This window comes from Erinaceus europaeus, chromosome 8 (genome assembly GCF_950295315.1).
Source record: "Erinaceus europaeus chromosome 8, mEriEur2.1, whole genome shotgun sequence".
In the NCBI taxonomy this organism is placed as follows: domain Eukaryota; kingdom Metazoa; phylum Chordata; class Mammalia; order Eulipotyphla; family Erinaceidae; genus Erinaceus; species Erinaceus europaeus.
This window is the reverse complement of record NC_080169.1, coordinates 95,304,030-95,376,118: the sequence shown is the minus strand read 5'-3', so window position 1 is coordinate 95,376,118 and position 72,089 is coordinate 95,304,030. Positions and strand designations below refer to the sequence as shown.

At 37.2% G+C, this 72,089-nt stretch overlaps 1 pseudogene; it reads left to right on the top strand.

Moving 5' to 3' along the window:
- Positions 1 to 32,659: 32,659 nt before the first annotated feature.
- On the top strand, positions 32,660 to 60,940 carry LOC132539831 (mitochondrial import inner membrane translocase subunit TIM16-like; annotated as a pseudogene).
- Positions 60,941 to 72,089: the final 11,149 nt, after the last annotated feature.

Below are 72,089 nucleotides of genomic sequence, written 5' to 3'. Positions count from 1 at the left end.
AAGCCAGACCTTCCACCTTCTACATCCCATAATGACCCTGGGTCAATACTCCTTTATCAGAGGGATAAAAAATAGGAAAGCTATGAGGGGAGGATAGGATGGGATACAGAGTTCTGGTAGTAGGAATTGTGTGGAGTTGTACCTCTTTTATCCTATGTTTTTTGTCAGTGTTTCCTTTTTATAAATAAAAACTAAAAAGAAATAGTCAACAAGTTATTTTGACCTATTCAAGAAAACATATCTTATTTAATAGACATGAAAGACTGTTCCATAAACTGCTGTGCAAACCAAATAGCCTGAAATATTTTCTATTAAATTTTTCTAGTCAAAATAAGCATGAACACCTAAAGAACATATCAGCATGAATAACCCAATAATATAAAAGTCTTTCTGATTAAAATGTTTATAAAATCAAAATGTAAACCATAAAAGTTATTAATATAATGTAATATGATACTTTCACTAGAAAACATTTGGAGAGAGTGAGAGAGAGAACACCAGTGGGAATTTGGAAGGAAATAAATAGAAAAAAGGTTGAATAATGTTTCAAAAATATCTCAACTGCATAATAATATCAAAATAGACCTCTCCGAATAAGTGAAACAAACTTTTGTTTCTTGTATAGGTTATAATGGTAGGCCTTAAATCCAATATTTAAAAAAATACTCAAAGGAAAAGCACCAGGTTGAACACATGTTAGCATGAACAAGGACCTGTGTTCAAGTTCCCATTCCCCACCTATAGGAGGGAAGCTTCATAAGCAGTGAAGTAGAGCTACAGGTATCTCTCTCTTTCTCCCTCACTACCTCTGCCTCTACTCTCAATTTCTCTCTGATATGTAAAATTTAAAAAAAGGGAAAAAAATCTGTTGTCATCCCAAGGCAGTGGTTTAAAAAGTAAAGCACAAGACGTGTATTGGTGGGATTTGTGTTTGATACCTAGATATGCCAGAACAGAGTCATCTTCTGGCCTCAGTCTTTTTTTTTTCATGAGGGATACATAAATTTAAAAAAGTAGGGGTTGGTTATTGATGCATTTGGTTGAGTGCACATGTTATTATGTGCAAGGACTTGACTCAAAACCCCCATTCTCACCTGCAGGGAGAAGATTCATGAGCAGTGAAGCAATGCTGCAAGACAATTTCCAGTGTGTGTGTGTGTGTGTGTGTGTGTGTCTATGAAAAATAAGTAAATAATAAATAGCTTAAAAGATTTATTTGGAGGCTGGGCGGTAGCACAGTGGATTAAGCACACATGGCGCACAGCACAAGGGCGGGTGTAAGGATCCTACTTTGAGACCCCAACTCCCCACCTGCAGGGGCTGGGAGTTGCTTCACAAATGGTAAAGAAAGTCTGCAGGTGTCTATCTTTGTCTCCTCCTCCCACCCCTTTATTCCCCTTCTCTCTGGATTTCTCTCTGTCCTATCTAGCAGTGACAACAATAACTACAACAAGGGCAACACCAGGGGCAGTGGATTTGTAGTCTGGCACTGAGCCCCAGCAATAACCCTGGAGGTGGAAAGAGAGAGAGAGAGAGAGAGAGAGAGAGAGAGAGAGAGACGAAGGAAGAAAATGTTACTGTAATATATTCCAAGGGGCCCACGACTGAGATGGGATACGGAGCTCTGGTGGTGGGAACTGTGTGGAACTGTGCCCCTCTTATCCTATGATCTTGTCAGTGTTTCCATTTTATAAATAAAAATAAAAATAGTTTTTTAATAGCTTCTTGTGGTTCTCTCTTTCTTTTCGTTATGTATAAAATGGGAATATTGACAAGACTATAGGATAAGAAGGGTATGTTTCATATCTATCCCATCCTATCTATCTATCTATGTATAGATGTCTGAAATAAAAAGAATGAAAAAGTGAAAACAATAGTATGGGGGTACAGATCGGCCTGGCTGTTGGTATGCATGAGACCCCTTCTGTTTCATTTGGTTTAAATCCCCCCTGCTTAACACTATTCTATTTACATAACCACTTCATTCTATTTATATAACCGCTGTTAACAAGCACCTCCCTCCAGGGCATTGGTTCAATCCCCACTGTTTCATGATATGTTTTTGCTCCACCCCCCCTCCTTGTCACACCCTGATCCTCTCCTTGTCACACTCTGATTGTCACTAGTCACTTTTCTCTCCACCCTCTCTATGTCACACCCTGTTTCCACCCTACTTGGCAAGTATATATAAAGACAGCATTGTGAGTTTTAGAGTACTTTACCTTGAGTTTAGCTTAGCTCGTCTTAGATTGTGCTGCGTCCTGCGTGAATAAAGAGATACTGCCTACAGCTCAACTATGAGTCCCTGGTCGTCTGTTACCCGCCCGTGAAGCCAGCCCGGAGAAAACAACATAACCCGTCGAAAACGACACCTGGCAATGCCCATGTTCAGCCAAGAAGCAGTTACAAAAGCCCTTCCACTTTTTATTCCCCATAAAGATCTTTGGTCCCTACTCCCAGAGGTATAAAGAATAGGAAAATTTCTAATGGAGGGGAGTGGACTCTGGTGGTGAGAATTGTATGGAATTGGAACCCTCTTATCCTACAATCATGTCCATCATTATTAAATCACTAATAAAAAAAAGTAAACAGATAAACTAAGTTTATACAATTTTTAAAAAGTTACTATGAATGAACTCTTTCTCTTTAAAAGTGCATTTCCTCACTTGTCACACTTCTTTTGTTTGTCTTAAAAGAAATTTATTGGATAGATAAGAGAAAACGGGAGTCAGAACTAAGGCAGAAACCCCTAAATATCCAGCAATAGACAGAATGGGAGAAAAAGGTTCTGCCTCTCGAGAGCTGAGGGGTAGGGAGGACTGTGCCAAAGACACAGCTAGTTTATTTTGTTTTAGGTATATATATATATATATATATATATATATATATATATATATATATACTTCACATCACCAGTTAAACAATAGGCAAGCGGTTACATAGTTTCAAGTAGCACCTGGTATTTACGAACTTCTATCTGTTTTGGTTTATTCAGCAGCTAGCAAAAGCCAAGGTCAGATCAGAATGTTCTGCTAATGTTTGCAGCATAACTGGGGAAGTTGCGGATACAACCAAGGCCATGTTGTTCTTTCCCATGCTTTCTCCCGGAACTCTTGTTTATCAAGGGCCTGATAGAGACTTGCCTTTTAATAGTCCTCAACATCTGTCCACATTTTTTTTTTCAACTCAGCTTCAGATAGACATTAAGACTACCAGTGCTGAGGGAAAAAAAAATCACTGCCTTGGCAAATGAATAAATTAGAAACTTACTTATAATACCTTACTGAGATTTTGTTTACATTTTTATTCATGTTTTTTTATTTATTATTATGAGAGAGAGAGAGAGAGCAAGCACACCTCTCAACTCTAGCTTATGGTGTTGCTGAGTGCCTGTGGACAGAACCTAGTTCTGAGAGCCTCAGACATAAAGATCTTTTGTATAACCCTTACGTATTTCTCTAGCCCTAGCCCCTAAGATTTTTTTCAGTATTATGTCCTAAAAATATTAATATATTAGTTGAATTTCCAAAATAGAAAGAAATTTTGAATATTTTCTATTATTCTTCAAAGAATAATAGAATTCTTCAATCCATGATGGATTGCTTAAGAATATAAAATATCCTTTTATTAAATTTAACTGAATGGTATCTAAGAAACCACTGTTCTGAGGAGAGCAATCTCAGATTTCCTCATTGACATTTAAACAATGTATCACCACATAACCAGCGCAGAGAAATAATAGATTATGCCATATGTTCTTATCTAGTTTATGCCCCCAAAAGCCTAGAGAATGGAAATGCTTTATAAATTTAAGCAAATTAAATAAATGTTTTTCACTTGTAGCTGTTACCTTTTAACAAACAAAAACTAGAAAAAAACAAGAAAGAAAAAAATGAGTTAGTACCAGAGGGGCCATATAACTAAGAAATCCTATAAACAAAAGAACAGAAAGAACAGAAGGCTGTCTGCATCTTCACACACAAAATCAACAGAACACAAAATAAACTACAACAGATTATTGAGCAAAGTAGACAGCTCATTTACTGCAGTGTATTTGGATGGACTGCATATTAGATCATATGCATAAATATGATCTCAGTTGAATAGTGAAAACATATGACCAAAGTTTCAAAGAATTTTCTCAAGAAACTAAATACCTTTTTTTAAAAGAAAGATCAAATTGTTGAATATTTCCGCACTAACCCTACCCCAGTTTCTGTGCTTGCCCACAAATAAGTAAGTTGTGTTTCTTCTCTATATCCAGTTAACGTGTCCAATGACCGGTTCTGTGTCCTATCTACCTAGCGCTGATAATTATATTCCTCCAAAGTTATACTAGTTTTGTCTTTATAATTCTCCCATTTTTATTTTAAATGATATAAAAATAAATACAAAATTATGAACTTATAATGCTTTTGATTATTCAATTATTAAATTTGTTCATTTTCTACAACACTTGTGTTACTAATTAAAGTCTTCTGTAATAATTAGCATCTCAGATTCAGTACTATATTTATTGACTCAATTGTTTTATATTTATTTTTTTATTTATTTTACATAGATCCAGAGAGAGAGAGAGTAAAAGAGACCATAGCACCAAATCTATTTTCAGTGCTGTGGGGACTAGGCTTAAATCTAGGTCAAGTGCATGGCAAAGCACATACAGAAGTGAGCTAGCTATTTTGTTGGCCCAATAATGTTTCTTTCTTACATGAATCCCGATGATTTCAAAGGTGTGATTTATTTTTGAGAACCCATTACAAGTTCTTTAAGGAATCCTGTCCCATATTTTTTTTCTGTCTCTATCATTGATCATGGACCCTGGAGGACTATTTCCAGCACTTGTGAGGTTATATAAGTAGTGAAATATCTATTTAATAAGAGAAAAAAGAACCACAACAGTTAGAAAAAGAAACCTAGATGCAGAAGAATTATAACTCATTCTTTTTTATATTGTTTTCTTTATTTTCATTCATTTATTCATTTATTATTGAACAGAGACAGAAAGAAATTGAGAAGGAAGGAGGAGGTAGAGAGGAAGAGAGACAGAGAGACACCTGCAATCCCACTTCACCACTTGTGAAATTTTCCTCCTGCAGGTGGAGACCAGAGACTTGAACTTGGGTCCTTGAGCACTGTAATATGTGCACTCAACCCAGATATTTCACTACTTATATAACCTCCCTATTGGATGGGTACCAATACCTGTGTACTCCTCTTTGCTCTACCAAAACTTCCTGCATGTACCACATCCAGCACTGTAAACAGAATCCAGGTATGATAAGATTTATTCAATTTTTCCATAAACAACTCAACTTCACAGCAGCTTCCCACTTTTTTTTCCTGCCTAACTAGTTTGCCTCGGATATTTTATTTCATAAGAAAGAGCAAGAGTAGGAGTTGGGTGGTAGTGCAGCAGGTTAAGCACATGTGGCACAAAGCGCACGGACCTACATAAGGATCCCGGTTCGAGTCCTTGGCTCCCCACCTGCGGGGGTGTCATTTCACAAACTTCACAAGAGGTGAAGCAGGTCTGCAGGTGCTTATCTTTCTCTCCCCACTCTGTCTTTCCCCCATCTCTATTTCTCTCTGTCCTATCCAACAACAATGACATCAATAACAACAACAATAATAACTACAACAATAAAACAAGGGCAACAAAAGGAAATAAATAAATATTTTAAAAAGGACAAGAGTAACGGTTTAACAATTTAGTTTACTTTTCCAGTGATGAATTAATTAATTGCCATAGCCAGCTATATTTAAAGAATCCAAGCTAGCTGTCAGTTTGGTTTCATTCTTCAATTAAGGAGGAAAATCTTTGCAAATTTACGGGTTACCATTTTCTAATACAGTGCTATTAAATTTGTCTTTAATTCTCTTGATTTTTAAATTTATTCACTATTAGATAGAGATAGAGGAAAACTGAGAGAGGGAAATAGAGAGGGAGAGACACCTGCAGCCCCACTCCACAATTCTTGAAGCTTTCCCCCTGCAGTTGGGGACCAGAGGTTTTAATCTGCATCCTTGCAAAAAGTAATGTGAACACTAAACCAGGTGCACCACTGCCTCACCCATAGATTCTTTTGATTTAATAGATCCAGTAAACTTGACCACTGAAAGTAGTGTAAAATGTATACTCCTCTGAACAAATGAAACAAGTCCTTAGTTACAACCTTAGGGCAGAATGCATAATGGCTATGCAAAAAGGTTTTCATGCCTGAAGCTCCAAAGTCCTAGGTTCTATTACCTTCACCACCATAAAACAGAGCTGAGAAGTATTCCAGTCTCTCACCCAGTATCTTCCTTCCTATCTCCCCCCTCTCTTTCTCTCCCTCCCTCTCTCTAACCTTCTCTCTCTTTCTCTCTTTCTCTCTTTCATTCTCTAAGACTATAAGTGAAATGTATTTTTTATAAAAGAAAAGAGGGATGGAAAATTTCTTAAGATAGTAGAATCCATATACAGCAAATTTATAGCCAACAGGGAAAAGCTGAAAGCATTCCCCCTCATACTGGGGACTAGACAGGGCTTTCCATTACTCTTAACATAGTATTGGAAGTTCCTCCCATAGCAATCAGGCAACAGAAAGGAATCAAAAGAATACAGATTTGAAAGGAAGAAGGGAAATGCTCACTATTTGCATCTGATATGATAGTATACATAGAAAAACCTAAAGAATCCAGCAGAAAGCTTCTGGAAATCATTAGACAATATAACAAGGTATCAGGCCAGAAAATTAATGTACAAATATCAGTGGCATTCCTTTATGCAAACACTAAGTCAGAAGAGTAGGATATCCAGAAATCACTCCCATTCACTATTAAAGTAAAATCAATAAAAATATCTAGGAGTAAGCCTAGCCAAAGAAGTGAAAGACTTGTATAGTAAAAACTATGAGTTTCTATTCAAAGAAATAGAAAATGACACAAATAATCTTGAGAAAAAGAAGCAAAATTGGAGGCATCACACTCCCAGATCTCAAACTATATTATAAAGCTATCATAATCAAAACTTCCTGATGCTAGAAGAAAAATAGATACACAGACCAATGGAACAGAATTGAAACCTGAGAAATAAACCCCCACAACAATCGACATCTCATTTTTGATAAGGGGGGTGACAATATTAAATGGAGAAAGGAGGGTCTCTTCAATAAATGGTGCTAGAAAAACTGGGTTGAAATATGCAGAATAAGGAAACTGGACTCCTTTTCTCACCAGAAACAAAAGTCAACTCCAAATGGATGAAGGACCTGGATGTTAGACCAGAAACTATCAAATTCTTAGAGGAAAACATTAGTGGAACATTTTCCCACCTAAACCTCAAGAACATCTTTGATGATACAAACCCAACTGCAAGGAAGACTAATAACAAAAGCAAATCAATGGGACTACATCAAATTGAAAAACTTTTGCACAGCAAAAGAAACCATCAAACAAACAAAGAGACTCCTCAAAGAATAGCAGATCTTTACATGCCAAACATCACACAAGAGACTAATAACCAAAATACTTAAAGAGCTCAGCAGACTTAGCAACAAAAAAAGCAAATGTTCCAATTCAAAAGAGACCAGGGGATATGAACAAAATATTCACTACAGAAGAGATACAAAAGGCCAAGATACATATTAAAAATTGCTCCAGGTCACTGATTTTCAGAGAAATGCAAATAAAGATGACAGTGAGATACTATCTCACCCCTGTGAAAATGACATACATTAGAAATGACAGCAACAATTTCTGGAGAGGTTGTGTGGACAAAGGAAGCCACATGCACTGCTAGTGAGAATGCAAACTAAGCTAACTCCTGTGGAAAGCAGTCTAGAGAACTCTCACAAGACTAGAAATAGAACTTCCTTATGACTCAATAATTCCTCTCCTAGAGATATATCCTAAGGAACCAAAAACCCATCTGAAAAGACAGACTTACACCTTTGTTCATAGCAGCACAATTCATAATAGCCAAAACCTGGAGACAATCCAGGTGCCCAACAACAGATGAAAGGCTGAGAAAGTTGTGGTACATATACACAATGGAATACTACTCAGCTATTAAGGACAATGAACCCACCATCTCAGACCCATCTTAGATGGAGCTCAGAGGAATTATGTTAAGTGACGTAAGCCAGAAAAAGAAATACCAGTATGGGATGATCCCACTCATAAACAGAAGTTGAGAAATAAGAACAGAAAGGGAAAGTCAACACAGAATTTGACTGAGTTTTGGGTAGTGCACCAAAGTAAAAATTTCCGGGTGGAGAGGTAAGGAATATTTCCAGCTCCATTATATTGGGGTGGGGGTGGGAACAAAGACCTTTGAATGGAGTTAATATAGACTCCTATTAACTTATAAATCATTATTTAGTCAATATGAGAGGGGGAAAATAGACTAAATGTCTTAGAATTTTTGATGCATAGACCCCAGTTCTGAGTAAATTTCCTTTCAATCTAAGCACTTAAGACTTCAAGTTGGTAACCTGATCGAATTTTATCAGTGAGCTTAAATTGTTAAAGCACTTCTAATAATGACTGTTTATTTGAAATATTAAATCACCTATAATCTTATACCACAGAGACCTGAAGCAACAGCTCTTGTCAGTATATAAGATACAGCTATTTGTAAATAGCATTAAATGACATAAATCATAATAAGGTCCTATATGATAAAGCAAATCATAACTATGGGATTTTCAAAATCCACCAAGTTTCCAAATAACTTGGTTAAAATAATAACTATCTATTGCCTTCTTAAACCCTAAGGCAGCAGGAACCTTCCCCATTCTCTATAAAACCCCTATTTCTCCCAGTCCTGGAACCTCTGGGGTGTGGCTTCTCTAGATCTATTACATTTGATATTGCATCTGATGAACTCAGTCAAATCAATTCAAGCAGTACCAATTCGACATGTTTCACTTCAGATAGTGTCCAGAGATGCCAAGACGTTGGATGTCAACCCTTCAGCTTCTTTACTCTGGTTAAGACCTTTCCTATATCATAGGATTCCTTAGTTCCATTTGGATGGTGCACTTCCTAACAAAACCAAGAACCTAGATATAGACCAATTCCCATGAGATAGAGCACATGTGCACATGAATCCCTAAGTTAGACAAAAATATATACCTTAAAGTAAGTGGACAATAGTTTGCAGTGACTCAATAAGTGTAGCAAGCAAGTAGAAAGACCTAAAAATCACCATAAAGTACTTAATCAAATAGGTTCTACTTAGACCTAGATAGTCTCCTCACCTCCTTCCTATTTCACTTCCCTCAACCACTCTAAGGATAAACTTGTCAGACAAAGTAAGGACTACAAAAGCTAGATGATTGGTCATCAATTTGTTTGGCTTTGTATGTTAATTCTCTTTTCAATCACCAGGTCCCAGATGCTAGCATGATGCCAACTAGACTTCCCTGGACAGATAACCCCACCAATGTGTCCTAGAGCTCCACTTCCCCAGAGCCCTTCCCCAATTGGGAAAGAAAAAGACAGGCTGGGAATATGGATCACCCTGTCAATGCCCATGTTCAACAGGGAAGCAACTACAGAAGCCAGACCTTCAACTTCTGCATCCCACAATGACCTTGGGTCCATACTCCCAGAGGGTTAAAGAACAGAAAAGTTATCAGGGAAGGGGATGGGATACAGAGTTATGGTGGTGGGAACTGTGTGAAGTTGTACCCCTCTTAATCCTATGGTTTAGTCGATGTTTCTTTTTTTATAAATAAAAAATTAAATTTATATATATATGTATATATATATGTATATATATATATATATATATATATACATATCATGACTTTTCCAACAATTCAATACCTATTTTTGTAACAATATTCTACTAAGAGTTTCTTATATTTCATTACGTATTTTTGAATGACCCTCTTATAGACAATTTGTTATATAGTAAAATCATTTGTAAAAAACAAAATTTCTAGTGAGATACTTCAAGACAAACTACGTAGAATATTGAGATTTACATTATTTCATTTCTGGGGATTCCTCAACATAGCTTACATTCTTCTTTATGGAACAATAAAATATCACAAAATCTATACAGATACATAAAACTCAGAGAATACTACTCCCCACTCTCTTAGACAGGTAAACCAGGCAGAAAATCAACAAGGAAACAAGAGAATTAAATTAAGATAGAAAGCTTATAGCTACTATTTGTCATCAGAACTCGTCAATCTATTTTTTTTTTTTTTTTTTTGTCTCTAGGGTTACTGCTGGGGCTCAGTGCCTGCACTATGAATTCACTGCTCCTGAAGGCCATTTTTCCCATTTTGTTGCTCTTGTTGTCTGCCAGCTTGCTCTGGGTCTGCCTATCTCCCGGAAGGTTGGGAAACAGAGGTCAAAAGTGGCCCCTGGGGGTCCTGGGGTAACTCAGAATTCTGAGGGCAAAGTGCACAGGAAGACAAGCAGTCAGCTCTGGGAAAAGCCTCAGTGGGACAATTCATTTATTGTAAGAAAAAGCAGGTAGGTATAGGCTGTAACTCAGGGGGAGGAGGTTTGAGTTACTCATTAACCCAAACACAGAGCAAGACAATCCATAGTTACATTTTTATTGACAGACTGTTTGATCATAAGCTTTATAATGTACATTTTTCCAGAGGTAAATTGCTGCCACTTTAGAGCAGTAAGAGAGAGGGGAAAAGCTGAGCAATGTTTGCTGGAGTTCTAAAGTTAACACAGTAATCCATGTCTTTTAATTAAAGAAGAAAAGGACGGGGTTGGCATGTGTAGAAAGGCACCCATGACCAAGGGTCCAGCCATCATAAATTCCAGAGACTGAAGGAACCAGACCTTCTCTCACCTGAAGGGAAAATTTGAGGGTCAACCCGCTCGGGTCTCATGGAATCAATGACCTGGACTTTCTGGGACAGTGGGCCCATTCTCCAACACTTGTCATCGTTATTATTGTTGTCATTGTTGTTATTGTTTTTATATAAGACAGAACTTGAGAGAGATGGGATGATAGAGAGGGGGAGAGAAAGGCAGATACCTGCAGACCTGCTTTACTGCCCATGAAGTGACCCCCCTACAAGTGGGGAGTCCGGGGCTGGAACCACTTCAGTGCATTATAAAAACAAAATTCCAGACCCCAAATCTTCATGTGCAGTATTCCAGTCTTTAGGTTCATGATTAGTCAACAATTTGTTTTGTTTTATATGTTAACTCTTTTTCAGCCACCAGGTTCCATGATGCCAACAGGACTTCCTAGGATAGAAGACCCAAACAATGTGTCCTGGAGCCCTGCCCCACTAAGGAAAAAGAGAAACAGGCTGGGAATATGGATCAGCCTGTCAGTACCCATGTTCAGTGAGGAAACAATTACAGAAGCCAGACTTTCCACCTTCTACACCCCATAATGACCCTGAATACATGCTCCCAGAGGATTAAAGAACAGGAAAGCTATCAAGAGAGGGAATGGGATACAGAGTTCTGGTGGTGGGAATTGTACCCCTCTTATCCTATGGTCTTGTCAGTGTTTCCATTTTATAAATAAAAATAATATATTTTTTTAAATCCTGGTGACACACCTTTTGGGTCCTGGTGGAATTAGGGTTCAGAGTCCTCTGGTCATCTTCCCTTAACATTTACTCCTCTGGAAGTGTGGATAAAAATTATTTTGGGGATGTACAAGGTGGGAGTTCTATTCTCTGTAACTGCTTCTCCATTGGATATAGATGTTGGCAGGCCAATCCATACCCCTAGCTGTTACTATCTCTCCTTAGTAGGGTACGGCTTTGGAGAGGTGAGGTTCCAGGACACAATGGTGAGGTCATCTTCCCAGGGAGGCCAGGATGGAATCACAGTAGCATATACAACTTGGTGGCTGAATGAAAGTAATATAAAGCAGGTCGAAATGTTAAATAAACAAGAACAAAAAAGTAGAACTATAGCAGAAGATAATAGGGAATTTAGAGTATTTAGAGTGGATAAAAGGTAGTAAGTCTGGGGCTGGGTGGAAGCACACCTAGTTGAGCATAGATATTTACAATGAGCAAGGACCCAGTTCAAAGCCCCAGTCCCCACCTGCAGGGAGAAAGCTTTGCGAGTGGTGAAGCAGTGCTGCAGGTGTCTCTCTGCCTCCCTCCCTCCCTCTGTATCACCCCCTCCTCTCTCAGTTTTCTGGCTGTCTCTATCCAATAAATAAATAAAGATAATTTAAAAAGTTTTAAAAAAGGTTAGGAAGTGTATTTTAGGTATGTTCCTAGGAGCTCATGACTTTAGTAATCTTTGAGTTTGATAGCTAACATGCAGGTGGAATAGAAACACTGTCTGGGAAGATGGTGTCAGAGTTGAGAACAGAACTATAAAGTCAGATTAAGGCAGAAAGTAGCTCACAGACTTGTAGAAAATATATAAATACAATTGACTGTTTACCACCTCAATCTGACTCAACTTCTGTATATATCCATATTTAGCATGGAAGACTGTATAAGCTCCAAGTCCCTGTCAGAGTGAGCTCACAGTCCATAGTCACAGCTGGGAACATTCTAGGCTGCACTTCAGGACCAGTCTTCCCTCAAGTGGCAGAGAAGGCTGGCCCAGACTGGAAGAACATTTTTTACAGTTTGCCTGTGATTTCTTTTATTTAGCAAATATTTATGGAGAACTGATGGTGTCTCAAATGTTCTAGATAGTGGGATAAATCAAGAACTAATCAAGCAAGAGCCTTTCTATTATAAATATTGAATTTAGTTAAGGGAGCTCCGGGTATACATGATAGTTTAACATACGTATATGAGTAAAAGAAACAAAAAATAAATAAAATGAAATTATTGTATTATTCTGTAAGCTGTATGCATTCATATGTATTACCAATAGTTATAGCAAGAATGTTTAAGTATCCTCATGCATACTAATACAAAAAATTAACACTATGCCATTTTCACACTGTCATAGATTGTAATTTTATAGTGCATTATTATTGAAGTTAATGTTCATGATTTATGAGATAAACAATTTCAAAGATAACATGACATCTTCAACGTGTAATATACATGCATTTAATTCATCCTCAAAATCACTACTATAAATTAACCATTCCTACATATATTCATTGTTTGATCTTCTCATTACACAATCCCTTTCAATCTTGATCCTTGCCTATAAAACAAGTAGTCTGGATTATATGCTAAGAATGCCTTTTATATTAGCTTTACATATTTTGAATTTAATAAAAAAACCAACTGAGATATATTATCCTCTTTTATGAAATGTGTCCATAAAGTCTATGTTCTCATTTTAAGGAGAGACCCTACTGACTCCAAATGATTGCAGAGGTCAAGAGTGTGCTGTTTAGAGAGGATGTAATTGAGAAAACAGCAAGATCCATAACTACAGCGTTGTTCTTTTGGGATTTCCAGTAAAACCAAGTAATATGTGAGGCAATCAATAAATCAAGGTGTCAGAATCCCTTTAAATCTACAGATATGTACTAGCATTTTATGGGTGATTTGCTTTGTTTTGTTGTGTTCAGTTTGTAGATTTTAAATCTGAAGCATTGAAATTTTCACTCCCTAATTCACTATATTCCATAACTCCCCATTTTCCTGTATTGATTGTCCTCAAATTAATGCATGAATCAAAATAACCTGTAGAGATTGTTAAATATTTCAATGTCTTATGTCATCACCACAAATATTTGATCTTCTACATTTCCAATAGGACTGAAACATGTTTATTACTTACAGGTTCCCAAGAAGTACAAGTATATCCAGCAAAAAGATCACATCCTGACAAGCATTGTCTCACGCTCACACTGTCTCTTATGTTTGTATTTGTTAAACCCCTACTTTCATGACTACAGTAGAATACATACCTCAAACTAATTACATCAGTTATGATATTTTTTAACTCTTAATTTCAAGACTCTAAAAATGAATTTATAGTTTGACAATCCTTGTATCATCTAAGCTATGACTGACACACAATGTTCCATAGGAGTGATGGGCTAAAACTATTTTATTTATTTACTTATTTATAAAATGGAAGTATTGACAAAACCATAGGATAAGAGGGGTATAATTCCATATAATTACCACCACCAGAACACTGTATCCAATCCCCTCTTGAAGGTTTCCTTTCCTTTGTCCCTTTGGGAATATGGACCCAGGATCATTATGGGGTACAGCAGGTAGGAGGTCTGGCTTCTGTAATTGCTTCCCTATAATTGAACATCAGTGTTGACTAAAACATTTAAGCAACAGTCTTATTTGGACCAAAGGATTAGACTATACTAAAAGTCTGGCCCAACATTTCTTCTGAATGAATTGTCTCATATTAAAACATGTCAGGAAAAAAAAAAACAGCATCAGTGTATCATCTCTGTGTCTCAGGGATACATGAGACAGGTATCATGCTATCTTGTCTGTCTATGAAGTGATTTTGCCTCTTGGTTAGAGACAAGACATTGTTTTGGGTGAAAAAAAATGTAAATATCATTTGTGTCCCTACACCTGAATGATATGCTCATCTTCAAGTAGTGACAGCATGTGTAGTACATATTATCTTTCTTGAAATTGCTCATCATAATTAAATATCGATATTCAAATATGAAACTACCAATTAGTTGGAACTATCTGCCTGACTAATGGAGTGATTTCCAAAGTAGCAGCTATTTATTCTTGTTTATTAACCCTATAATTCTTATTTTACCTAAATTATGATTTTTTATGCCTCTTTCAGCAAAAATTGCCTTGTTTTTTAAGACCAACATACTTACTTCTTGACATGGACTCGAAAAAAATCTTACCTGCAGATATTATACAGAGAAGCATCACAAGTATGACTTGAAAGAATAACCACATCCATTATCTGTCTAGAAGACAATGTCACTTCAAAAGAGAAGAGATATTTGAAACATAATGCAAAGAACATGGCCAAGAAATTGCTTTAGTGAATATCAGTAACCCCTTATCTTTATGTTTTTTAAATGAAACTCATTTGTTTATTTAAAACATGTTGTGTAAAAATGTCAAAAACTATATCGAGTAAGCAAATAGATTTATGGTAATCATGATAACGTTGGTAAATACATTATATATGCTTTAAATGAAGTTTTGCTTCAGAAATTTAAAATTTTTATAGCACATCATTAAACTGATTTATGCAAAACCTTTAGAAAAAATCATATCACAACTATATAAATTAGTAAAGGTTGTTATACTAAAGATGCCAGAAAATTACATTTTTATTTGCTTATCTTGGTTACTTCCCAAATAAGTTTGTTGATTTTGTTTGTGCACTGTTTGTGAGTTTGCAGTGTGTGTGTGTGTGTGTGTGTGTGTGTCCCTTGGACTTATGGAAGGCTCATGGAGCAAACTTAAAGTGCTAGTGTTATATGTAGAAGAAAAGTCTGATATTAAAGGAAGAGAAAATTTCTTTGCTCCCTGCCTTTAAGTCTTAGAGAACATGAAGTATAAGTGACTCCTATAGAGAGATATATTCCTCCAAGAAATCTTGCAATCTTTGTGGCCTTTGCCTAGGGCATGTTCACATATGTTCTTTTGCATACTTTTTCTCACAACCCAATTATTATAGTCACTAATTAAGTCAAATTTCCATCTATACCACTCAGAGTACCACCAAGTTATTTCTCTACTATATTTATCTTAGTTTTAAACTACATGTTTGATGTGTTATTTGATTAATGTTTCTTCTGCCCAAGATAGGGAGATTTCTACAGGCAAAAACAGTGTTTATTTTTCATGAATATATTTCTAATGCTAACACCTGTCCAACATCTAGTAAGTAATAGAGTCAATTGTATCTGTTATCAGACTACCTGCATTTCTCCGAAAGATTCTCACTGGACGGTTTCAATTGTATGTGAAATATAAAAAATTGAAAAGCATGAAATTTTACCAAAAATGGTAGCCAAACGTCACTAAGACTATGTGAAAAATATATATAGTGGTTCTTTCTTTCTTTAGGAGGGGGAAGGGCAGGTACCACATTGGGAGATTGGGCATAAAATTGTCATGGTGGATGCAGTGTGTAATCCACTATACATCCCTGTAATTGTATGACCTTGCAAACCATTGTAAAATCACTAATAAAATACATTTAAAAATTAAACAGAATAAAATAAAATAAAAATCCATGATTATTTTCTCTTTTAAAAAGCCTTTGTGTTTAGAATGTGATGCAGTGAATAAAGTCTTGGACTCTAAAACATGAGGACCTGAGTTCAAACTCAATAATATTAAGTGTCAGTGTTGCTCTGGTTATCTTTCTCCTCTCCTTCTCTCTCTTATTAATAAATAAATAAAAATTTAAACATTAAAAACTTAAAATAATCTTGATAAGTTTTCAAAAAAGATGCAGAAGCTAAACTACATTCTGTGTCATATTTATATTTTTAATTTTTATTTCTTTCTGTTTTAGTACTTGAAAATAACCACAATAAAAGTAAACTTAAACAGTATTATATGTGTTTAATCTAAGTATATGTATGATTACTCTTTAAAAGTAAGAATGAGGAAATATTTCCCAAGATTAATACATTCTTCTTTTTATAATTTTTTTTAGTTATCTTTTTGTTTATTGGTTTTTTTTTGTTTTTTTTTTGTTTTTTTTTTTTATTTAAATTTTTAATTAAATAAGGATTAGTGAACAAAAGCATAAGGTAGGAGGGGTACAACTCCACACAATTCCCACCACCCAATCCCCATAACCCACCCTCTCCCATGATAGCCTTCCCATTCTCTAGCCCTCTGGGAGCATGGACCCAGGGTCGTTGAGGGTTGCAGAAGGTAGAGGGTCTGGCTTCTGTAATTCTTCCCCGCTGAACATGGGCGTTGACTGGTCGGTCCATACTCCCAGTCTGCCTCTCTCTTTCCCTAGTAAGGTGTGTCTCTGGGGAAGCTGAGCTCCAGAACACATTGGTGGGGTCTTCAATCCAGGGAAGCCTAGCCAGCATCCTGGTGGCATCTGGAACCTGGTGATTGAAAAGAGAGTTAACATACAAAGCCAAACAATTTGTTGAGCAATCATGGATCCCAAGATTGGAATAGTGGAGAGGAAGTGTTAGGGAGATACTCACTGCAAACTCTAGTGTAATCCTGCTTTCAGGTATATATTTTGCAGTAGTTTATGGATACGTGTGCACATATGCTCTCTCTCACAGAAACTGGTGTATGTCTAGGTTATGGGACTTTGTTAGAAAGTGAACTACCTGAGATGAAATTAGAGTGTACTATAAAAGGAAAGGTCTCACCCGAGTAATGAAGCTGAAGGGTTGTCATTCCACACGTGAAGTCTCTGGATACACACTGAGGTGAAGCATGTTGAGATGGCAATCGTTGCTTTGGTTAGGTTGTGATCGGCGGATGCAATATTATTTGGTATGGATTGGGAGAAGCATACGGGAAAGTGAGCCCTATCCAAGGGTGCCAGGACTGGGGGAAGTAGGGGCTCTATAGTGAAGATGTGAGGTTCCTGCTGTCTTAGGGTTCAAAAAGACAATCAATAGTTAATATTATCATCACATTATTTGTTAATTGGGTTAACTTTGAAAAGTCCCTTTGTTATGGTTTGCTGTACAGTACCCAGTATCCTGTATATAGCTGTGCTATTGGAAGCTTCTGATCTACTTGGTCTAGGCTTTTGAGAGAGTCCGCATATCAAACACGTAGCCTATCTATTAAAAAGATTCAGTTTGTCTTTTGAGAACCTTTGAGACATACAATTGATTTCCCCCTCTCATATTAATTAACTACTGATTTATATGTCTACATTTTGCTAGGAGTGTACATAAACACCATTCCCATCACCAAAGGACCGTGACCCATCCCTCCCACCCATTCCCACCCCCCACTGGCCCAGGAAGCTACATGTCTACCCCTCACCACTGGGTTTTTACTTTGGTGCCCTACTTACAATTTGATCAGGTCCTGCTTTTAGTTTCCCTTTCAGATCTTCTTAGTCAGCTTCTGTTGATGAGTGGGATCATCCCATACTCATCTTTAACTTTCTGACTTAGTCCACTTAACATAATTCCTTCTATCTCTGTCCAAGCTGGGTCAGAGAAGGTGAGTTCATTGTTCTTGATAGCTGCATAGTATTCCATTGTGTATATATACCACAGCTTTCTCAGCCATTCATCTGTTGTTGGGCACCTGGGTTGCTTCCAGGTTTTAGCTATTATGAATTGTGCTGCTATGAACATAGGAGTACACACCTCTTTTTGGTTGGGTGTTATGGAGTCCTTGGGGTATAACCCCAGGAGAGGAATTATTGGGTCATATGGAAGGTCCATGTCTAGCCTTCTGAGAGTTTTCCAGACTGCTCTCCACAGAGGCTGTACCAATTTACATTCCCACCAGCAATGTAAAAGAGTTCCTCTGTCCCCACATCCTCTCCAGCATTTGTTGCTGCTGTCCTTTTTGATGTATGCCATTCTTACAGGAGTGAGGTGGTATCTTAGTGTTGTCTTAATTTGCATTTCTCTGACAATCAGTGACCTAGAGCAGTTTTTCATATGTTTGTTAGCCTTTTGGATCTCCTCTGTGGTGAATGTTTTGTTCATTTCCTCTGCCCATTTTTGGATGGGGTCATTCGCTTTTTTGCGGCTGAGTTTGCTGAGCTCTTTATATATTTTGGTGATTAGTTTCTTGTCTGATGTCTGGCATGTGAAGATCTTCTCCCATTCTGTGAGGGGTCTCTCTGTTTGTTTAATAGTTTCTTTGGATGTGCAGAAGCTTTTCAATTTGATGTAGTCCCATTGGTTTGTTTCTGCTTTGGTCTTCCTTGCAATTGGGTTTGATTCATCAAAGATATCCTTGAGGTGTAGATGGGAAAGTGTTTTACCAATGTTTTCCTCTAAGTATTTGATTGTTTCTGGTCTGACATCTAGGTCTTTGATCCATTTGGAGTTGATTTTTGTTTCTGGTGAGATAAAGTGGTTCAATTTCATTCTTCTGCATGTTTCAACCCAGTTTTCCCAGCACCATTTATTGAAGAGAGCCTCCTTCTTCCATTTAATCCTTTGGGCCCCCTTATCAAAGATTAGATGCCCATAGGTGTTGGGATTTACTTCTGGGCTTTCAATTCTGTTCCACTGGTCTGTGTGCCTATTTTTGTTCCAGTACCATGCTGTTTTGATGATGATGGCTTTATAATATAGTTTAAGGTCTGGGAGTGTGATGCCTCCATTTCTGTTTCTTTTCCTTAGGATGGTTTTGGCAATTCTAGGTGTTTTCAGGTTCCAGATAAATGATTGTAGTGTTTGTTCTATTCTCTTAAAGAAGCTTGGTGGAACTTTGATGGGTATTGCATTAAATTTGTATATGGCTCTGGGGAGAATGTTCATTTTGATGATATTTATTCTTCCAATCCATGAGCATGGGATATCTTTCCATTTCTTGGTATCAGTTTCTATCTCCTTGAGTAGCGACTCATAGTTTTCAGCATACAAGTCTTTCACTTCTTTGGTCAACTTTATTCCTAGGTATTTGATTGATTTTGCTGAAACAGTAAATGGGAGTGATTTCTGGATGTCTTCTTCTTCAGATTTAGTGTTTGCATAAAGAAATGCCACTGATTTTTGTACATTGATTTTGTAGCCTGATACCTTGCTATATTGCCTAACAACTTCCAGTAATTTTCTACTGGATTCTTTAGGTCTTTCTATGTATACTATCATATCATCTGCAAATAGTGAGAGCTTGACTTCTTCCCTTCCAATCTGTATCCCTTTGATTTCTTTCTCTTGCCTGATTGCTATGGCGAGAACTTCCAATACTATGTTGAAGAGTAACGGTGACAGTGGGCAGCCCTGTCTAGTCCCTGATCTGAGGGGGAATGCTTTCAGCTTCTCTCCATTGAGTATGATATTGGCTGTAGGTTTGCTATATATAGACTCCACTATCTTGAGGAATTTCCCATCTATTCCCATTTTTTGTAGAGTTTTGAGCATGAATGGGTGTTGGATTTTGTCAAAGGCTTTCTCTGCATCTATTGAGATAATCATGTGGTTTTTGGCTTTGCTTTTATTGATGTGATGAATGACATTGATTGATTTACAGATGTTGAACCAGCCTTGCATTCCTGGGATGAATCCCACTTGGTCATGATGAACAATCTTTTTGATGTGTTGCTGTATCCGGTTGGCCAAGATCTTGTTTAATATTTTGGCATCTATGTTCATCAGAGATATTGGTCTGTAGTTTTCCTTTTTTGTTCTGTCCCTATCAGCTTTTGGTATCAGGGTGATGTTGGCTTCATAAAAGGTGGAAGGGAGTATTCCTGTTTCTTCAATCTTATGGAATAGCTTAAGAAGTATGGGTATTAACTGTTTCCTGAAAGTTTTGTAGAATTCGTTTGTGAAGCCATCTGGTCCAGGACTTTTCTTGTTGGGGAGATTCTTAATAACGGTTTCAATTTCTTTGTCTGTGATTGGTGCATTTAGATTTTGTAGTTCTTCTTGGTTCAGTTTTGGAAGTGCATAGGTTTCTAGGAATTGTTCCATTTCTTCCAGATTCTCTAGCTTGGTGGCATATAGATCTTTATAGAAGTTTCGCAGAATTCTCTGGATTTCTGTGGTGTCAGTTGTGATATCTCCTGTATCGTTTACAATTCTATTAATTTGAGTCTTCTCTCTTTTTTGTTTGGTGAGTCTGGCTAGGGGTTTGTCAATTTTGTTTAATCTTTCAAAGAACCAACATTTGGCTTCATTGATCTTTTGTATGGTTCTTCTATTTTCGATGTTGTTTATTTCTGCTCTAACTTTAGTGATTTCTGTCCTTCTGGTTGCCTTAGGGTTCCTTTGTTCCTCTTCCTCTAAGTCCTTGAGGTGTGTAGTAAGTTCGTTCATTTGGGCTTCTTCTTGGTGTTTAATATGTGATTGTATAGCTATAAGTTTCCCTCTCAGTACTGCTTTAGCTGTGTCCCAAATATTTTGATAGGTTGTGTCTTCATTTTCATTAGTTTCCAGGAACATTTGAATTTCCTGTTTGAGTGAGTGTCTGACCCAGTGGTTCTTAAGGAGCATGTTGTTTAGTTTCCAAATTCTATGTCTTTTAATAATTTTCTGTTTGTTGTTAAAAGTTAGTTTTACTCCACTGTGGTCTGAGAAGATACTTGGGATGATTTCAATGCTCTTGAATTTATTGATGCTGTCTTTGTGGCCTAACATGTGGTCTATCCTTGAGTATGTGTTGTGTGGATTTGAAAAGAAGGTGTATTCCAGTTTTTTGGGGTGGAGGAGTCTGAAAATGTCCAAGAGGTCTAGTCTGTCAATCTCTTCATTCAATTCTCTTGTATCTTTATTGGTTCTCTGCTTTGTTGATCTGTCTAAGTGTGAGAGTGGGGTATTGAAGTCTCCCACTATTATTGTATTACTATTGATGTATTTTTGAAATTCTTTCAATAGGTGTTTAATGTATTTAGATGGTCCCTCGTTGGGTGCATAGATGTTAATAATTGTTAAGTCTTCTTGGCTGATTGATCCTCTAATCATTATGTAATGTCCTTGCCTATCTTTTATTACTTTATTCAATTTAAAATCTATCATGTCTGAGATGAGAATGGCTGTTCCTGCCCTTTTTTGTGGACCGTTAGCCTGTATGATAGTTTTCCATCCTTTCATTTTAAGTCTGTGTTTATCTTGTTGTGACAGATGTGATTCTTGCAAGCAGCATATGGTTGGGTTATGTTTTCTGATCCATCCCCCCACCCTGTGCCTTTTGATGGGTGAGTTTAAGCCATTGACATTTATTGATATTATGGATTTAATGTATTGTAGTGCCATTGTTCTAAAAAACAATTTGTTTACTCTGATATATTACAAGTATTATAGTGATGTTCTTGTTTATAAGAGGTCTTTTAGTACCTCTTTCAGGGCCGGCTTGGTGATAGTTGCCTCCTTTAACTGTTGTTTGTCTAAGGTTTTGATCCCTCCATCTAGCTTGAATGAAAGTCTAGCAGGATACATAATCCTTGGTTGAAACCCTTTTTCATTCAGGGCTCGATAGATATCTTGCCACTCCCTTCTGGCTTTTTAGTTTGAGTTGAAAAATCTGCAGAAAGTCTTATGGGTTTTCCCCTGTATGTGACTTTTTGTTTCTCTCTTGCAGCCTTTAGGATCCTTTCTTTATCCTTACTTCTTCTCATTGTGACTATGATGTGTCTTGGTGTTTTCAGGTCTGGGTTGGTTCTGTTTGGTACTCTCTGGGGCTCTTGCACCTTGATATCCTTTCTGTTATTCAGGTCTGGGAAATTTTCTTGTATTATTTCCTCTAGGATGTTTGCTTCCCCTTCCTCTCTTTCTTCCTCTGGCAGGCCAATTATACGAATGTTACTTCTTTTGAGATCATCCCATATGTCTCTGTTGTTGTTTTCAGTGTCTCTCAATCTCTTTTTAAGCTCTTTCACCTCTTTCTTAGTTTTCTCTAACTCATCCTCTGTCTGACTAATTCTGTTTTCTGCTTCTGTTAGTCTGCTTTCCCTTGCCTCAGCTTCTTTCTTCATTACAGCTATTTCAGCTTTCAGTTCTCTAATTGTCTCAAGATAATCAGTATTTTCCTTGGGGGTCTCAACTGTTGTTTCCCTAATACTGCCATTTCTTTCCTCCAATGTTGTTTTCATTTCTGTGATTAATAAGTTTATTATTGCTTGCATACTTTTCTTATCTATGGTTACTTCTGACTGATTTGTAGTTTCTTCTGGGCTCTTGTCTTCATTCATTGGGGTAGCAGTTTTATTTGTTTTTAATCTACCCATTTTTTTTTTTTAATTTATGTGTTTCTCTCTTTTTTTTTTTTTTTTAATGCTCTGTTGTTCCTCAGTTGTTGTGTTTTGAGCACAAGTAACACTGTACTAAATACCTTTATGACAATTGCACTCACCAACCTCCGGAATAACAGTAGCAACTGAAGTAAGTATTGAAGGCGTTTAATCGTTACCAGTTAGCCAAACAATTTCTCCAGTCCGTGAAAAAATAGTAACCAAATCCCAGTGAAGAAAGAGAAAAGGAAGAGAGGATAGCAAGAATAGACAGTTATGCAAATCTACTATCCAGTGTATATTCTAAGGGTAACAAGAGTGTAAAGGGAACTAGAGCAGAGATACACACGTAGAGAGTCCACTCTGGGTCAGATTTCTTCCCCAAAGTAATTCACAAATTCAGAAAGGCAAAGAAGAAAGAAGTGTATGACAAGATTAAAAAAAAAAAAAAAAGAGAGAGATAGAGAGAGATAAGAGAGAGAAAAGGGAGAAGATAAGAAGAAGAGTTGTAATTAAAGAGCAGTGCGAGGAACTTCCCAAATGTGTATCAGTGAATTAAAAAAAAAAAAGAAAAAAGAAAAAAAAAACCCTGTTAGGTGGTATGGGGTATCCTGCTAGTAGCTGGTCCCAGGCACTGCTTATGGCGGGGGGGGGGGGGGGGGGGGGGGCGGCGGGAAGGATGTATGCTTGAAAATTAAAAGGAAGAAAAAAGAATTTTTTCCCCCTACTCTAATTCTTAACCCAAATTAAGTTATAGACACATCCTTGGTATGACCGTTATGGCCCCTTATTGGCTGGCCTGCTAAAGGCAGAAAATCCTATTGTTTACAGGAGATGTGTCCGGAGCTCAAAGGCTGGCCGCTTCTCCGGGAGCCATCTTCCGGGAAACCCCGCCCTCCAGACTTTTTTAAAGGATTTCTCAAAAATGAAAACTAGCCCCAAGTCCTTTGATCCAATGAGAGCTATACTCAAGAAGTCTTTGGATCCACCCTCAGGGTCGCGGTGGACCCTCGCGACTCCCAAGAGGCAGCCCCCGAGCTAAAGTGCTCTCTCCGGGTCCTCTGCCCGCCGGGCTCTGCAACCGGCGGAGGAGCCGCCTTCCTGGGCGGGCAGGGGACAATGCCCGGCGCACTCGCCTTGCCTGGCGCCGCCTGGGAATTCTGGAGCCCCGCTAGTCCGTGTCACCTTTGCTCTAATTGTTAACCCAAATTAAACTGTAATCACTTCTTTGGTGCCCCCCCCTTATTGACTGGCCTGCTAAAGGCAGAAAATCCTACCGTTGCCGACGATGCTATTAGAGCACTCGCTGTCAGGATTTCTCAGGCCGCCGCCATCTTACCTCCGGACCCTGTTTATTGGTTTTTGACAGGGAGAAGCTGAAAGGAAGAGGGAGATAGAGAGGGAAAGAGACAGAGAAATACCTGCAGCCCTGCTTCACCATTCATGAAGCTTTCTCCCTGCAGGTGGGTACCGGGGGCTTGAACCTGGGTCCTTGTGCACTGTAACGTGCTCTTAACCAGGTGTTCCACCAGTTGGTACCCATAGTCTTCTTTAACAGTTAATTAAGATCTCAATGCCGCTGAAGATAACAATGACCAATTATACTTTGGTTTAATCTATTAAAACTTGACTTCTGTTCTCTTGACTTCCATATTATAAAACATCTTGTTTAAAAGGGTAACTAAGTAAGATAATTTTTCAAAGATATCCTACACTGGATGACCCAGAAGGTGGTGCAATGGCTGCTGCTTTGGACTTAAAATCATGAAGTGTTTAGTTCAAAAGTTCAAGCCCCAGCATTGCATGTTTCAGAGTGATGCATCAGTTTTCCTCACTCTTTTAAATTTTTTTTTTATTAATTATTATTTAGTTTAAATAGAGATTGAGAGAAACTGAGTAGTAAGGGAGAGATAGAAAGGGACAGAGAGGGACCTGCAATACTGTGTCACTGCTCATGAAGCTTCTGTCCTGCAGGTGAGGACAGGGGCTTAAATCCAGGTCCATACACATTGGAACATCCACAATCACTTCCTGGGCCCCCTAGTTCCCCCTCTCTTTTTCTTACATATTAAAAAATTAATAAACCTTTTAGAAATGCTATTTTGATTTTAAATTTTATTTTAAAATATCCTAATGTTAAGTCTCCCGCAATAGCTGTGACTTCCATGACTTTGCATATGCAATAGCTTTCTAGTAATTTTTGTCTTTAAAAAAAAAATTATTTATAAAAAGGAAGCATTGACTAAATGATAGGTTAAGAGGGGTACAACTTCACACACAATTCCCACCACCAGAATTCTGTATTCCATCCCCTCCCCTGATAGCTTTCCTATTCTTTGACCCTCTGGGAGTATGGACCCAAGGTCCTTGTGGAATTCAGAAGGTTGAAAGTCTGGCTTCTGTAATTACTTCCCCACTGAACATGGGCGTTGACAGGTTGATCCATACTCCCAGCCTTTCTTTCTCTTTCCCTAGTAGGGTGGGGCTCTGGAGAAGCAGAGCTCCAGGACACATTGTGGGGTTGTCTGTCCAGGGAAGTCTGGTCGGCATCCAGTATACTAGCATCTGGAACCTGGTGGTTGACAAGAGAGTTAACATACAAAGCCAAACAAATTGTTGACCAATCATAGACCTAAAGGCTGGAATAGTGCAGGTGAAGAGTTGGGGAGTCCTCCGTTTTGTAAATATTTAGTAGGCGTATTTTAATTATATTCCAAAAGGAATGTGGCTATACTAGTTTGTTTTGTCTTTTTTTTTTTTTAAATATTACTTATGGTATCTCCAAAGCACAGAGAACATAAGAAAAGAAGATTAAAATAAAATAAGCAATGCTTTTTTTTGACTCTTCAGTTCTAATCTCTCCCCTTCTGAAATGTCATCATTTTTCTGCAGAGTATCTTCAGTTGTACTTCTCTCTCGTTGCTTCAAGCCTTCTGTTTTAAGCTCTGGATTTCTCTCACAAACCACCAAAGTAGTGCTGCAAGAATGCATTTTCAAATTTATATTGGAGCTCATATCAAGACCTGGTCTATCTCTCCAGGTAAAACTATAATCACAACCTGGTAAAATTAGATTCCCATTGTTCTTTTATTGATTTTTTTTTCTGGAGGTACAGAAGACTCTGATGAATAGAATGCACTCTGAATAGCTGGGATTATTCTGGAACATTTGAATAAAAATTTGAAAAGAGTAAATAAAGTTGTTAATGTCCTTTGTATTGAATATATATATATATTAATGACATATCCTGCTGTATAATTTTTAACTCACTGATACACTTTGGTAAATATTCACATTTCACCAACTGAATAAAATTATCCCCGTAAGGTAATACCTAAACCCTTCAAGTCGATCTAGCTTGAAGTTAGTTTTAGCTTTAAAACTGGGAAGAAATACCAGAGTAAGAAAATTGATTTTTTTTTTTTTTGATTTTGCAGATATTGGTGGAAGAAAGGAGGTCTCGAAACTTTACATCAGGCTCAACCTGACACTGTTGACTGGCTATGGAAGAAGGGCAAACGCTAGAAGAAGAAAGGTGGAAGATGTGGGGTGTTTGCTAAGAAATCCTTAGCAGTATGGCTATGACTCTTTGCAGATTTTCTTTACATGGTATCTTCTGTGTTGCTTTATTTAATAAATGCTATATGTTAGTGATATTGATTAAATTTCTTGCTAATAATTAGTGACATTGCCTCTTAAATAGCAATAGCATGTACCTATTTTAAAAGGACATAGTCCTCCATGAAATTGATCTTAGATAAGCACAACAGTAAGAAAATTAATTCATTAATAAGAGCACGTAGAACACATACTAGTCAATATTTTTTTTAAAAAAAAACCATGGAGGATTGGGAATAGAGAGAGAGAGAGAAATGAAAAGGCCATATATAGGTTTTCTCATGTTTGCAAGCAATAAACAACATTTTAAAGTATAAAAGAACAAAGGTAGAATAATTAACCTTCAGAACCCCATCATCAAGGTAAGGTTATTCTGTGAAGACTTTTACATGATATTTTTTACACAAGCATTTGAATTTTCACAAACATAGTTTTTAATTTCCTCTGATACAGCCTTCATAACATGTTATGATTATCTCCCCCATACTATTAAATGTTCTTGTTTTAACATTTTTATTTTTCTATTTATTTTGGTAGAGACAGATAAATTGAGAGGGAAGAAGAAGATGGACAGGAAGAGGTATTCACAAGCAGTGAAGCATATCTGCAGGTGTCTATCTTTCTCTATCCCTATCTTCCCCTTCCTTCTGAATTTCACTCTGTCCTATCAAAAAAAGAAAGAAAGAAAGAAAAAAAACAGCTGTAGGAGCAGTGGGTTTCCAGTGCAGTCGCAGAGCCCCAGGTGTCATTAAAGTTCAGGGCTCCAGCAGGCCGGGCTAGCTTCGCGGCGGTAGACAGAGACAGAGACTCGAGGACACATGGCTGGGCAGAAAATGCAGTTTAATCTTTATTCACGAGCGGGCAAATCACCACACCATGTGCTTCTCCATCTTTCTCCTCCAGCGGCTGCGGCAAGGACTCTCGGAAGTATGTAGGGTAGAGGACAGGGAGAAAGAGAGGCGCGAAACTAGCAGGGGCCAAACCAAATCTCCCGGCGGGGGAGAGCGAGACCAAAACCAATGTGAAGCATACAACAATTCCCCCTTTTCTTTTTAACTAAATGACAACAGTATCAGGGGTGTGGGGTGAACAGAAACATATATCGTACAGGCATTTTCAAAAAAGAAACTGGCACAAACATGGAGGAACATGTAAGCGGGCAACAAGAACCAGTGTGCTGCCAAGGGAAGGCCTGAAGGAGACCTTTTTTTTGCCTCTGGGGGGCGTTACTTGCCTCGACAGGCATTTTTTTTTCTCTGTGGGCATTACCTAGCATGGGGGTTGGGATATGGCCTAGAGTCCCAAGGCAGCTGGCTGCAGTCAGTCTTTGAGAAATCCAGCAGCATAAAGGGAAGCTGCTAGTTTTGTACAAAGTGTCCAAGAGATGTACCAGTGAGTCTGATAGAAATGCCAGTCTAAAGCAGATGTCCACGGAAGAATGCCAGAGGGTGGAATGTTGTATGAGGAAGGTCAGCTGCTGGATTTCCGCTTTTCTGTAGAGAACTTGACAGCTGCAATTTACTTAGTATGAAACAAAACTTGTAGCAGGTTAGAAGTTTATCACAATTGATAACTCTATTACAATTGAAAATCTTTTTTAGTATGATTTTAAGGTTGTTTAAAGTTTAGACAATAGAATGTGGAAGGGTAAACAGAAGAATCATGGAAAAAAAAGCCTCGTGCATGAGAATCACTAGCATAACCATAGCGTAATCTAACGTTTCTATTTGAGAAGGAATTTGAGAGTTTTACATATCAACAATATCTTTTTAACCTTTTGTTAAAAAAGCCCATTCAAGATGATGATTAGAGTGAGATTTTTTTTCTGCCTGCAGGGTTATCGCTAGGGCTCGGTGCTTGCACCACAAATCCACTGCTCCTATGGCCATTTTTATGATTTTTTTGGATATGAGAGAGAGAGAGATTGAGAGGAAAGTGTAAGATATTCAGAGAGAAAGATAGACACCTGCAGACCTGCTTCACCGCTTGTGAAGCACCCCTGCCTCCTGCGAGTGGGGATCCAGGGCTCCAACCAGGCTCCTTGCTCTTAATACTATGTGCACTTAACCTGGTGCTCCACTGTCCATCCTCCCTCCCTACTTGTTAGATATGTGGACCTCAGTAAGTTATCTAATGATCTGAAATGCAATTCTAGAAAATTAGGATGATGGATAATAAGAGTACCTAATGTTATGGTAAGCTGGGGCTATTTACCATAAAATTTAACTGGAGTTAGTGTGGAAGACAGGGAAGTAGAGACAATAATATATATTGAAATATACAATGAATTCCAAAAGATAGTGAAAGTCAGGAGTAGAATAATGCAAGGACCAAGTACAAAAAGAGGGAACATGTAAAGGTTTTCATATACAAATCTACAAATGTGTACTGAGGAATTGGAGGACAGAGGGTGTGAAACAGTATAGGTGGGAAAGTATAGAGGTAAAAGGACAAGAGAATTCAAGGTTGATCCTCAAGCTTTAAGGGAAGAAATGTTAACTATCATATTGTCTGTTTATATACTTCATATACACCCAAATCAATCATTTTTATTCTGTGTGAAGTTATTTCATGTAATACAAAAATATAAAAAATGTATCAATCATCAGAACATCTGATAAAATTTTTAAAAGTCTAAGAAAAAGTTAGAATTTCAGGGAAGGCAATCATCTCAACCTTTTAAGTACAAATATAGCCTAGGGTGTCTTGTTCTAAATGGACCCCCTTTATTAGTATATGCTTTTAGATGAATCATGTTTTTAATCTTGATTATTTGAGCAAGAAACTGAATGGAAAATCAGTTACTTTGTTACAATATGGGGGAACAACTGCAATTAGAGCACTAGTTCTGAAAGCATAACTTCAGCTACATTGCCCCTGAAATGTCCAAGGTATTTTCTAGTTTATCTCTTATAATAATTATATATAAAATAACTTCCTGAAAGTTTTTGGTTCTAGAATTAATTTATATTTATTTGGTACAAAATAAAAATCACTTAATTGTCAGTATTAGTTTCTTATTTTTAGGTGGCACATGCAAAAGTCAATATATTAATGAAGGAAGGTGGGAAGAAAGTACTTCATATTCTTTATGTTCTTTAGTCAATAAATCTGAATTAAAAACCTGGCTCAGCCACTTGCCAGCTCCCTGACCATTAGACACTCATTTATTTAAAACTCACTAACCTCTAAGAATAAAAATGATAGTAATATTAATTTTTACAACTTTTTAAATAATTGTGAAATTTAAATACTAAAAGGGATACAAATTAACAATGTGCATAATATGCAATAATACTAATTAAAAACTAACATTTACTTAATAGAGTCAATGTTATCTATTAAAATAAAAATTATAATATCATGAAAGTGACATTCCTTGACAAAAATAGATTAGCATATTTTGAGGGGAAAAATCTTTTTTTGTTAAAGACTTCATTATGGCAAATAAAATTTCAAGTTTGCCCCAATTCTCTGCCTTTTATTCGTATTCTTGGATCTGTGACATTTTATTCCCTTCCTACTGAAAGACTTTGGCCACCAGCGTAAAGAACTATGGCATCATCAAGCTAGACCTTGATAAGAACCTTGCAGACTTTCACAATAATTGTGCACACTTCCTGATTATTTTTTGGAAAAAAATCATTAAGAATAAGTGTGCTGGAATGTGGAGACCATGTGTATCAGACAGTAAATGTTTCAGCTGAGATAATCCTTGTCGGGCATTAAGCCAGCACCCCCTGCTGCATTGCTGATACTATGGCCTATTTACATAATCATTGTTTTGCCTGAAAGATCCCCACCCATCCCACTGATCTATTTTCTTCCTACCTTGAGACCCACCCTGCCTGCAGGGTAACATTAATCCCACCAGTTAAAACCCTCACAACAGTTGCTAAGGAAGCTTCTACTTTCCCAGTATGCTTTTGCCTTTCTCCACCCCCTTTCCTAGCCATTTCTATTTCTGACTTGCCATTTCTGCTTTTACCCTATAAAAACATTGGCTCTCTGATCAATAGATCCTTTTGCATTACCATGCTGCCACGAATTCTTGAGTCATCTATCTCCCACGTAGCTTAGTGAGTAGCAGGCCAGGCTGAGTCCGGTTGAGTTCTCTACAACCCAGAGAGCACGCACCCAGGGAAGAGGCACCCCCACACTATCCCGGCAAATCCTAGACAGGCCAGAACCCAGCAGAGTTACCAATGACCAAAGACAACATTAGCAGAGAACCCAACCCAAACCAGATGAGTAGGAATGCCAATACATGAACTTGTAAATTAGAAACAAAAAATTATCACTGCAGGTCATTTGATATTTTATTCATTTGTTAACATACCATGACTGTAACAACAGTCACTTATTCTCACTGTAGATAACAGTAGGATTATTCTAGTCATAGCAGCCTATCACAACAGAAACTACAAAACACATGGATAAAACTGCACAGAAATGAGCTGGCAGCTCAGATGAATTAATAATAGAAGGAAAAAGTCCCAATTCCAAGTAACAAGAATAGAGAAACTTACAACTAAGATAAAAACTTACTTCCTTTCTGTTTCCATGCTAATTGCTGCTGCCACCAAGAGCCCTACTAGATTTTCATCACTGCCAGCTGCTTCCGCTGCTACCACCTTCCTTGATATCAGCCTTGATATCACCTCTGTTACATCTACCCACAGCTGAATGAGTATCTTTGGTGGTTGCTGAATATTGTCCACTCCTGGATCAACCTGTGCCATTTTAGCCTATTTGAATTAAATTTGTCCAGTTTCAACTAGGCTCCCTTTTGCTGGCTTCCATCCCAACCCACACCACGTTAAGCTTACACTCCCAATTAAATATATACACACCATCCTTTTCTCATTAAAGTTCAACCCATGTCTGGTTCAGTCAGAACCTAGTTCAACCTACTCTGTGTACTGCTTGCCACACTCCAGCTAGGTTCCTTGACTCTGTAACTACCACCAGTTTAGGGTACTGTGATCCACAGCTTCAGCAACTTTGAAGAGAATCTCAGGATGGAAAGACAACACAATTTAACAGCAATTATTGTACCAAGACAGAATCTAATGAAAATCTCATACTCAGTAACGTTATGTTAATCTCCTTATGAAGATTTTTAAAGCTATGGTTCCTAAAGATGCTTACCAAATTAAGAAGAATTATGGTGGAGGACTAAAATAAATTTGAAAAAAATGGTGAGGAAATTTATAAATAGATCCCTAAGAGTCCCTGGTCTACCACCTGGTCCTGACAAAACTATTTTTGATTGTACTTACTTGAAATGAAGAGCCAAAATAAATAATCTAGACAAGTGCAGATAAATTAATACATTTACTGGTTTTGATAATCCATTTTCATGGTAAATATTTCAAAGCATTTTAATGTAAAGATGGTTGAGAATTGAACAGTATAATTAGTAAGTTTACTGGGACAGGGCAATCTTTAATGAGGGATTTTTTTTTTAAACCCAGTGCACTACTGTCCTGCTCCCACTTTCATCACATTTTCTTTACTAGATTATTACATGAGAGCTGTTAGCCACTGCAAGTTCACTGTGATAAGATGGAAAACTGTCCAGTCTCCCTGGTTGACTTCCCTTCTATTTCTGCTTCTTTAAATTATTCTTGCATCATTTTAAAATCATTTTATTGTGAGCTTAGTGTTTTATAGTGCAGTTATTGACTCACGGGTACCATTTCTCATCCTGATGAGGGAACTTTGTAATTTATTCTGCTTGCAGAGTTTTGTGAGAACAACTACTTTTTCCTAAAGGTCTGTATGCATAAGCTATTTGATTGAAATTATTGGAATGGAGCAAATAATATAAATGGTTGTAAAGAAAAAAAGTTCTCTCCTTTGTGCTTCAGTGGTTGACTAGAAACATTACAGACATAAGAAAATTGCTGTCCAGCAATCCTGGGAGAATTAGGATGTCCAATTTAAAGAAAAAAAATGTCATCAGCTTTACTCAATAAAATTTCCTCACATGGAATACTCCCTAAAGGAAAGGAAAGGTCTGTTTTTCTGTTCTCAAAGCTGCCTGTCATGCAGCAGTGAACATGAGCCATCATATGAGTCACTTTTCTTTCAGCTCTAATCTCTTTTCACAATGACAAATGAATCACAGAAATCAATCTCAACCTGACTCTAAAAATTTTTCTGTAGGATTTTTATTTGAAAAGAGTAAAGACAAGAGTCCTAAAAATTTCACATTTAGGAGGTAGATGAAGTTAGTGTTAGCCTCCAGTGACAGGAATTCAGAGATCTGGTATATTTGGATAGAGCCCAACTTCTAGAGATGGAACTGATGAGTATACAACAGGTACCATGGCCTATTAACTGTTTGAGTGGACAAATTAGTCAACCCCTCTGTGGGACTTAGTTTTCTCATTTATCAAAAATGAGACGGTAAGAGCTACATGCTAGTACTGTTATAAATATTAAGCAGTATATTTTCGCTTTTTTTCCTCTTAGTCTAATGCAAGCATTTATCAGAGACTATCTTAGCCACTAATCAATTCCACAGTCATTTTCAGTTTCATAATATTTAGAGCTATGAAGTTTTTTTCTTGCTATTTTCTGCATGGATGCATATATTATATTTCAGGTTCCAAGTTAAATGTTCTTTTAATTATTGTTTTTATTTACTTTTTAATATGTCCTTCCATCCAGTATTCTTAGAAAACTCTTTGCCCATAGAATAGATTTAGTAAATGTGAGGGAATAACAATTGCTCTATTTTTCTAGGGAGAAGAATGGCATATTGTTCGCCTACATATTGATACGGATTTAGAGGTAACGGTAGGAATCATACCAAAAAAAAACAACAAGATAACATTAAAAAAATACCATTTCAGTTTTTGGTCATTATTAGTGTTCTATTTCTGTTGTTCTTGCTCCTGAATCAAAGCCTCATGCCTCAATATTAAGGCATGTGATTTGTTTCCCAGTCCTTAATAAGAGTTAGTAAGGCAGTGCAGGCTGCCTCAATGGAACTTTTGCTGAATAGTCTTGTCTGTCTACTTATTAGACACAATTCCTGTCGGGTTAAGAAACCTTACAGTGGTTGCTGAGCTCTTGTTGCTACTCATTAGAAAATTGTGGAGCCAGGAGCAATATAAAAGGGAAAGGCTTATATAATAAGGCTCTTTTTTTTTTTTTTTTTTGATGAACAAAAGTTCTGTTATTAGTACACATTGTGGTATTTCAGCTTATCCTAAATTAGCTGCCTTTTATGAAGTACATCTCTTTAACAGTGTTAGATGAAAGGAGAGGTTGAAGGGAATCTTGTTATGTTGCAGAACCTCTGATGAATGACTTATGTGTTAGAAATGAAATGCAATGTAAATGGTTCCCTAAGTGAAGTTTAGTGGAGTATTGTTAAATGTAAATAACTATAATTATAGAAACTACTATTTTGTGCTTAGTCCCATGGGATCATCACAATTGAATGCTTTCATTTCAGCTTCTTGTATTTTGTATTCTCAGTCTCTGAACAGAAGTCTGTGTGTGCATATTGTGTTAGCATACGATTTCAAATGATTCTGAGTCCAATGTTTAACTTGAGTTTAAAAATGTTAATTATCCACTGCTTTAATAGCTGCTGTTCTCAACTTTAAAAGTAAAAATTTGAGAAAAAAAATTTATATTGTGTGAAATATTTTAAGCTTCCCCCATGCACATGCATGGTAGACTTTTTCATGTTAAGATACAGATCTTAAAGATAAGGTGAGAATGTCACTAGACAATTATTAACAAGTTGTTGTTTTTTTTTATCTAAGTGCTTTAGAAATATTTAAATGTTTTTCCTAGAACTTAACATATCTTACCTTGTTCATATAGCACCACCTAATTGCAAATTTTAAGAAAAGCAGTTGGTTATGTACCAAAAGATTATTGAAATGATTTAAAGAATTTAATGAAAAATTGATCTATTGTAAAGGGAGTCCGGCGGTAGCACAGTGGGTTAAACACACGTGGTGTGAAGCCCAAGGACTGGCATAGGGATCCCGGTTGGAGATCCCGGTTGGAGCCCCCGGTTCCTCACCTGGAGAAGAGTAGCTTCACAAGGGGTTAAGCAGGTCTGCAGGTGTCTTTCTCTCCCCCTCTGTCTTCCCCTCCTCTCTCCATTTCTCTCTGTCCTGTCCAACAACAACACCAATAACAATAAGTATAACAACACTGAAAAACAACAAGGGCAACAAAAGGGAAAATAAATTAAAAATTAAAAAAAAAGATCCATTGAAACAAAAAACTAGAATTGAATTCTACAGGGCTTTCTTAAAATTTGAGTGTTATATTAATTTGCCAGTTGTTAACCTTGACTCCTTACTCGAGAAATTTAAAGTCCTGTCAAATTGCTACGACATAGTTTAAATTCAATTAAGTTAAATATGTATATACATATAATTATAAATATCAATATATTTATGTGTAATATGAAATTCAAATTAATATAGAAAAACTAAACTGAGATCACTGATTCCAAGTTACTAGTAAAAATTAGTAAGGGAATAATGGTTACCTTAATGAAAACTTGCTGAATACTCACTAATAAGGGTTATAGATGTCTTTATTTTTTTTATTTAAGAAAGGATTAATTAACAAAACCATAGAGTAGGAGGGGTACAACTACACACAATTCCCACCACCCAATCTCCATATCCCACCCCCTCCCCCGATAGCTTTCCCATTCTCTATCCCTCTGGGAGCATGGACCCAGGGTCATTGAGGGTTGCAGAAGGTAGAAGGTCTGGCTTCTGTAATTGCTTCCCCGCTGAACATGGGCGTTGACTGGTCGGTCCATGCTCCCAGTCTGCCTCTCTCTTTCCCTAGTAGGGTGTGTCTCTGGGGAAGCTGAGCTCCAGGACATATTGGTGGGGTCTTCAGTCCAGGGAAGCCTGGCTAGCATCCTGATGGCATCTGGAACCCGGTGATTGAAAAGAGAGTTAACATACAAAGCCAAACAAATTGTTGATCAATCATGGACCTAAAGCTTGGAATAGTGGAGAGGAAGTGTTAGGGAGGTACTCACTGCAAACTCTAGATGTCTTTATTCTGCTCTATAGAAATCACTAGGAATTGTGAGAAAACTCACCTGAGAACAAGTTTGTGTTTGCACTTTGTGTAGTTTCAAAGCTGTGATGTCTTTCTGTTTCATTCTTTTCATGTGATACATTTATTAAAGAAAGAATTAAGGGTAAAAACATTAAAAGTAAGTTGATCTAGGTAATACCTCTCTGTTAAGTGGAGATTCATGAAAAGAAGTCAAGGAACATAAAAGGAAGACAATTTTTGAAGTACATATTTATGTATTAATAGGGCAAGGGAACAAGAGAGAGAAGACCAGTCTATCACTTTGTTATGTCTAATACTGGGGGTTAAATTTAGGACCTAATCCTTGAAAGTTCAATACTGTATCCATTGCAACACCTCTCAGACCTCTGTATTTCTATGTAATTTAAGAAGAAATCCCTTGTGATAACAAAAAAACAATAAAAATATGTGGGGGTGGGTGGGAGAGGTTATGTGTGTCTCAGATTCAACATATGTAAGACCAAGTTGTAAGAACTAGTCATCCCCAGTCAGTCCCAGCCAAATAAGTCCCAATGGCTATGCTGTACTATGCTATATCACAACAGCCAGCAGTAAAAGAAATAGAATAGCAATATATAACAAATGGGCTGCCCTCCTAAATATAACTTATTAAAATTAAAATGCAAGCAAATAAACTGAACAAAATTTCTTAGCATGCGTAAAAGAAGACATTAAAGGGTCAATTATTATTAAATATAAATATGAATGATGAATGTTAACTTTAATACATTAATAGTTCCAGTAAATTAATCAGAAAAAATTAACCACCAAAGAAAAGTGAAGCTAATTTAATTTTGTTATTGCAAAATAAAAATTGAACAAGGAACAGGTTTAATATAGAAGAACAGAAAACAACTTTAATTTTCACAGTGTATTGTAAACTAAAATCAGTAAAACACAGGTTTATACAATTTGAAAAAAATTAAAAGTTAATTGATTCAATTTTTTTTTTTTTTTTTTTACCAGAGCACTGCTCAGCTCTGGCTTATGTTGATGCAGGAGATTGAACCTAGGACTTTGAAGCCTCAGGCATGACAGTCTCTTTGCATAAACATTACGCTGTCTCCCCATCTGCTGATTCAATTTTTTGGCATTATATATCTACAGACATTTCTGAAATTGTATGGAAATATTGCTAAAATCATTTTGATGTATACATCTTCAGAAAATAACAGATATATGAGGAATATTTAAAAATGAAAACCTAAAAAAATAGTTTTATTTGGTTTATTATGCATAGTGATTTTTTTGAAACAATCAAGATGTCATAAAATAAAAGATTATTCACATAAACTTTATTGCCTAAATGTAACAGAATAATGTTATCAATTAAAAGAATGTTGTGCACACATAATATTCAACAAATAAAATGTATAATGTAACATTCACGTTGTGATCATGAGAAATATGGGAAATGGCGGATGTGTGTGTATCACTTATTCCTGTATCACTTCATAATGTTGAAATTGTATATAAACTTACTTTCTCTTAATTCTAATTTGATTCATTCTATGTAGCTTATTTAAAATAATAGTACCAAAATCGAATTGTAGTCCTTGAATTAAAGAAATAAAAGTTGAAATATTTTATTAAGAACTATATTCTATGCAACTTCATAGTGTAACTATATGTATTGTATTTGAGAAATTAAAATTACAAATAAAAAATATAGCAAAATGAATGGAAAACAGTACATGAGTGAATATATCAATCAAAACATTTTAGCCTCATGAACACTTGTTTCATGTGCTTAATTAAACAACCCGCATAGCACCCCAAAAAACATGTCTCCAGGGTTTTGTGGACTTTTTGAGAACTATGGTAGCTACCATTGAAAGAGTAAGGGAACAGAATATCACACACACGTATTAATAATAATAATAATAAGGAAGGATCACTAGATAGAAAATGACTGAGGAGATAAGAGAATACTTACCAAATTGTCTTGAAAGTTCTTGCTGAATTTTGTGAATCTCAGTGATTAAGGAGAGGAGATTTTTCAATAAACTTGAAGATTCTGTGACAACTGGAGTAGACAGTTCAAAGATGGGGTCCAAGAATGAGGTCTAGTTGACAAATGGGATTTGAGGAGCTCAATTAAAGTTTGGTCAAGGAAGGAGTCTTTGTCACTGTTAATGGATCGACCTGCCAATGCCCATGTTCAGTGGGGAAGCAATTACAGAAGTCAGACCTACCACCTTCTGCACGCCATAATGACCTTGAATCCATACTCCCAGAGGGATAAAGAATAGGAAAGCTATCAGGGAAAGGGATGGTATAAGGAGTTCTGGTGGTAGGAATTGTGTGGAGTTGTACCCTTCTTATTCTATGTCTTTTTGTCAGTGTTTCCTTTTTTATACAAAAATTTAAAAAGAATTAGCTTATATTCAATAAAGAGAAAAGTAAAAGAAAATGTTGGAAAGAAAAAGCTGAGGGCAGGAACAAAATTCTGCTCAAAATAGGCAGTAAATATTCAAAATATTATTCAACTCAAAGTTTGTTTGAAATAAGTTATGAGAATTGCTTCCAGTTTAAAAAATATTTAATAAACAGATAAGAATGAATTTGATATTAAAAACTAGCTGGCATTTTATAGGCAGAAATGAGAACAAGGAAGAAGTTACTGATAAATCTAGAAACAAGGTTTTGAACAAAGCCCAGAAAGCATGGAAGGAGAGATGAATCTGTGTAAGAATAAGCACAACTGTTTAGAAAACAGAATTTCTGGGGGATGGGTGGTAGAACTGCTGGTTAAGCGCATATGGTGCTAACTGCAAGGACAAGTGTAAGGACCCCTATTCGAGACCCTGGCTCCCCACCTGCAGTGGGCATCGCTTCACATGCGTGGCTTCACAGGCGGTAAAGCAGGTCTGCAGGTGTCTGTCTTTCTCTACCCCTCTCTGTCTTCCCTCCTCTCTCTGTTTCTCTCTGTCCTATCCAACAACAACGACAGCAATAATAACAACAACAACAATGATAAACAACCAGGGCAACAAAAGGGAAAAATTGGCCTCCAGGAGCAGTGGATTCATAGTGCAGGTATCAAGTCCCAGTGATAACCCTGGAGGTAAAAGAAAAGAAAATAGAGTTTCTGAAGGAAATTAATTGGAGGTAGACTGTAGAAGTTAAAGACTGACTATCAAATATCAAAAACTACAGCACAAAGAAAGTGAACCTCTTCTAACTTCTTACATCAGGGTATTATTCATATCTCCAAGATAATGCAAAAGTGCCAGGGATGCTTGGAGGCATAGGCTGGCATGTCTTCCTGGACATGAAATTCACATCAAGATCTGAAAGGAAATGTTAGATTATTGGAAAAAATTTTAATTGCCTTAAAACGATTATTAACAATGTGTGATAAGAAGTGACAAGTTTGCTTGAATTTTAAAGTTACAGACAAGATTTGGGGATGGTTGCTAAGTTCTTTGTTCTTCAAATATTTCAGTCTCCTCCTATCTATAATTTGAGTGCAAATTCTTGAGAATTCTGATGGGAACTACCAAATATACATATACATAAAAGTAGCATAAAGAGGGTACTGAATTATACAGGCTTCTGTGCTAAATATGAATATATGTACATATATATATATATATATATATATATATATATATATATAAACCCTAGGTCAGATTGATGTGGTAAACAATTGGTGGCATTTATATAGTTTCCTCATGTTTGGGAACTACTCTCTGCCCTAATTAAGTTTTCTAGTCCTATTCTCAACTCTGACACCATCATCCCAGACAATATTTTTAGTTCACCTGCACGTTAAATATCAGGCTCAGGCAAAAATTACTAAAGTCATGGGTCCTTGTAATATACCTAAAATAGACTTTCTAGCTTCTTCCTATATGAAGACCTCTAATATCATTGGTTCTAGTCTTTCTTTTTAATTTTTGTATTATCTTTATTTACTTTTTGTATAGAGACAGTCAGAAATCAATAGAGAAGGGGAATGAATGAGAAAGACAAAGAGACACCTGCAGCCCTGCTTCACCACTCATGAAGCTTTCCCTCTGCAGGTGGGCACTAGGGGCTTGAACCCAGGTCCTTGTGCACTGTAGTGTGAGTGCTTAATCAGGTGAGACACCACCCAACCCTCTGTTCTGCTTTATATCTTACCACCTTTCAGACACCAAGATGCAGATGCTAATATGATTCCAACTTGACTCCCCTGGGCAAACCACCTCACCAGTGTGTCGCAAAGGCTCACCTCTCCAGATCTACTCCTTAGGGAAAGACAGAAACAGGCTGGGGACATGGATCTACCTGCCAATGTCCATGCCCAACAGGGAAAGAATTACAGAAACCAGACCTTCCACCTTCTGCATCTAATTTTGGTTCATTCTCCCAGATGGATAACAAATAGGGAAGCCTCCAGTGAGGGAGATAGGACACAGAACTCTGGCGCTGGGGTATGGAATCTTACCCTTGTTATCTTATACCTTATTAATCATTATTAAATCACTATTAGTGATTTTTAAAAAGGCTCTGGAGGATAGGCCACTTGGTAGAGTGTCCGTCTGACATTACGGGAGGCTTTAACCTGGTCTGAATCCTGGTACTATATGGGAGAATCAAAGCACCAAAGAAACTCCACAGATGGAATTTTGCCTGTGTGAGACCTCAACACTATTAAATAAAAGTACTAGGAAGGAAAAGGTGGTATTATGAGAATACTGATAGAGTAAGAATATGTAGAATGAGTTTAAGAAGATAAGAAAAGAGAAGTAGGAGCTAGTTAAAAAATTAAATTTGGAATTTAGGCATAAGCTGCTAAAGAATATACCCCAGAGTGTTATCAGCAAGGAGGATGCAGAATGATTCAAGAAATATTATGAAAGAATAAAATATGTACACAATACATTTCACTTAAGTTCAAACAATTTTCAAAAATATCAACTTCACAGGAGATGCCAAGGTACCATTCCATCACATGTGGCAGCAAGAAATGAATTAGGGGCCTCACTTAAGCAAATCCTACACAACACTACTGAGCTCACCAGCTTCCAGCTGCAAATTTTATTTTACAAGAAAAAATTTTAGGAGGCAAAGAGACACCTCAGGTACATGTCTAGAAATATGTACAAACCAAGTTTGAGTTTGGCACTACATAGGAGAACCACAATACTGGCTAAAACTTTGATATAGTACCTCTCCATTTCTGTCTCTATATCTTTCTGAATGAAAAGGTCAGTCAGGAATCAGTAAAATCAAACATAATCAAGGACCAGCTGCATAGAAAAAAAATAAAATCTTCATTTCATGTTGTTGAATCAAAGTGACAATAAACCATGCTTTTGTGAACAACGCTTTATTTAAATAGCTGGGTTGTTTGGTACGATGCCCCCCCCCCCTTTTTTTGTTACCTTTCCTAGCTTATTTCCCATTTCTTCAGTTGAAATAAGAAATAAAGGAATTCAAAAGAGATTCTAAGGAAACTATGAATAGGTGAAAATTGTTTTATAAGTATAGTTCCTACTATGTGCTATTAAGTTGAAATTGTATTTATGCATTTATCTTGAAAATAAAATTGGTTCTTGGGGAGCCTGGCTGCAGCGCTGCAGATTAAGTGCAGGTGGTACAAAGTGCAAGGACCAGTGTAAGGATCCTGGTTCCAGCCCCTGGCTCCCCACCTTCAGGGTAGTCTCTTCACAGGCGGTGAAGCAGATCTGCAGGTGTCTGTCTTTCTCTCCCCCTCTCTCCCCCTTCTCCTCTCCATTTCTCTCTGTCCTGTCCAACAATGACGACATCAATAACAACAACAATAAAACGACAAAGGCAAAAAAGGAAATAAATATTAATATTTTTAAAAAACTGGTTGTTATTGATTTTCAAACACTCAGAGAATTTCAGGACTATGCCATAATGAATGAAGAAAATGCCAAGTAATAAAAAAAAAATGTAGCAGGACTGGCGTGAGGATCCCGGTAGGAGCCCTGGCTCCCCACCTGCAGGGGAGTCGCTTCACAAGCAGTGGAGCAGGTCTGCAGGTGTCTGTCTTTCTCTCCCTCTTCTGTCTTTCCCCTCCTCTCTCCATTTCTCTCTGCCCTATCCAACAACAACGACAACAATAATAACTTCAACAATAAAACAACAAGGACAACAAAAAGGAATAAATAAATAAATAAATAATTTTTAAAGTAGCACATTGCAACCCAGTGGAGGTACCTACATCTGAAAATAAAATTAAACATAATAAAAATTCAAGGAGAACTCAGATTTGTGAACAATAGTTGCATTATGAATAGAGTGTGATTGTTATAGGATTTTAGAATGTAGAGCTAACCTTTTGAGATTGCAACACAAAAAATAATTGGGACACTTTATAACAATACTTTTTTGGTTCTCTCAAAATAGAATTTTGAATCTACTACAGTCTGATACACTTCAATATTACTAGGTATAAAAAATATCGAGAATAATACTCAAAATATTTTAACTTAATTTTTCTAACAAGACATTTTGTGTATAATTAAACAATTATGTCCTTAAAATATTTTTTTACTTTATATCTAATTGCTTTTCTTTATCCTCCGGCTCTGGAACTGTATTGTAATGTTATCCACCTGAAACATGTCATGGGACTCTATGATAAATGAAGCCATGGTCCAATATGATCCTTTTGGTGTTTCCAATAATAAATCCCCTTAGATAGGGTCAAAAAACACATCTACTTCATCCTGAATTCTACAATCTCCACAATTGCACTAAGGATCCACTCTTACATCGTAAATGTGAAACAAAACCCTCATTTTTTAATTTAAGTGGAAAGTCCTACAATTATCTTTAACATAGCCATGTAATACTACACAGAATTCCAAGTAGCTATCATACAACTGCATACTACTCTCTCATGAGACTTAAAAAAAAAAAAAAAAGCTGCTGACCAAGCTGAATTCAAAGCCAGTTCCTAATTCATCACTTCAAAGGGAGCTTTGAAATATGCTTATTTAAAAATCTGCTACATAACAGCAAGATATGCGCCACTTTTCTGTAATGTCAGTATAATATTGCCAACTATGAGATGAATCATGAATGTTGATACTTAATTATGGGTATTAAATTCAGTCTCCCATTTCAGATATACGTCAGATGTCACCACCTTCACGAATTCATAAATGAGTAGTTTTCATACTCTAGTCAATGTAATATGAGTTCTCAAATGAGAATTATTATGGTAAACCACTCTTCTTTGGCCACACATATGAAAAAATATTGTTTTCCATCCCTGACACTCTCATTCACAGAAATCTCCCAACTAGTTCATTCATCACTATAATATAGTTACCTCTAGGGTGTGATTTCAACAGTCAAAGGTGAAATGGAGCATAACAGATCATCATTTCTTACTAATTAATGATTTAAATTGTTATGCCTGGGCAGCTTGAGCATTTTTCAAAATGAGAATTGTGGTGGCCTAATTTTAGTAGCAGCACAGTTTAAGTTATAGTTACATATCTATGTGTGTGTGATTGCAAAACAGAAAAAAATGACAGCACATTGATACTTATAGTCATCTCTTTTTATTAGTCATATGCTTACTTGCAGGAACAAATATATATACGTATTTAGTATTTTGGCTGGTGTTATGTGTTGAAAGATAGAAAGTGATATCAAAAGTTAAAGTCTGCCAATCAATAGGGTGTTAAAACTCTAACCTTAGAGCTCAGCTGCTGCAAACATTTTATGGCTTCTCTGGACAGTTACTGTTTGTGGCATTTATGTTCTGAAATCATATTATAGTTGAAGCATTTGTACAACACTAAGTAATAAGTGCCTTCAGACAAGGGCTCCAGATCTAGAGCAAATTCCATACAGTCAATTCCACAGTAATTTATGGTATTATGAGGGCCAATATATTTTTTTAAATATTTATTTTATTTATTTATTCCCTTTTGTTGCCCTTGTTGTCTTTTATTGTTGTAGTTATTATTGTTGTTGTCGTCGTTGTTGGATAGAACAGAGAGAAATGGAGAGAGGAGGGGAAGACAGAGAGGTGGAGAGAAAGATAGACACCTGCAGACCTGCTTCACCGCCTGTGAAGTGACTCCCCTGCAGGTGGGGAGCTGGGGTTCGAACCGGGATCCTTATCCTGGTCCTTGTGCTTTGCGCCACCTGCGCTTAACCCGCTGCGCTACAGCCCGACTCCCTGAGGGCCAATATTTTTAAAAGAATATTTTTTAAATGCTTGACTCTCATTTTCAAGTGAGAGTCAAGTGTTTTAGCATTTAATCAACTCTCATCTGCTTTTACCAGTCATGATTCTATCTATATAATAGGCTATAAAATATTTTAGGAAATGAATGTATCATATATTGATAGCTTCTACTACCAATCCATTATTTCTAACTCTTTTATTCCCATTTTATCATCCCTGACTAATTGAATATTCTGACAGTTACTGTGAAATGTGTGATACTGAATAGTAATTGTTGATTATACATCTAGTGGTGGACAAGTACATTCAGGCAAAAATGTGTCCCTGATGATACAACTGCAAACATTACATGTACATAAAAAATCTTTATGATGATTTGTGCTTTAGCTATATTTAAGAAATGTGTTACTTAAAATTTTTCATCTTCAAATTATCCTAGTGATTAATTATTTAAATTTCATATTAATCACTTTAACAGAATTAGTTTATCAGTATAATATTTAAAAGCTTTGACTCTCATGGAAATACCAGTAAGAATAATTTGTTAATTATTCTATCATAGGTAGGTGTTTTATTTTAAAAGAAGTTATTTTTCTTCTTCAAAAACATGTATTCAGGACTGGGTAGTGGTGCATGTACCTGTTTCAGTGCCCATGTTACCATTTGCAAGGACCCAGGTTGAAGCCCTAGACCCCAACCTGTAAGGGTTTACAAACTTTATAAGAACTTTACAAACTTTACAAACTTTATAAGAAGTGCTGCAGGTGTCTCTCATTCTCTCTTCTACTTCCTGTTTCTCTCACAATTGCTCTTTGTCTCTATGTAATCAAGTAAAAATAAATAAAATATTTAAAAATAATATTACTAAAAATCAGTTTAGTCTTACTTACTACATCAGTTGTCATTTTATTGCGTTATATATATGGAGAGTCTTCATTGGGACAAATGAGAAAACCAAACTGTAATTCACAAATGTCATACCAGAGATTTGTTTACCTTCAGTAATGGATTTAAAATTCAGTCACAACAGTCACTTCAGTAGTTACACTTGAAACTCCAAACAATATCCAGTTTTACCTATGGCTGCTCAGTGAAACTGCAAACACGATTCTTTAAGCTTTTATATGCATTCTATCTCTTTAATTCAGTCATGCAAAGAACACAAAGGTATCTGGCCTACTAAGTTGCCTGAAAATATGGAACTCTCTTTCTGAATAGTTTTCCTCTGAAATAATTCAAGTGTAGCCTTGGTTTTATTATAGATTACACTTGGAAGTAGGGACAGAAAATGACATGCTTCGCAGACTGTCTTTTCTAATGTAGGAACATCTACTTGAGGGTGAATAGAGTCAATTCCCAGGTAATACTCGTAAAATAAATAGCATTTGCAGAGCAAAATAGAGTATCAGTGATAAAGAATTATCTAGATAACTGCAAATGCTGCAATGTCTATATAAATAATTTCCTTACCTTAGCCCACAAAGTTAATAAAATGGAAAACGAATGGCATCAAATCGTCAATTCACTCAGAATTATCTGATTCATTTACCAAAGATTTAATGAGACTGAGATGAATGAGGTACTGAGTTGTTGTTTTCTCCGGGCTATGTTGTTTTCGCCGGGCTGGCTTCACGGGCGGGTAACAGACAACCAGGGACTCATGGTTGAGCTGTAGGCAGTATCTCTTTATTCATGCAGGATGCAGCACAATCTAAGACGAGCTAAGCTAAACTCAAGTACAGTACTGTAAAACTCACAATGCTGTCTTTATATATATTTGCCAAGTAAGGTGGAAACAGGATGTGACATAGAGAGGATGAAGAGAAAAGTGACTGGTGAAAATCAGAGTGTGACAAAGAGGGGGAAGATTAGGCGAGAATCCTATCACTGAACCACAAATGCCCTGGAGGGAGGGTGGAACTTGTTAACAGTGGTTATGTAAATAGAATGAAGTGGTTATGTAAATAGAATAGTGTTAAGCAGGGGGGATTTAAACCAAATGAAACAGAAGGGGTCTCATGCATACCAACACTGAGTCTACTAAAAAGGTATCAGTCCTATCAATGACCTTCCAGACTTCTAGAAAGAAAACTAGTATTTTTAAATGCACCCTCTACTGCATTTAATACGGTGTGAAAATATTTCAATTTCTGCTATTAAATATTTGGAGAGCATGAATGTGGAAGGTGATCTGTGTGATTTTTAGTGAACTAGAAAGACTTATATTATACACAATAAAATAGAAGAGGGGGAAGAAAATGAAACTTGTAACCAATATTTTCTTATATATACAGTTATTTGTGTTTGGGCACATTTGTACATCCTCTCACCACAGCATAGAAATAGAAATAATAAACAGTGTCAAACTCTGCTATTAGGAGAATTGAGACAGGAATTAGGGCACAGGAGATATTTGGGATTCAGTTCCTTATTTAGGAATTGTTAGTGGCATATGTATATGATATATGTGTATTGAAATCTATTAAGTATAGGGTTGAGTGGCTTCATAGCCCTGGATATCCATAGCTGCAAAAGTACAGCCATAAAGAACAGAGCGAAAACTCTTTGAAAATTGACAGTAAAATCACTCATTGATTTATTGCCACATCTCATTGTAAGTAAGATTGTAGTACTTCTGCAAGATGTATACAACTCATTTATACTGTTTATGAAGAAATTATTTGATCACATGCCACTTCCCAAGAATCATAAACTTGGCTTTAATTTTTCCATTTATAAGAATATGAGCTAGAAAATCACTCCACAAATCACGGCCCAGAGTCATTATTAACATTGAGATAATAAAGAAATATCACTGTCTTAGCACATCCTGCATACAAAAGATTCTAAAAATTTGTATACAGGGAAAATAACATTTGAGCAGTAGTCCCCAACTTGACAGGGGAGTGAACAGTGTTATCTCTGAACCTATCAGAATTATTGGAATTATTCGTCTTTAAGCGTTCTCTCACCACAGTGTATGTCTAGAATCTAAAATGCAGTTAATAGGGTATTTATAATTTAAAAGAACAGCAAAAACAGCTCATTATATGCAAATCTTCCCTCCTTGACTAACCCAGAGAAGAATTACCACAATCACCCAGAAATTTTAAAAAAGCTCAGGTTTTTTGACAATGCCAAGAAATTTAATTCATTGTAATTAATTTAAAAATAGTCATTTATGACAACCATATAAAGACATCTTTGGTTACTCAAGTTCAATCTCAAGGAAAACATAGACAAAATAAACCACTATGACTACATAGCTAAAAAGTTTCTGCAAGGCAAAAGGAATCACTACCAAAACACCCTTATATGGAATATATATCAGATGAAGGATTAATAATCAAAATATAAAAATCTTTCAAACTCAGTAACAGAAAAATAGTTGACCCCATCCAAAAAATGTTAAGAGGATATAGACAGAATCTTCACTGAAGAACAGATTCAACAGACACAAAAGTTGTTCAAAGTCACTGATAGAGAAATCCAGATAAAGACATCAATGATATATCATTTCACTCCTGAGACTGTCATACTTTAGAAAAGACTAGCAAAAAAAGCTGGAGAAGTTTCAGCATAAAGGAACTATTATTCTACATTTGCTGGTAGGAATGCAAATTGGTCCAACCCCTGTGGAGAGCAGTCTAGAGAATACTCAGAATACTAAAAAATTGGCCTACAGAATGGTTCTGCAATTCTTCTGCAGATACATAGAAAGGAAGCAAATACATACATCCAAAGAGATCTGTGTATATCTATATTCATAGTAGTACAATTTTTAATAGTCCAAACTTGGAAGCAATGCAGGTATTCAAGGACAAATGAGTGATTAAGAAAGTTATGGTAAAGTTACACAGAGGCATACTACTCATCTATTAAGAACGATAAAGTCATCTCCCTCTCCTCATCTTGAATGGAGTTTGAAGAGTTCCTGTTAAGTGAAATAATCCAAAAAGAGGACAGATTTACATTATCACACTGGTTTACAGTGTTCAAAATTCTTTGTCTTGCTCCTTTTCTTAAATTTACGAAATTAGTTTCAAATGAATTAGGAGACAATATAGTGAAAGTAAAAACAGCCTTTTTGAGGAGGTTCACCACCAATTAATATCGGGTTAGTGATTATCTTGTAATGGATTTTCAGATCACAGATAAAGTTCAGTGATAAAGAGATTTTTAATTTCTCACTGGTGAGAAAATGAAAGGAAATGGGTTAAATCAAGCTATACTGCTGGTACTGAGGACATAATTTTTGAAGCATGTGAAGGTACTTGTCCCAGATTCTGGTTAACCCCATCCTCACAGGATTTATCATTTATTCTATTAATTTGTTTGTTTGTTTGTTTGCTTGTGTATTGTCACTAGGTTTATCGCTGGGGCTTGGTGCCATTTTTTCCACTTTCTTCCCCTTTCCATTATATTTTTATTTAATAGGACAGAGAGACATTGAGAGGGGAAGGGAGAGAAAAAAACACCAGCAGGGGGAGGTAATATGGCGACGGCCTGAGAAGTCGCTAACAGCGAGTGCTCTGATAGCATCGTCGGCAAAGGTAGGATTTTCTGCCTTTAGCAGGCCAGTCAATAAGGGGGGGGGGCACCAAAGAAGTTATTACAGTTTAATTTGGGTTAACAATTAGAGCAAAGGTGACACGGACTAGCGGGGCGCCAGAATTCCCAGGCGGCGCCAGGCAAGGCGAGTGCGCCGGGCATTGTCCTCCGCCCGCCCGGGAAGGCGGCTCCTCCGCCGGTTGCAGAGCGCGGCGGGCAGAGGACCCGGAGAGAGCACTTTAGCTCGGGGGCTGCCTCTTGGGAGTTGCCAGGGTCCACCGCGACCCTGAGGGTGGATCCAAAGACTTCTTGAGTATAGCTCTCATTGGATCAAAGGACTTGGAGCTAGTTTTCATTTTTGAGAAATCCTTTAAAAAAGTCTGGAGGGCGGGGTTTCCCGGAAAATGGCGCCCGGAGAAGCAGAAGCGGCCAGCCTTTGAGCTCCGGACACATCTCGTGTAAACAATAGGATTTTCTGCCTTTAGCAGGCCATCCAATAAGGGGCCATAACGGTCATACCAAGGATGTTTCTATAACTTAATTTGGGTTAAGAATTAGAGTAGGGGGAAAAAATTCTTTTTTCTTCCTTTTAATTTTCAAGCATACATCCTTCCCGCCGCCCCCCCTCCCCCCATAAGCAGTGCCTGGGACCAGCTACTAGCAGGATACCCCATACCACCAAACAGGGTTTTTTTTTTTTTTTTTTTTTTTTTTTTGTTAATTCACTGATACACATTTGGGAAGTTCCTCGCACTGCTCTTTAATTACAACTCTTCTTCCTATCTTCTCCCTTTTCTCTCTCTTATCTCTCTCAATCTCTCTCTCTCTTTTTTTTTTTTTTTTAATCTTGTCATACACTTCTTTCTTCTTTGACTTTCTGAATTTGTGAATTACTTTGGGGAAGAAATCTGACCCAGAGTGGACTCTCTATGTGTGTATCTCTGCTCTAGTTCCCTTTACACTCTTGTTACCCTTAGAATATACACTGGATAGTAAATTTGCATAACTGTCTATTCTTGCTATCCTCTCTTCCTTTTCTCTTTCTTCACTGGGATTTGGTTACTATTTTTTCACGGACTGGAGAAATTGTTTGGCTAACTGGTAACGATTAAACTCCTTCAATACTTACTTCAGTTGCTACGGTTATTCCGGAGGTTGGTGAGTGCAATTGTCATAAAGGTATTTAGTACAGTGTTACTTGTGCTCAAAACACAACAACTGAGGAACAACAGAACATTAAAAAAAAAAAAGAGAGAGAAACACATAAATTAAAAAAAATGGGTAGATTAAAAACAAATAAAACTGCTACCCCAATGAATGAAGACAAGAGCCCAGAAGAAACCACAAATCAGTCAGAAGTAACCATAGATAAGAAAAGTATGCAAGCAATAATAAACTTATTAATCACAGAAATGAAAACAACATTGGAGGAAAGAAATGGCAGTATTAGGGAAACAACAGTTGAGACCCCCAAGGAAAATACTGATTATCTTGAGACAATTAGAGAACTGAAAGCTGAAATAGCTGTAATGAAGAAAGAAGCTGAGGCAAGGGAAAGCAGACTAACAGAAGCAGAAAACAGAATTAGTCAGACAGAGGATGAGTTAGAGAAAACTAAGAAAGAGGTGAAAGAGCTTAAAAAGAGATTGAGAGACACTGAAAACAACAACAGAGACATATGGGATGATCTCAAAAGAAGTAACATTCGTATAATTGGCCTGCCAGAGGAAGAAAGAGAGGAAGGGGAAGCAAACATCCTAGAGGAAATAATACAAGAAAATTTCCCAGACCTGAATAACAGAAAGGATATCAAGGTGCAAGAGGCCCAGAGAGTACCAAACAGAATCAACCCAGACCTGAAAACACCAAGACACATCATAGTCACAATGAGAAGAAGTAAGGATAAAGAAAGGATCCTAAAGGCTGCAAGAGAGAAACAAAAAGTCACATACAGGGGAAAACCCATAAGACTTTCTGCAGATTTTTCAACTCAAACTCTAAAAGCCAGAAGGGAGTGGCAAGATATCTATCGAGCCCTGAATGAAAAAGGGTTTCAACCAAGGATTATATATCCTGCTAGACTTTCATTCAAGCTAGATGGAGGGATCAAAACCTTCTTAGACAAACAACAGTTAAAGGAGGCAACTATCACCAAGCCGGCCCTGAAAGAGGTATTAAAAGACCTCTTATAAACAAGAACATCACTATAATACTTGTAATATATCAGAGCAAACAAATTGTTTTTTAGAACAATGGCACTACAATACATTAAATCCATAATATCAATAAATGTCAATGGCTTAAACTCACCCATCAAAAGGCACAGGGTGGGGGGATGGATCAGAAAACATAACCCAACCATATGCTGCTTGCAAGAATCCCATCTGTCACAACAAGATAAACACAGACTTAAAGTGAAAGGATGGAAAACTATCATACAGGCTAACGGTCCACAAAAAAGGGCAGGAACAGCCATTCTCATCTCAGACACGATAGATTTTAAATTAAATAAAGTAATAAAAGATAGGCAAGGACATTACATAATGATAAGAGGATCAATCAGCCAAGAAGACTTAACAATTATTAATATCTATGCACCCAACGAGGGACCATCTAAATACATTAAACACCTATTGAAAGAATTTCAAAAATACATCAATAGTAATACAATAATAGTGGGAGACTTCAATACCCCACTCTCACACTTAGACAGATCAACAAAGAAGAGAACCAATAAAGATATAAGAGAATTGAATGAAGAGATTGACAGACTAGACCTCTTGGACATTTTCAGACTCCTCCACCCCAAAAAACTGGAATACACCTTCTTTTCAAATCCACACAACACATACTCAAGGATAGACCACATGTTAGGTCACAAAGACAGCATCAATAAATTCAAGAGCATTGAAATCATCCCAAGTATCTTCTCAGACCACAGTGGAGTAAAACTAACTTTTAACAACAAACAGAAAATTATTAAAAGACATAGAATTTGGAAACTAAACAACATGCTCCTTAAGAACCACTGGGTCAGACACTCACTCAAACAGGAAATTCAAATGTTCCTGGAAACTAATGAAAATGAAGACACAACCTATCAAAATATTTGGGACACAGCTAAAGCAGTACTGAGAGGGAAACTTATAGCTATACAATCACATATTAAACACCAAGAAGAAGCCCAAATGAACGAACTTACTACACACCTCAAGGACTTAGAGGAAGAGGAACAAAGGAACCCTAAAGCAACCAGAAGGACAGAAATCACTAAAGTTAGAGCAGAAATAAACAACATCGAAAATAAAAGAACCATACAAAAGATCAATGAAGCCAAATGTTGGTTCTTTGAAAGATTAAACAAAATTGACAAACCCCTAGCCAGACTCACCAAACAAAAAAGAGAGAAGACTCAAATTAATAGAATTGTCAACGATACAGGAGATATCACAACTGACACCACAGAAATCCAGAGAATTCTGCGAAACTTCTATAAAGAACTATATGCCACCAAGCTAGAGAATCTGGAAGAAATGGAACAATTCCTAGAAACCTATGCACTTCCAAAACTGAACCAAGAAGAACTACAAAATCTAAATGCACCAATCACAGACAAAGAAATTGAAACCGTTATTAAGAATCTCCCCAACAACAAAAGTCCTGGACCAGATGGCTTCACAAACGAATTCTACAAAACTTTCAGGAAACAGTTAATACCCATACTTCTTAAGCTATTCCATAAGATTGAAGAAACAGGAATACTCCCTTCCACCTTTTATGAAGCCAACATCACCCTGATACCAAAAGCTGATAGGGACAGAACAAAAAAGGAAAACTACAGACCAATATCTCTGATGAACATAGATGCCAAAATATTAAACAAGATCTTGGCCAACCGGATACAGCAACACATCAAAAAGATTGTTCATCATGACCAAGTGGGATTCATGCCAGGAATGCAAGGCTGGTTCAACATCCGTAAATCAATCAATGTCATTCATCACATCAATAAAAGCAAAGCCAAAAACCACATGATTATCTCAATAGATGCAGAGAAAGCCTTTGACAAAATCCAACACCCATTCATGCTCAAAACTCTACAAAAAATGGGAATAGATGGGAAATTCCTCAAGATAGTGGAGTCTATATATAGCAAACCTACAGCCAACATCATACTCAATGGAGAGAAGCTGAAAGCATTCCCCCTCAGATCAGGGACTAGACAGGGCTGCCCACTGTCACCGTTACTCTTCAACATAGTATTGGAAGTTCTTGCCATAGCAATCAGGCAAGAGAAAGAAATCAAAGGGATACAGATTGGAAGGGAAGAAGTCAAGCTCTCACTATTTGCAGATGATATGATAGTATACATAGAAAGACCTAAAGAATCCAGTAGAAAATTACTGGAAGTTGTTAGGCAATATAGCAAGGTATCAGGCTACAAAATCAATGTACAAAAATCAGTGGCATTTCTTTATGCAAACACTAAATCTGAAGAAGAAGACATCCAGAAATCACTCCCATTCACTGTTTCAGCAAAATCAATCAAATACCTAGGAATAAAGTTGACCAAAGAAGTGAAAGACTTGTATGCTGAAAACTATGAGTCGCTACTCAAGGAGATAGAAACTGATACCAAGAAATGGAAAGATATCCCATGCTCATGGATTGGAAGAATAAATATCATCAAAATGAACATTCTCCCCAGAGCCATATACAAATTTAATGCAATACCCATCAAAGTTCCACCAAGCTTCTTTAAGAGAATAGAACAAACACTACAATCATTTATCTGGAACCTGAAAACACCTAGAATTGCCAAAACCATCTTGAGGAAAAGAAACAGAAATGGAGGCATCACACTCCCAGACCTTAAACTATATTATAAAGCCATCATCATCAAAACAGCATGGTACTGGAACAAAAATAGGCACACAGACCAGTGGAACAGAATTGAAAGCCCAGAAGTAAATCCCAACACCTATGGGCATCTAATCTTTGATAAGGGGGCCCAAAGGATTAAATGGAAGAAGGAGGCTCTCTTCAATAAATGGTGCTGGGAAAACTGGGTTGAAACATGCAGAAGAATGAAATTGAACCACTTTATCTCACCAGAAACAAAAATCAACTCCAAATGGATCAAAGACCTAGATGTCAGACCAGAAACAATCAAATACTTAGAGGAAAACATTGGTAAAACACTTTCCCATCTACACCTCAAGGATATCTTTGATGAATCAAACCCAATTGCAAGGAAGACCAAAGTAGAAACAAACCAATGGGACTACATCAAATTGAAAAGCTTCTGCACATCCAAAGAAACAATTAAACAAACAGAGAGACCCCTCACAGAATGGGAGAAGATCTTCACATGCCAGACATCAGACAAGAAACTAATCACCAAAATATATAAAGAGCTCAGCAAACTTAGCCGCAAAAAAGCAAATGACCCCATCCAAAAATGGGCAGAGGAAATGAACAAAACACTCACCACAGAGGAGATCCAAAAGGCTAACAAACATATGAAAAACTGCTCTAGGTCACTGATTGTCAGAGAAATGCAAATTAAGACAACACTAAGATACCACCTCACTCCTGTAAGAATGGCATACATCAAAAAGGACAGCAGCAACAAATGCTGGAGAGGATGTGGGGACAGAGGAACCCTTTTACATTGCTGGTGGGAATGTAAATTGGTACAGCCTCTGTGGAGAGCAGTCTGGAAAACCCTCAGAAGGCTAGACATGGACCTTCCATATGACCCAATAATTCCTCTCCTGGGGTTATACCCCAAGGACTCCATAACACCCAACCAAAAAGAGGTGTGTACTCCTATGTTCATAGCAGCACAATTCATAATAGCTAAAACCTGGAAGCAACCCAGGTGCCCAACAACAGATGAGTGGCTGAGAAAGCTGTGGTATATATACACAATGGAATACTATGCAGCTATCAAGAACAATGAACCCACCTTCTCTGACCCATCTTGGACAGAGCTAGAAGGAATTATGTTAAGCGAACTAAGTCAGAAAGATAATGATGAGTATAGGATGATCCCACTCATCAACAGAAGCTGACTAAGAAGATCTGAAAGGGAAACTAAAAGCAGGACCTGATCAAATTGTAAGTAGGGCACCAAAGTAAAAACCCAGTGGTGAGGGGTAGACATGTAGCTTTCTGGGCCAGTGGGGGGTGGGAATGGGCGGGAGGGATGGGTCACGGTCCTTTGGTGATGGGAATGGTGTTTATGTACACTCCTAGCAAAATGTAGACATATAAATCAGTAGTTAATTAATATGAGAGGGGGAAATCAATTGTATGTCTCAAAGGTTCTCAGGAGACAAACTGAATCTTTTTAATAGATAGGCTACGTATTTGATATGCGGACTCTCTCAAAAGCCTAGACCAAGTAGATTGGAGGCTTCCAATAGCACAGCTATGTACAAGATACTGGGTACTGTACAGCAAACCATAACAAAGGGACTTTTCAAAGTTAACCCAATTAACAAATAATGTGATGATAATATTAACTATTGATTGTCTTTTTGAACCCTAAGACAGCAGGAACCTCACATCCTCACTATAGAGCCCCTACTTCCCCCAGTCCTGGCACCCATGGATAGGGCTCACTTTCCCGTATGCTTCTCCCAATCCATACCAAATAATATTGCATCCGCCGATCACAACCTAACCAAAGCAACGATTGCCATCTCAACATGCTTCACCTCAGAGTGTATCCAGAGACTTCACGTGTGGAATGACAACCCTTCAGCTTCATTGCTCGGGTGAGACCTTTCCTTTTATAGTACACTCTAATTTCATCTCGGGTGGTTCACTTTCTAACAAAGTCCCATAGCCTAGACGTACACCAGTTTCTGTGAGAGAGAGCGTATGCGCACACGTGTCCATAAACTACTGCAGAATATATACCTGAAAGCAGGATTACACTGGAGTTTGCAGTGAGTACCTCCCCAACACTTCCTCTCCACTATTCCAATCTTGGGATCCATGTTTGCTCAACAAATTGTTTGGCTTTGTATGTTAACTCTCTTTTCAATCACCAGGTTCCAGATGCCACCAGGATGCTGGCTAGGCTTCCCTGGATTGAAGACCCCACCAATGTGTCCTGGAGCTCAGCTTCCCCAGAGACACACCTTACTAGGGAAAGAGAGAGGCAGACTGGGAGTATGGACCGACCAGTCAACGCCCATGTTCAGCGGGGAAGCAATTACAGAAGCCAGACCCTCTACCTACTGCAACCCTCAACGACCCTGGGTCCATGCTCCCAGAGGGCTAGAGAATGGGAAGGCTATCATGGGAGAGGGTGGGTTATGGGGATTGGGTGGTGGGAATTGTGTGGAGTTGTACCCCTCCTACCTTATGCTTTTGTTCACTAATCCTTTCTTAAATTAAAAATTAAAAAAAAAAAATAAATAAAATAATTAATCCAGGGAAAAAAAAAAAAAAAAAAAAAAAAAAGAAAAAAACACCAGCAGACCTGCTTCACTACTCGTGAAGCATCCTCCCTGCAGGATAGGAGCAAGGGCTTGAACCTGGGTCCTTGCACTTGGTGATATGTGTGCTTAACTACGTGCATTTAACTACATGTGCCACCACCCAGCCCCTATTGTATTTTATCTTATTTGCCACTTCTGTGACTTCACCATTCCAGGCTGACTTTTTCAGTAAGAAAGAGAAATAGAGATACAGAGAGAGAGCACAGCCACAAAGATTTCAGCAGTGCCCTGGGGATGAACTCAAGCCTAAGTTACAAACACGACTAAACAGGTACATTGTCCAGGTGAACTATTTTTCAGAACCCTATTAAGATTTATTTTCTTGGGGGCCGGGTGGTAGCACACATGATGCGAACCATAAGGACCGGCATAAGGATCCCAGTTCAAGCCCTGGCTCCCCACCTGCAGGGGGGTCGCTTCACAAGCGGCGAAGCAGGTCAGCAGTTGTCTTTCTCTCCCCCTCTCTGTCTTCCCCTCTTCTCTCGATTTCTCTCTGTCCTATCCAACAACAATGACAGCAATAACAATAACAACAATGATAAACAGCAAAGGCAACAAAAAGGGAGAAAATAACCTCCAGGAGCAGTGGATTCATAGTGCAGGTCCAGAGCCCCAATGATAATCCTAGAGGCAATATATGTATATATAATTTCCTCAACAGTTGGAGATACAGGGAATATGTACATGTAAATTCAAAGGCTTCAACCATCACATGTATTTTAATTCCCTATTTCTCATCCCTCTACCATACAAACTAAATCAGAAATTTCAGGAAGGGACTAGACTATGTGTTTTGAGAAAAATTTAATAACTCATTTATATTTTAAAAACATTTAATCTTCTTTTTCATCTTCATCTAAATGAAAAATTGTCATCTTCTAGAGAGATAATATGCTGAAATACACAGATGCTGAAAATAAAACATCTCACGACTATGCAACAGAAACATAAGGCCACTGAAATATATTAATTTGTCAGGATACATTTAAATGTGTCTAAGCAAAAATTTGGCAGATGAACAAACAGTCTCATAAAGAAAATACAACACATTAAAGCATAAGTAGAATTAAATGAATCAAAGTATAGCTCATCACTAGAAGAGAGATGCATGCCATTGAATGTGTGTGCATAGTAACTACACAGTTAATTTTGTGGATTACTAGACAAAAGATGCACAAAGATTGTAAACAACTAATTGTGCATATTAGAATTCCATTAATTTAGCCAACATGTATTGAATACCTATCATATTTCAGTGCTATAATAGTGGGATTGCAAAAATATAAAGAGGCATGGTTCACACACTTAAGATGACAATCTTAATTCATTCTTACTAGGTAGAGATTGAGATGTTTTATGTTGCACCTTATATTTCTTGAAAATCAACAAAGTCTAAAGCAATGTAATTTGCCTATGTTCTGTGATGTTCTTGCTTTACCTGAACAGATAAAGAAGAAACTCACTTTAATTATACTCTGTAATATTTTAGCAACATGCAGACAGTGAGATATAGCTCATTTTAAGATATTTTCTCCACTAATTATCCTAATTCAATAATTATTTATCAAGGGCTATCCTGTGCCACATTCTGTATCACAAACTGGAAACAGAATAATGATGTGTTAGTATATTTCTTGCTTTTCAAAATTTTAATTTTGTTTATTCTTTTCCCAATAACATAGCTCCTAGAGCCTTCCATCTGGACAGTTTATCCATTATGTGTCCCTGCTGTGAGAGTTGGCCTACCTCATGAGAATAGCTAAACTTTTCCCATCTACCTGGAGCTTATTTGGCTTGATTTCTATTTCCTTCTCTATCTATTATGGCACACAAATATATGTTAATAAATCAATAATGGAAGCTTCCATCTGTGTAATAGTTGTGCATTTTAACATCATCATCCTAGAAATCATGTATTTAAACAAAAATTACCATATGATAGAAAATTTTAACTCTGAGACTGACAGTTTTAAGAAAATCATTGTACTAAATTCCTAAGTAGTTACTTTTTACCTAAGCAGGAATTATACCTATAATCACCTGGTGTTTTATGTTGTGAAAAATATTTTGGTATGTAACTGCATTGGCAATCTCACAGTGAGGAGTTTCCAATATGATGCTCATACCTTCTGTTTTAGATATTTTGGCATAGACTTTTGATTGATGACTGCAATCACTTCATAACAGCAGGATTTTTTTCTTTCATGTTCCTGTTGTGTCTTGCTAATCTTATATAAAAGTAAGCAGAAGACATTCATTTCCAAGATTGTTTAATTATTGATTTTATATGTCACTGGGGCTTCACTGCTTTCTCATTTTTTTATTTGGTAGGAAAAGAGAGACAGAGAATGGGAAAGATATCACAGCACTGAAACTCCCTCCAGTATGGTGGGGTCAGGTTAAAACCTATGTGTTACACACAACAAAACAGGAATGTTATCCAGGTGAACTCTCTTTTTGAACCTCGAGACTCTTTTTTAACAGCATCCAATTGAAACATATATTATTCATAAACTTTGCATAAAGTCATCAGTTGGGAGTATTTTCTACTCCCCATATAAATTTCAGTTTTCAAGGTACAGTTTATTTTAAGACTACTCTTCATGGAAAAGTTAGCATTTATATATTAGGCACTATGCTACTTCTTTATTACCTACTATATCATGGAGTCATTTTTAGGGGACTATAAGATAGATTACATATTTTCATTTTGCATATGAGGAAATGGAGATTAAAAGTGACTAAATCTTTAACAGTGGTGACATAGATAATGAATGTAAAAACTAAGATTGGGGCAAGTGGAACAACTTTTAGTGGTGCCAGATATAGACCCTGATTATATATATATATATGCATTAAAAACTGGAGTGAAAGAGCAACAGTTGCGTTTCTCTCTTCTCCTCTCCCTGGTCAACTAAGAATATCAAAGGAGACCACCTGGTATGGAAACAAGACAGGACTAGAACTAATTTGGGAACCCACAATCAGAGCATCCAGAGACCACAACTCTTCCCAGACCTCTAGCTCTACTCCATTAAAAAACTTCTCTAAAGAACAAAGAATATCAAAGACCACCTGAGACTGCAACAAGGCAAGACTAGGACTACTTTGAAACCCACCAAGTCACCTGTGAGTGAAAACACACATGGTTTGTGGACAGAGAGGAGCCTAAAAAGAGATCCTGGGGCTATAGCCTATATCTACTCCTAGCGGTTTTTCAGTTGAGGAGCTACCTCCAGACACTATTATCAACAAAAAGACTACTGAAGGGATGAGAGGATTCACCTAAGGCTCATCAAATGTAATTGTGAGTCTCCATTTGCTACTACCCTTAGAGGCTGGAGCATCAGGGGAAAGGCCTAGTGCTGACATCAAGAGTAGAGAATTGACTAGGAAACTCAGGAGAAGATCTACACCCTGGTGGTCTAGTGTTGGGGCTGTATAGTGGGAGCCTTTCCAAATTATCTACATAGTGAATAATTGCCTCAGGACCTACAGACTATAAATGGGACTTGTTTAGAAGTTCATAGGGCCCAACAGTGCTGTCCAGCTTTGACTTTGGCTGCTGGCAGAGAAGCTGAATTGAGCCCAGAATGTTGGATCCTTGGGGTGTGGGAGTCTCCTTGTATTAACCACTGTGCTATCTCTCCCCTTCCCTGTTTTATCTCTTGGTCAGGAATGAGTGATTAAGCTAAAAAAATAAAAACCTACTTATAGATAAAATCCCTCAGGCTCCAATATCCTAAAGGGAAAAAGAAGAACAAAAGAGGCTTTAGCAGCCACTGTGCTTCAACTCAGGAATTGAGATAACACTGAAACAACTATGAATTTCCACAACTGTGAACTCTTTAAGAACCTTACTGAGACACAAGTCAATCAAGGCAAGAGTGATCAGTAATTTGAAAAGAACTGAGAGAGGGACCTCATAACATACTATGTAGAATGGTTAAATCGAGAAGAAACACTGGAGAAATGAACCAATACAAAAGTCCAGCTAAAAAACCACCAACAATAGAAGTACAGAAGAATGAGCTCAACATGCAAACTCTAATTGAGGAATTACTCATAGGAATAAGGAAAGAGTTTGAAAGAATTGTCATCAGAAATGCAGAAATAACAAATGAGACCCTGGAAGAAAACATTAACTATCCTGAGGTAATTAGAGAGCTGAAAGATGACATAGCTGAGCTAAGAGCACAACTAGCTGAACAAGCTATTACAATATCAGAACAGGGTAACAAAATAGGTGAAATACAGAAAACAACAGTGGGGAGAGAGAACAGAATGAATGAGGCAGAAAACAGAATTAGCAAGACCAAGGACAAATTAGAGACAACTAAGAAAGAAGTGAGAGATCTCAAAAAGAGGTTAAGAGATACTGAAAACAACAACAGAGACCTATAGGATGACTTCAAAAAATAATATATACATTATTGCTTACCAGAGAAAGAAAGAGAGGGAGGGGAAGAAAGCATTCTTCAAAACATAATAGCTGAGAAAGACTCTAGTCTAGACAACATAACAAACATAAAGGTTCAAGAATCCCAGAGGGTCCCAAACAGAATTAACTCAGATTTAAAGACACCAAGACACATCATATTTAGAATGAAAAGGAAGAAGGATAAAGAAAGGATCCTGAAGACTGCAAGAGAAAAACAAAGTGTCATCTACAGAGGAAAACTGATAAGATTAGCAGCAGACTTCTCCACACAAACACTATAGGCTAGAAGACAATGGCAAGATATCTAGAGTGCTCAATGAGAAAGACTTTCAACCAAGACTACTGTGTCCGCTAGACTGTCATTCAGACTATATGGAGGCATAAAAACTTCTCAGATGAAAGTTGGGCCCACTTCTCAGAGGCTGAGAGGCCATCACTGCCAGTTACCTCGCCCAGATCATCATGATGGGGGTGCAGGTGGTGGGCAGGGCCTTCATGTAGGCCCTGCAGGAGGAGTTTGCAGTCAGCTGGGCCACAGCTGATGCTCAGGGCCGGGCCGGACACCAGTCTGCAACTGCCTCCAACCTCATTGGCCTCAGCCTCCAGGAGGCCTAGCAGATTCTCAATGTCTCCAAGCTGAACTCTGAGGAGATCCAAAAGAACTATGAACACCTCTTCAAGGTGAATGACAAGTCAGTAGATGGCTCCTTCTACCTGTAGTCAAAGGTGGTCTGGGCAAAGGAGCACTTGGACGAGGAGCTGAGGATCCAGGCCCAGGATGACAGAGGTAAAGAACCCAAAACATGATGTGAGCTCCTTCTACCATCCCCACCCCAACCTCTAATTTATAGCTAGCTAATAAATGCCATTCCCCCACCCCCCCAAAAAAAACTTCTCAGACAAGCAACAGTTGAAAGAATCAACTATTACCAAGCCTGCCCTGAAAGAATTTCTGAAAGGTCTCCTATAAATAGTCAGACCACCATAAATAGGCCATATATCAGAACACTCTAAAAATCTACAAGAATGGCATTAAAATATCTTCAATCATTGATATCAATAAATGTCAGTGGCCTGAATTCACCTATTAAAAGGCACAAACTAGGAATATGGACCAGAAAACATAACCCAACAATATGCTATCTATAGGAAACCCACCTAACTCAACAAGACAAACACATACTTAAAGTGAAACGATGGAAAACTATCAAAGAAGCCAATAGTACAAAAAAAGGGCAGGAACAGCTATTCTCATATCTGACACATTAGACTTTAAAATAAATAAAATTTTAAAAGATACGGATGGACATTACTTAATGCTTACAGGATCAATCAGTCAAGAGGACTTACTAATTATCAACATCTATGCACCCAATGTGAAGCCATATAAACACATCAAACATCTGCTTAAAGAGCTACAGTAATATATTAACAGCAACACAGTAATGGTAGGGTACTTCAACACCCCACTCTCTCAACTTGACAGATCATCCAGGCAGAAAATCAATAAGGAAACAGAGCTAAATGAAGAGATAAATAAACTAGAACTACTGGACATTTTCGATGTAAAAATGGTCAGCACATCTTAGATGGAGCTTGAAGAAATCATGTTAAGTGAAATAAGTCAGAAACAGAAGGATGAATAAGGGATGATCTCATTCACAGGCAGAAGTTGAAAAACAAGATCAGAAGTAAAAACACTAAGCAGAACTTTGACTAGACTTGGTGAATTGCATCAAAGTAAAAGATTATGAGGTGGATGGGGGAGGGGGAGAGTTCAGGACCTGTAATATGATGGCAGAGGACCTAGTGGCAGCTGTATCGTTGTGTGAAATAATGATAAATGTCATGCATGTACAAACTATTATATTTACTGTCAACTGTAACACATTAATACCCCAAAACACAACTTTTATATATGTTCTCTCCTCTTACAATTATTTAAAGTGTATTTGTATTAAATAATTCAAATTCCAAAGTTGTTTGGTTTATTTTTTTAATCTTAACAGCTAATGTCTACCCACAAGAGGAGTAATATCTGGATATTTTCACGTATATAACACTGAACATTCAGATATTTATATAGGACCATATCTTTTTTGTGAAATTTATGCCTTCTATCTCATTTCACTAAAAGCAGTATATCATTAATTTTAAAGCACACTTACTATATATCACTAAGAAAAAATGACGATTAGCTATAATAATAATATTTTAGCATATTGGCTTAGATTCACATCTCAATTTAAAAGATATTACATGTTAAACATATGTTTCTTATAACCTACAAAATAACATAAACTATAAATAGGAATAAAGAACAGTAAAATAGATTTTAGAATATTTCTATAGATTAGATGTTTGCTTCACCATTTTAATAAGGATTATTGAAATTGTTAAATGATAGCATAAACAGGTTTGGTAGACTAGAATTAATATATTTTGTTATTGTAGAAATAAGCTAGGCACATAATTACATTTGGGAGAGTTTAGCTGCTATGGTTATGAGGGTAATAAAGAAAATACTAATTTAACACCTATTACTTAATAATAACTATCCTCTGCAATATAAAGTTATAGTAGAAAAGATATAGTGATCAATGGTTCTCAGCATTTTTATTCTGAAGCCAAGATGAGGAACAAAGCTCTATTTTTATTGGTATATTACATCTACATGTTAATTTTACTTATAATGTGTTTTTAAGAAGGATTCTTTTTTCACTTTATTGTATTATCTTTAATTTGTATTATTTAATTAATTTCATTATTGGATAGAAACAGAGAGAAATTGAGAGCAGAGGGAGAGAAAGAGAAAAAGATAAAGAAACACTTACAGCCCTGTTTCACTACTTGTAGGGTTTCCCCCCTGCAGATGGGGACCAGGGGGAACTGTAGTGTGTGCGCTTAACCAGGTGAACACTATCTAGCCCAAGAAGGATTCTTTATTACAACCACCCTTGTCATGCTAATCTCAGTAATAATACTTGTGTTAAGAAGCAATATTTTCCATTTGGCCCCTAACTGTAGCCTTACTACATTAACTGTCTGAGAAAAGTTTCAATATTAGTAGCCAAATACAGATATTTGTTACAGATTTTCAATAATATTCATTTATCTTTAACAAAATGTCAGCATATAGTGATAAAATATAAACCCTGTAGTTGGAGTTAAAATTTGGTCACCTTTTTATGATTTAATGTTTTGCTAAAATGTGATGAAGTAACAAATGTGCTGTAATTAAACTGTATTTAATAATTTCCCACAGAAATATACTTTGCAAAAAGCAAGTTGTTTTGATTTATTTTTTATATTTTAAAATTTATTTATTTATAATATGGAAACATTGACAAGACCATAGGATAAGAGGGGCACAATTTCCATCACCAAAGCTCCATATACCATCCCCTCCCCTGATACTTTTCCTATTCTTTAACCCTCTGAGAGCATGGAACCAGGGTCATTATGGGGTACAGAAGGTGGAAGGTCTGGCTTCTGTAATTGCTTCCCCGCTGAACATGGGCATTGGCAGGTTGATTCATACTCCCAGCCTGTCTCTCTCTTTCCCTAGTGGGGCAGTGCTTTGAGGAAGCAGAGCTACAGGACACACTGGTGGGGTCATAATCCAGGGAAGTTGGTTTGGCATCATGGTAGCATCTGGAACCTGATAGCTGAAAAAGAATTTTTGCCTGATATCCAGGTGGACCCAGGTTATTGTCTGGGGAGAGGATGTCATGGCTGAAAAAAAGACTAGAAAACTGGTCAGGGAAGAGAGTAGCTTCCAAATATGGGAAAAGACTATAAATATTGTTAACAGTAAACCCCATCGATTTGATCTGGGGCCCAGATTGAGCATAGTAGCCAATGTAACCTTTACATCACTATGGATCCGAACTTGCATTCTGTGGTCATCAGTAGGAACATTCCAAGTAGCACCAATATCAGGACCCATCTTCTTCAGGTGGTAGAGTATGCTATCCAACATCCCCTTCAGAGGATGGAACATTCTCTGCCTATATTATAATTTTATTGACTGAGGAACTTGTTATATCTCCCCCAAATGTGTACTAGTTCACTTCTCCCTCCACAGCAAGGAGCCCTTTTACATTTATAAACACTGTCTCCCCAACTTCAGATATTTCACCCTGATAATCCCTTGCTTTGTCTCCTAAATTCCACATAACAGTGAATCCATCTATATTTTTCTCCTTCTTCTGACTCATTTCACTTATCATCATCCTCTCTAATTCCATCCATGATGTAACAAAAGGCAATGGCTCCTTTATTATTTTTTTAAAGGTAAGTAGTATTCAACACTGTGTATGCACTACAATTTCCTTGTCTACACATCTGTCAATGGACTTGGATGGCTTCCAAACCTTGTTGGTTGTAAATAGCAGTGCAGTAAGCATAGGTATACATTAATCTTTTCTACCTGGTGTTTTTGTGTTTTTTGAGTGAATCCCACAAAATTATTTAGGAGTGAATATAAAAAGGACAAAAGTGGTGATTGATACAAAAAAATGCACATAAAGTATATGAGAAACCTAATTTTTATATTTTTGAATATACAAAAGCTGTTTTAATATATACACAATCTATTTCAAAGAGCTCCTAACGATCATTATGATTTGTTCATTTTTGCTTCTCAGTTTCTTTTATATGCTTCTTGATTCCAAATATACTATTACTGAATTACTGTGGCCTTGTAAACCAGTGACTAGAAATTTTCCATTCATGTCATTCCATTACCTCAGGCTTTGGATGAAATTCAAATAATGCATAAAATAAAATACAATAGTCTTTTGTCTCTTATCCCTACACTGGAAAAAACTAGAATATGTTTTCTTAACTTGTTATTTAACTAAGTTTTTCGTATTTATGCAGCTACCTATGATTCTGTGAGTAACAAATCTCAGTCTTATTTAAGATTAGTCTAAATAAGCAAAGGTTGGGGTTGGGGGCAGGTGATGGTGCACCTGCTTAAGTGCATATAGTACAAAGCACATAACCCATAAAAGGATCCCAGTTCAAGGCCCTGGCTCTCCACCGGCAGGGTGATCGCTTCACAAACAGTGAAGCAGATCTACAGGTATGTATCTCTCAATCTCTCTCCTGTCATAATTTCTCTCTGTCCTACCTAAAAAAAAAAAAAAATCAAAAAAATAGCAGCAGGAGAAATGGGTTCCTAATATAGGCACCGAGCCCCAGCAATAACCGTGAAGGCAAAAAATCAAAATAGTGGTCTGGGAGGTGGTACAGTAGATAAAGCATTGGATTCTCAAGCATGAGGTCCTGAGTTCAATCCCTAGTAGCACATTTACCTGAGGGATGTCTGGTTCTTTCTCTGTCCTCCTATCTTTCTCATTAATAAATAATTTTTTTTAATTAAAATAAATAAATAAATAAATAGACATGCAAAGGTTAGGAGCTGGGTGCTGGTACATCTGGTTGAGTGCACATGTTACAATGTGCAAGGACCCAGGTTGGAGTCCCTGGTGCCCACTTGCAGGGAGGAAGCTTTGCAAATGGAGAAGCAGTGCTGCAGGTCTCTTTCTCTCCAACTTCCCTCTCAATTTCTGGTTATCTCTTTCCATAAATAAAGACAATAAAATAATTAAAAAATAGAGGCAACCACCACCAAGCCGGCCCTGAAAGAGGTACTAAAAGACCTCTTATAAACAAGAACATCACTATAATACTTGCAATATATCAGAGTAAACAAATTTTTTTTAGAACAATGGCACTACAATACATTAAATCCATAATATCAATAAATGTCAATGGCTTAAACTCACCCATCAAAAGGCACAGAGTGGGGTATGGATCAGAAAACATAACCCAACCATATGCTGCTTGCAAGAATCGCATCTGTCACAACAAGATAAACACAGACTTAAAGTGAAAGGATGGAAAACTATCATACAGGCTAACGGTCCACAAAAAAGGGCAGGAACAGCCATTATCATCTCAGACATGATAGATTTTAAACTAAATAAAGTAATAAAAGATAGGCAAGGACATTACATAATGATTAGAGGATCAATCAGCCAAGAAGACTTAACAATTCTTAACATCTATGCACCCAATGACGGACCATCTAAATACATTAAGCATCTACTGAAAGAATTTCAAAAAGAATTTCAAGAAGAAGCCCAAATGAACGACCTTACTGCACACCTCAAGGACTTAGAGGAAGAGGAACAAAGGAACCCTAAAGCAACCAGAAGGACAGAAATCACTAAAGTTAGAGCAAAAATAAACAACATCGAAAATAAAAGAACCATACAAAAGATCAATGAAGCCAAATGTTGGTTCTTTGAAAGATTAAACAAAATTGAAAAACCCCTAGCCAGACTCACCAAACAAAAAAGAGAGAAGACTCAAATTAATAAAATTGTAAACAATGCAGGAGATATCACAACTGACACCACAGAAATCCAGAGAATCCTGCGAAACTTCTATAAAGAACTATATGCCACCAAGCTAGAGAATCTGGAAGAAATGGAACAATTCCTAGAAACCTATGCACTTCCAAAACTGAACCAAGAAGAACTACAAAATCTAAATGCACCAATCACAGACAAAGAAATTGAAACTGTTATTAAGAATCTCCCCAACAACAAAAGTCCTGGACCAGATGGCTTCACAAACAAATTCTACAAAACTTTCAGGAAACAGTTAATACCCATACTTCTTAAGCTATTCCATAAGATTGAAGAACAGGAATACTCCCTTCCACCTTTTATGAAGCCAACATCACCCTGATTCCAAAAGCTGATAGGGACAGAATAAAAAAGGAAAACTACAGACCAATATCTCTGATGAACATAGATGCCAAAATATTAAACAAGATCTTGGCCAACCGGATACAGCAACACATCAAAAAGATTGTTCATCAAGACCATGTGGGATTCATCCCAGGAATGCAAGGCTGGTTCAACATCCATAAGTCAATCAATGTCATTCACCACATCAATAAAAGCAAAGCCAAAAACCACATGATTTTCTCAATAGATGCAGAGAAAACCTTTGACAAAATCCAACACCCATTCATGCTCAAAACTCTACAAAAAATGGGAATAGATGGGAAATTCCTCAAGATAGTGGAGTCTATATATAGCAAACTTACAGCCAACATCATACTCAATGGACTGAAGCTGAAAGCATTCCCCCTCAGATTGGGGACTAGACAGGGCTGTCCACTGTCACCGTTACTCTTCAACATAGTATTGGAAGTTCTTGCCATAGCAATCAGGCAAGAGAAAGAAATCAAAGTGATACAGATTGGAAGGGAAGAAGTCAAGCTCTCACTATTCACAGATGATATGATAGTATACATAGAAAGACCTAAAGAATCCAGTAGAAAATTACTGGAAGTTATTAGGCAATATAGCAAGGTATCAGGGTACAAAATCAATGTACAAAAATCAGTGGCATTTCTTTATGCAAACACTAAATCTGAAGAAGAAGACATCCAGAAATTACTCCCATTTACTGTTTCGGCAAAATCAAATACCTAGGAATAAAGTTGACCAAAGAAGTGAAAGACTTGTATGCTGAAAACTATGAGTCACTACTCAAGGAAATAGAAACTGATACCAAGAAATGGAAAGATATCCCATGCTCATGGATTGGAACAATAAATATCATCAAAATGAATATTCTCCCCAGAGCCATATACAAATTTAATGCAATACCCATCAAAGTTCCACCAAGCTTCTTTAAGAGAATAGAACAAACACTACAATCATTTATCTGGAACCTGAAAACACCTAGAATTGCCAAAACCATCTTAAGGAAAAGAAACAGAAATGGAGGCATCACACTCCCAGACCTTAAACTATATTATAAAGCCATCATCATCAAAACAGCATGGTACTGGAACAAAAATAGGCACATAGACCAGTGGAACAGAATTGAAAGCCCAGAAGTAAATCCCAACACCTATGGGCATCTAATCTTTGATAAGGGGGCCCAAAGGATTAAATGGAAAAAGGAGGCTCTCTTCAATAAATGGTGCTGGGAAAACTGGGTTGAAACATGCAGAAGAATGAAATTGAACCACTTTATCTCACCAGAAACAAAAATCAATTCCAAATGGATCAAAGACCTAGATGTCAGACCAGAAACAATCAAATACTTAGAGGAAAACATTGGTAAAACAGTTTCCCACCTACACCTCAAGGACATCTTTGATGAATCAAACCCAATTGCAAGGAAGACTAAAGCAGAAACAAACCAATGGGACTACATCAAATTGAAAAGCTTCTGCACATCCAAAGAAACTATTAAACAAACAGAGAGACCCCTCACAGAATGGGAGAAGATCTTCACATGCTAGGCATCGGACAAGAAACTAATCACCAAAATATATAAAGAGCTCAGCAAACTTAGCACCAAAAAAGCAAATGACCCCATCCAAAAATGGGCAGAGGAAATGAACAAAACATTCACCTCAGAGGAGATCCAAAAGGCTAACAAACATATGAAAAACTGCTCTAGGTCACTGATTGTCAGAGAAATGCAAATTAATACAACACTAAGATACCACCTCACTCCTATAAGAATGGCATACATCAAAAAGGACAGCAGCAACAAATGCTGGAGAGGATGTGGGGACAGAGGAACCCTTTTACATTGCTGGTGGGAATGTAAACTGGTACAGCCTCTGTGGAGAGCAGTCTGGAAAACTCTCAGAAGGCTAGACATGGACCTTCCATATGATCCAGTAATTCCTCTCCTGGGGTTATACCCCAAGGACTCCATAACACCCAACCAAAAAGAGATCTGTACTCCTATGTTCATAGCAGCACAATTCATAATAGCTAAAACCTGGAAGCAACCCAGGTGCCCAACAACAGATGAGTGGCTGAGAAAGCTGTGGTATATATACACAATGGAATACTATGCAGCTATCAAGAACAATGAACCCACCTTCTCTGACCCATCTTGGACAGAGATAGAAGGAATTATGTTAAGCGAACTAAGTCAGAAAGATAATGATGAGTATAGGATGATCCCACTCATCAACAGAAGCTGACTAAGAAGATCTGAAAGGGAAACTAAAAGCAGGACCTGATCAAATTGTAAGTAGGGCACCAAAGTAAAAACCCTTTGGTGAGGGGTAGACAAGCAGCTTCCTGGGCCAGTGGGAGGTGGGAGTGGGCAGGAGGCATGGGTCACAGTCCTTTGGTGGTGGGAATGGTGTTTATGTCACTCCTAGCAAAATGTAGACATATAAATCGGTAGTTAATTAATATGAGAGTGGGGAAATCAATTGTATGTCTCAAAGTTTCTCAAAACACAAACTGAATCTTTTTAATATATAGGCTATGTATTTGATATGCGGACTCTCTCAAAAGCCTAGACCAAGTAGATTAGAAGCATCCAATAGCACAGCTATATACAAGATACTGGATACTGTACTGCAAACCATAACAAAGGGACTTTTCAAAGTTAACCCAATTAACAAATAATGTGATGATAATATTAACTATCGATTGTCTTTTTGAACCCTAAGACAGCAGGAACCTCACATCTCCACTATAGAGCCCCTACTTCCCCCAGTCCTGGAACCCTTGGATAGGGCCCACTTTCCCGTATGCCTCTCCCAATCCATATCAAATAATATTGCATCCGCCGATCACAACCTAAGCAACGCAACGATTCCCACCTCAACATGCTTCACCGCAGACTGTATCCAGAGACTTCACGTGTGGAATGACAACCCTTCAGCTTCATTACTCGGGTGAGACCTTTCCTTTTATAGTACACTGTAATTTCATCTCAGGTGGTTCACTTTCTAACAAAGTCCCATAACCTAGATATACACCAGTTTCTGTGAGAGAGAGCTTATGTGCACACGTATCCATAAACTACTGCAAAATATATACCTGAAAGCAGAAGTACACTAGAGTTTGCAGTGAGTACCTCCCTAACACTTTCTCTCCACTATTCCAAGCTTGGGATCCATGATTGCTCAACAAATTGTTTGGCTTCACATGTTAACTCTCTTTTCAATCACCAGGTTCCAGATGCTACCAGGATGCTGGCCAGGCTTCCCTGGATTGAAGACCCCACCAATGTGTCCTGCAGCTCAGCTTCCCCAGAGACACACCCTACTAGGGAAAGAGAGAGGTAGACTGGGAGTATGGACCGACCAGTCAACGTCCATGTTCAGCGGGGAAGCAATTACAGAAGCCAGACCTTTTACCTTATGCAACCCTCAACGACCCTGGGTCCATGCTCCCAGAGTAGCTAGAGAATGGGAAAGCTATCATGGGAGGGGGTGGGTTATGGGGATTGGGTGGTAGGAATTGTGTGGAGTTGTACCCCTCCTACCTTATGTTTTTGTTCATTAATCCTTTCTTAAATAAAAAATTTAAAAAAAATAATTAAAAAATATATAAGTACAAAGCTTATTCTTATTTATTGTTCCTTGGATTAATTTTTCAAAGAATTGCCACTTCAAATCTCCTATGCTAATCACTGTTCAGTGACAATGTTGAAGCAACAGTTTAGTGTCCCAACCAGCCTCCATGATACTGAAAATATTGAAAATATGAGGGCAGGCAGTGTCGCACCTGGTTAAGTGCACACATTGCAGTGCATAGGGCCAGGGTTCAAGCCCTTGGTCTCTACCTGTAGGAGGAAAGCTTTATGAGTTGTGAAGCAGGGCTGTGGGTACCTCTCTGCTTCTTCTCTCTACTTCACCCTCCCTTCTCAATTTCTCTCTGTCCCTATCCAATAGCAAATAAGTAAATAAAAATTTAAGTACCTAAGTAAAAATATCTCAATATATTATTCTAATTTTACTTTGAGCTTTTATACATGCTTTTTAATTTCTTTATTGGGGAATTAATGTTTTATATCCCACAGTAAATACAATAATTTGTGCATGCATAACATTTCTCAGTTTTTCATATAACAATATAACCCCACTAGGTCCTCTGTCATCCTTCTTGGACCTGTACCCCCCCACCTACCCCAGAATCTTTTACTTTGGTGCAATACACCAATACCAGTTCAGGTTCTACTTTTTTTACATGCTTTTTCAATTGAATTACATACATAGTTTTTATTTTAGTACTGGACTACTTATTCCTTTGTAAATAAATTTTCTTAATTTTATTTTTTTTCATATTGTAACTACTAGTTTATATTGAGAAAATTGCTAATATGAATAGTCTTATCTGGTAAAAAATATGTTGATGAAAAACTATAAAAAATCAACATCTTTATTATTTTTACATTAAGTACTTTTAATATATATGGAACTTTTTCTATTAATTAGGAGGCAATTTTTAGTAAATTAGACAGAAATTGAAACCTGAAAATTTATCTTTCTTAAGTGTATGATGATTACTAAAGTTATTTTTGTGTAATTCATTTCTTAGTGCAACACAACTGCCTTTAGGAAATATAGTGAAGATATTTTCTATATTAATTATTTTCAGCATTATCCTAAGTTCTCCCCTAGTGAGTTTCATTGTATATTTACTCAGTCCTATGGGTTCTATTCTACTTTGTATTTTATTTTATTATATTTTAATTATTTTCTCCAGGGTCATCGCTGGGGTGCGGTACCTGCACTATGAATCCACTACTGCTGGCGGCCATCCATTTTCCATTTGTTGTTGTTTGTTGTTGGACAGGACAGAGAGAAATTGAGAAAGGAGAGGAAGCTAGAGAGGGGTAGGGAAAGACAGACACCTGCAAACTTGCTCCACCACTTGTGAAGCAACACCCCTGCAGGTGAGGAGCTGGGAGCTTGAAAAAGATTCTTAAGTGGGTCCTTATGCTTTGTACTATGTGTGATTAACATTGCGTCCTTGCCCAGTGCTTTGTATTTATTCTTGTCAAGGAGCTATTATTGTTTACTAAAATATTTAATCAAATGAATTTTATACCTGAAACTATTGAAAAATATAATCAGTGCTAAATTGCATTGTCAGTG